Source organism: Macaca thibetana, chromosome 13, assembly GCF_024542745.1.
Source record: "Macaca thibetana thibetana isolate TM-01 chromosome 13, ASM2454274v1, whole genome shotgun sequence".
Taxonomy (NCBI): Eukaryota; Metazoa; Chordata; class Mammalia; order Primates; family Cercopithecidae; genus Macaca; species Macaca thibetana.
Genome location: NC_065590.1, coordinates 90,992,000 through 91,064,088, shown reverse-complemented (window position 1 = coordinate 91,064,088; position 72,089 = coordinate 90,992,000). Strand labels below are relative to the sequence as shown.

The 72,089-nt window shown below is 46.5% G+C and overlaps 1 pseudogene; it reads left to right on the top strand.

The window, feature by feature from the left end:
* The first annotated feature begins 43,717 nt into the window (after positions 1-43,717).
* LOC126934550 (uncharacterized) lies at positions 43,718-43,858 on the top strand (annotated as a pseudogene).
* The last annotated feature ends 28,231 nt before the right edge of the window (positions 43,859-72,089 follow it).

Sequence of the window (72,089 nt, the reverse complement as noted above, 5' to 3'; positions counted from 1 at the left end):
CCTTCGAGGCCTACCGGGGCCACTTCTGGGTGGCTCAATCTATAAGAAGTTTGAGCCTACCCTAGACCTGGGTAGGCACTTTATTTATTTTTACTATTTTATTTTATTTATTTTTAGACATAGGATCTTGCTCTGTCATTCAGGCTGGGGTGCAGTGGTGTGATCAAAGCTCACTGCAGCCTCTAACTCTTGGGTTCAAGGAATTCTCCCTTCTCAGCCTCCCAAGTAGCTAAGACTATAAGCACATGCCACCATGCTGGGCTAATTTTTTTTTTTTTTTTTTTTTGTGTAGAGATGGGTGTCTCACTATGTTGTCAGGCTGGTCTGAAACTCCTAGCCTTAAGCAATCTTTCTACCTTGGCCTCCCAAAGTGCTGAGGTTACAGGCATGAACCACTGTGCCTGGCTGGGTGGGCACTTTAGAACATCTGTTGAAGCCCTACTGTAGAACGAATTTTATTAGATTGTAGGTTTCCTGAGGGCAGACTCTCTGCTTTCTTAGTTAGTCTGTGTATCCCCTAGACATCCAGGGGATATTGTCAGATGGCTTGGCTCCCAGTCCTGTGCACTTCTTAGGTTCTGTTCTGCCCATGTCCATCATTATCCTGGAGTTTGCTCCCATGTGGGAGGCCATTCTCTGGAAACTTTTCTGGTGTTTCCACCAGACATGACTACCAGAGTTAATGTGGGGAGGTGGGAGCTGTGGTCACGTCTGAAAGCCTCATTTGCAGCAAGAGTACTTTGAAAGAGAAGAGTGTTAACGATTTGTTAGCAAAAATGGGTACTCAGACCTAAAGTATTTTCACATTTGTTATCTCACTGCCTCTCAAAACAGACTTGTGAAGTAGGCAGAATATAGTTTATCAGCCAGTTTTACAGATGAAGACACCAAGATTCAGAGATAAAAGTATTTTTCTAGCATCTCATCACTATGATGGGAGGAGCTGGAGAATCTGACCACATGACAGAGGTATCCCATTTTCTCTCTGTAACTATCCTATGTTATGTTCTGCACAATAAAATCCATGTGGTCTAGCAAGAAGAGCGCTTCTCAACTTTGATGTACTGACTAATTCCCTAGGGACCTCAACTGCAAATTCTAATTCCATAAGATGGTGCCTAAGATTCTGCATTTCTCACAAGTTTCCAGATGATGCCCATGCTCTGCTCCATGGGCCACATTGTCAATAACAAGGGTCACCCTCTGTCCCCATTTCCATACATCAGAAACCAAACCATCCATTAAAATACAGGGCCAAGATCCCTGTACCCTTGAAACCCATCTAATGTCTGCGGTCAGAAGTACCATGTTCTCCCTGCACATCCATGCCAAGGACTGGCTCCCCTCAGAGAGCACTGGTCACGTACTGCTTGCATAAAGTGACCTGTGTTCATGGCTCACATTGAATTTGACTCAGAGTGCCTCTGAATTTATGTCTTTTTAAAATATCATTGACTGTTTGTACCATGTAGGTGGTATCAGTGATGAGATGGAGGGCATTGGGTTGTACAGCTGAGCTGAATCTTAATTCTCTATTTCTTTTCTACTAGGACATTTCACTAACCAATATAATCTTACAGTGATATTGACAAGGCTATGCTTTCAGGCTGTTGGGACATTCTAAGTTTAAACTGAGAAGACAGCTGACAAACAGACACTGGGCTTTAAGCCTTTGTATAATCTTTATAACTGGCAAATTTTGAGTCCATTGCAGCTGACCTTTACTTAGGAAAAATTCTCTTCTCATAACATGGAAGATCTATACATATGTTGAGGATCTTCTCGGTACCAGGCTCTGATTAGCAGCAGACACAAGATTCTCGTGGGCAGGAACCAGCTGATACTCTTATCTAAATCCCCATTATCTAGAACATGTAGATGTACTCAATAAATTCTCAGATACCCACTGTGCTGGGCCACATACATATGTTACTACTTTAAAAAAAATCCAGGAAAGCATTATAACATATCCTCTGTGAATTTCTTCTATTGAGTCTCTGTTTTGAAAGTTTAGGATTAGACAGTTTCTAGGTGAGGAAGTTGGTGATTCCTTTTTACTGGACAGATGGGCACGCAGACGCTCTGGGAGTTGATTAACCCCACCTTGACGTTTTTGCAGTCCTGGCTTTGTCTTACAGTGGGTCTTGGAACATGTCCAATATATACTTAGACATACTTCTCTGGGAGAAAAGCTTTTACACTTCAGAAACACATACACACACGCGCACACACACATACACACACACAGACTCTCTCTCTCTCTCTCTTAATTTGAGGTTGAATTTTTCTGCCCTAATTAGCTGTGTCTTTGAGCTTCAAGAGCTAGTTTTACTGTGGTTATTAACGAGGCCAATCTCTGATAGCTGGCCTTTTTCAAAAGCATTCCAGCCTGCTAAACAGTGGCCTTTTATGATTTACAAGTTTGGAATCTTTGAGAGTTTTCAACAATTAAGGTGCTAACTTTTCACACTCCCCTGGTCTCCAAACTTCTTAATCACAAAACCTTGAAACTGTGCCGTGGCAAGGGGAGTTCAGTGCCCTTGCATCTTGCCTCCTGGATTCAGGAGGGTCCAGCAAGCTTGCTCAGTCCAGGCATCATTTCCCAGGAGGATGTTGGCAGGAAGTCACTGGTGCTGCTCTTGAGCGTGAAGCCTGAGCTAACTTCGTGTGAAGTTACAGTCCGGAGCAGGCACCGTCAGACAGGGACTCCAAAGGCACAGGAGGAAACACTCCCTTAGCAAATCACTGTTAGGGTCTTCCCGACTGAGCTGGTCTCGGCAAGTGGCATCCACACGTGGGGGCTCAAATCCAGGTCTGGTTCGTTTCACCTTGGAAGTTTTTCACACTGATGATGAGGATCAGAGAGGTAAAACAACTTGCCTGAGGACACACAATCAGTGGCAAAGCTGGGACTTACGGACTTTCTGGTTTCTTGTCCAAAGCTCATTCCAACAAGTGTGTCAACTCCTTTGGTTTAAGCATGTGCTTCTTCTTTGGTGAAAGAATTAAAGATGTTGGCTTAAGACTTCTCTACCATGATCAATGAACTGCATTCTACTTTCACAAGACATTTATAGATCCTTTGGACATCCTATGTTCCTATTTGATCTAACAATGAATCCTGATGCACAACACCAGTAGAAAGTTAAAAGATCAAGTCTGAAAATGTTTAAAAGCATCTTTTCTTACTCATTTATTTCATTAGTTATTTCTAGTGATTAGTGAAAAAGTAGTAAAATACACAACGTTCATTATAGCTATTTCTGTCAACAACGGAAAACAGGCACAAATGCAATTTTGACATGTAATGTCTAGAATAAATAAGCATAATATGCAGTGTAATTACTTACATAAAAGCTACATGATAATGTGTGTCACAAGTTAATTCTGAATGTGATTCACTCTACTATTTCTTTTTTTTATTCCTCCTGCCAAACAATGAAAATATTTATTAAAGGATATTTGAACCCTTTCCCAAAGACTAGGTAAACAAACAGAAAAAAATACAAAAAGGGAGTAAAACGGCAAGCAAATATTTTGACTTTAAGGCTAATAGTTTTGTATTTTAATTGCCATTTAGCTTTTTTTTCCTCTAAAAAATAATATATTTGTATAATATTTTAACATTTAGGAAATACTTTTGCATATATTTATCTTGTTTCATCCTTAACATACACCTGTGAAGTAAACAGGGTGAATAAATTTTTCACAAGTATTATTATTATTATTTTTCCAGATGGAGTCTTGCTCTCTTGCCCGGGCTGGGGTGCAGTGGTTCAATCTCAGCTCACTACAACTTCTGCCTCCCGAGCTCAAGCAATTCTCCTGATTTAGCCTCCAGAGTAACTGGGATTACAGACACACGCCACCACGTCTGGCTAATTTTTGTATTTTTAGTAGCGATGGGGTTTCACCATGTTGGCCAGGCTGGTCTTGAACTCCTGACCTCAAGTAATCTGCCTGTCTCGGCCTCCCAAAGTGTTGGGATTACAGGCATGAGCCACAGCACCTAGGTATTTTTTTATTGGTGAAGAATCAGAGGCAGGATGAGGCTTGCCAAGTCCCAAATGGTGTCTTCTAATTTATAGTTCCATATTCATTTTACAGTTTTCCCCACTTTACCCATCATTGTAAATGGAGAAGGGTGTATATGTTTGTGTTGTTGGGTGCAGCTCAGTATGTTTTATAAAGTACTTCATGCATAATCAAGGTTCAAAAATAATATATTAAGACTTTTTAAAAATCCTTATGTTATTACTTATATATTAAATTACATTTTCCAATATTTGTAAGTCCTTTAATCCTTTTGGAATAGCTTGCAGATGCTACTAACAGGTTTTTAAAAAATTAGGTATATAAATATAACACATCTAAGCAAAATTCCTGACTCAATTGTCTTATTTCTGAAACTTTTAATAAAGCACCTTTTTCTCACAGAAAAAACTAACCTGTTAGTATTAAAATGAATAAATAAGTGGCATTATGCGTTATGGCATCATGTTATGAAAACGTAGACAATAAAAAGAAGTGAGTGTGTATCAACAGTAGGACTCAAAGACTACGTAATGAATGTGTGATTTGGTATATTTGATCATTGTGGAAACTGTCCAGAATTCCATTGCTGTGTGGATTTTTATTGATCTGAAATAAGACATGTGAAGACTTGTATTCTGCAAAGTGTACATTTTAGCTGTTTTCTTACTATGATCATAGTTATGGGTACCTACCAAGTTCTTGCAACTCTTGGATAAGTCTCATTCACTAAGTAAAGTGTGTTGCTCCTGGAAGTGTAGAAGATAATGTCCCCAGCACTTTAACTTGAATTTTTAACTTCTCCTCAAATCTATCTTTCAAAAGATCTTCACATCTACCCACTTCTCACCACATCCATTTGGTCTAAATCTCCACTGTCTCTTGACCAAGTGCTACAGTCTGAATATTTATGTCCCCACAAAATTCAGATGTTGAAATTCTAGCCCCCAAGGTGATGGGATGAGAAGGTGGGGTCTTTGGGGAGGTGAGTAGGTCATGAGAGTGAAGTCCTTATGAATGGGATTAGTGCCCTTACAAAGGAGACCCCTTACACCACGCGATGACAAGGCAGGAAGGCAGCCTCTGTGAGCCAGGAAATAGGCCACTCCACACACTGAATCTACCAGTGCCTTGATCTTGGAATTCCCAGATTCTGGAACTGTGAGAGGCAAATTCCTGTTGTTCATAAGCCACCCAGTCTGTGGCATTTTGTTATAGCCACCCGAATAGACTAAGATGCTAGGAAATGGAGCAGCCTCCTCTAGAGCCCAGCTGCTTTCCCTGTTGCTCTGGACAACCCACTCTCCACACAGCAGTCAGAGTGACCTTTGACATCACACCCTTGCTTAAAACCTGACAGAGGTTTCCCATCCCCTTTAGAAGAAAACCCAACCGTGACTGTGGCTGACAGAGTTCCATGGTGGTGGAGCCTCTGCCCACCTCGCCACCCTCACATCTCGCCTCTTGACTCTGGACTTACTGCACTCTGGCTGCTGCCTGGCTTGATGCTCCTGGGCACACCGTCTCATCTTGCCCAGCACCTGTATTGGCCTTATATGACCTATCCCTAGATCTCTGTAAGGCTGGGTCCTCCTGATCCTTCAGATCTGTGCAGCCTTCTCAGAGTGACCTTCTCTGGCCACACTATCAGAGGCATTCCCTTGTCTCTTCTTGTCCCAGGCACTCTTGTCAGATTAACCTGTCCTTTCCTGCCATCCAGCACAGCTCTCCTTTTGAAGAATATCTTCTCCCTGGTGCAGTGGCTCATGCCTATAATCCCAGCACTTTGGGAGGCCAAGGCAGGTGGATCACCTGAGGTCAAGAGTTTGAGACCAGCCTGATCAAAATGGTGAAACCCTGTCTCTACTAAAACTAAAAAAATTAGACAGACATGGCTGCAGGTGCCTTGTAGTCTCAGCTACTTGGGAGGCTGAGACAGGAGAATTGCTTAAACCCAGGAGACAGAGGTTGCAGTGAGCCGAGATTGTGCCACTGCACTCCAGCCTGGGTGACTCAGTGAGACTCCATCTCAAAAAGAAAAAAAAAGAAAAAAGAAAAAGAAAAATGCCTTCTTCATTGTCTGTTGTGCTCCCACAAGAATGTAAGCTTTGAAAAAGTAAGAATATTTTATTCACTTTGCTGTCACGTGTACTTAAAACAGAGTCTAGTGTGAGGTGTTCAGTAAATATTTGTGACTCAGTGAAACATGGACAAATGTAGGAGTGAAGACAAGGCACATTTGTTGAGCATCTACTATATTGAGGCCTCTCTGATCCTCCTCATCTGTAATCCTCCAACAGTGCTAGGTAGAGTCAGCTCACTGGGCACACTGGAGTAAACTGAGTCTCAGAGAAGCTTACTAATGTGTATAAGGATTTGAAGTTCTTAACAGATGCATGGATGGCACATTGACTTGAGAGTCATTCCAGGGCTGATGCTCTTCCACTGCACTGTGCAGCAAATGGCAGCCGGGCAGCTGGTGCCTTTCTTTCCTAATAGCATGGATCAGTTAGAACTCATTAATGGAGGAATATGTGTAAAGATAAAATATAACTGTATTATCTGTGAGAGGGCCACCAAAAGCTCATAATACAAACAAACCATAAGGATAAAAAATGTTCAAAAGTGACAATGCAGCTACTCTCCTGGCTGGCTCAGTTGGTGTATGCCACTCGCTCTTAGTAATTTTTGGGGTTAGGATAATACTCTTAATTATAATCCCAGCTATTTGGGAGGCCAAGATGGGAGGATTGCTTAGGCCAAGGAGTTCGAGGCTGCAGTGAACTATGATCATGCCACTGCACTCCAGCCTGGATAACAGAATGAGACCCTGTCTCTAAAAAAACTCAACCAACCAACCAACCAACCAACCAACCAACCAACCAACCAACTGATTAACCATCCAACCAACCAACAAATCATGGATTAAGATGAAGAAGAACAAATCCTCTTTCTGCCATCACAGCTTTTCTAATACTACCTGCTCAGCAAACATTTGGCTTTTGCTGTGTCCATTCTATTTCTCTTACTATGCAAGGAATTCCCAAGGCCAGAGGCTGTGCTAAATATCCAAGGTGGTCCCACAGCCTGTCTATCCCCAGAGGCCGACATGGTATGGTTGTGGAATGACTGGATGACATTTTATCCTTTCTCTAATTTCTTTGAAAATCAGAAAGCAGCATGTGGTTCTTGTCATTTCTTTAAGAATGGACTTCATTTGAATTGGTAGAGAGCCCTGAGTGGGTGAGACAACCCTGTGAGGATAGCCCTTAATGAGCCACTTCAATAAGCATTGTATTCTCCATTGACATCCTAGCCTGAACCAAAATCATTCTTCCCATTGCCAAATGGTGAGTGCACCAAACGTGGCTGCTAACAAAGGTGGTGTCCATACCTAGGATTTACAAGCTGTGGCACCAAGCTCCTTGCAAATCCTAGGTATGGCAAACCCTAGGCACGGCTCCTTAGCTTGTTGGTTATGTTGCCAGCTTGCAAATCCTAGGAGCTTGGTGGTTATGTCGCCAGCTTGCAAATCCTAGGTATGGCAAAACACTAGGTATGATGAAAATTCATACCTAGTGTTATGGGTTGATGTGTGTCCCCAGAAAGATATGTTGAAGCCCAAACCCCAGGACCTCAGAATACAATGTTATTTGGAAATAAGTTATTGCAAATGTCATTAGTTACATTAACATGAGGTCATACTGGAGCAGAGTGGTCCCTAATGTAATGTGACTGCTGTCCGCCTAAGAAGAGGAACACTTGAGCACGGAAATACACAGAGAGGATGGTCCCGTGAAGACAGAACAAAAATTGGAGTTACGCTGCCTAAACCAAAGAATGCCTGGGCCACCAAAAGCTGGAAGGGACAAGGAAGAATCCTTCCCTAGAGGCTCTGAAAGGATCAAAGACCTTGATTTGGACTTTTAACCTTCAGACAGAAGGCTAAAAGAACTATGAGACAATAAATTACTGTTGTTTTAAACCACCCAGTTTTATTATGGCAGCCCTAGAAAATGAACATGCCTAGAAATAAAAATTTAGGGATAAATCCCACCACTGGCTGGATTGACTCTCCTAGGCAGCCCATTTAATCCACAGAAAAGGAATGAGTCAACAAAGAAGGAAGGACACGTCTATCTGTAGATCGCCGCGTCCAGTGTGCTGAAGGAAGAGTCACTGCTGAGCGAGATTCCGAGGCTGAGAAACTGGAGATCACAGAGTGTAACACAGTCTTCTCCAGGAGTGGAACTCATTGCTGCCAGTTCACTGGAGTTTGTTCCCATAATAGCTTCTCCATCTTTGGCCAAATACCAGAACTCTATGTGTATTTGTCCACGTTTGATACTCTCCTCCCTGCCCACTCCTTTGCCAACTTGCTCCAGTCAGGTTCCAACCTCCATCATGCCTCCAACTCATTCAAGTCATTATTCCAAAGCACATTTCTGGTCATCTTACTTGATGTTTTAACATCATTAATCACAACCACCTTTTCGAAGCCCTCTTTTTCCTGGGCTTTCTTACCTGTCTGAGCGTTCTTCTGTGATGTCTTCAGATCTTATTCTTAAATGCTGAGCTCCTTGGCTTAATCCCTGGGTTTCTTTTCATCTTCCTACTAGGTCATCTCCTCCACACCCCTGACTCCAGGAGCCATCGAGACATGACAAGTCCTCAGGTTTCGAGACCCATCTGTTCAGTCACTCATGTGACACCTCCAGGGTGCCACAAAAGCTCCTCAAACTCAACATATCCAACACAGAACTCAGCAATGTTTTCCTTAACTCTGGTCTTCCTTGGGGGTTTACTACCTCAGTGAATGTCTTCATCATCCATTGAAATTTGAAAGCCTTAAACTTTTAAGTTCATTTCTAACATCTTTGCTTACTTCCTTCTCTCCATTTTTTTTTCATACAGTCGGAAAGTGCCATTATTTTGATCTCTCTCTTTTTCTTTTTCTTTTTTTGAGATAAGGTCTCACTGTTGCTTAAGCTGGAGTGTGGTGGTGCTATCACAGCTAACTGCTACCTTGATCTCCCCGGCTTAAGTGATCCTTCCACCTCAGCCTCCCAAGTAGCTGGGACTACAGGCATGCACCGTTGCACCTGGCAAATTTTTTTTCCTTTATTTATTTCATGTAGAGACAGGGCCTCACTATGTTGCCAAGACTGGTCTCAAACTCCTGGGCTCAAGCAATTCTCCTACCTTGACCTCCCAAAGTGCTGGGATTATAAGCATGAGCCACTGTACCTGGCCTTGATTTCTTTCTTATCTCTGGAATTTGTCTTCTTATCTCTAATTCCCTACCATTACTTTTATTCAAATTACTTTTACCCGTCTCCTGCCCTCCCATCTCCAAATCCATTTTGTACGTAATTAGCCAGAGCGATCTCTTAAGAACACAGATATTTTTAAGTCACTCCTCTGCCCAACTCCTTTCAGTAATGATTCATGTTTAGAGTAGGATCAAATTCTTTACATATCCTATGAGACCTTCCTAATCTGTCCCCTTAAGCTCATCCAGTTTCCTTCCACCTCTCTGCTTGTCTTCCCAATGCTATCTTCCTCATGGTGTCAAAATGGCTGCACAGGTCTTTTAGGCTTTATATCCGCCTAGCAGTCGGTCCAGCAGGAGAGCGATAGTGGCTTTTAGTAGCTCCCTTAAAAAAGTATTGACCGGCTGGGCGCGATGGCTCACATCTGTAATCTCAGCACTTTGGGAGGCTAAGGCAAGCGAATCACAAGGTCAGGAGTTCGAGACCAGCCTAACCAACATGGTGAAACCCCATCTTTACTAAAAATAGAAAAATTAGGCTACTCAGTGTGCCTTTAATCCCAGCTACTCAGGAGACTGAGGCAGGAGAATCTCGAACCTGGGAAGCGGAGGTTGCAGTGAGTAGAGATCATGCCAATGCACTCCAGCCTGGGTGACAGAGTGAGAGTCTGTCTCAAAAAAAAAAAAAAAGTATTGACTTCAGTCTCCTCCTTCTCAAGAAACTATGGCAAATCTCCCTTTAGGTCTCACTGGCATGTATCGCCAATTCCCAGTTGCCTTTTAATTTTTCATCTCTTCCTTTTCTTCCATCCACTGTGACAAAGTGTCGACTCCCAAGGGCCACAGACATTTGGTTGCATTCTGACTAACAGAAAGTTCGGTATTATTTCACAAAAGGGATACAAGCAGATCTTTACTCTAAAACAGAATTGCATTCTGTGGGAGTCTGGATGACAACTTTTTTTTCTTTTGTTTTTCCTTTCCCTCCCCGGCAAAGTGAACCCACAAAGTTGTCCTCTGCTTCATTCTCATCTCTTCCCAGCAGAGCTGCAGGACTTGTAGTTGCATGCAGAATAATTATTTTGCCCAGTAAAATTTCCAAAAGATGCATCCTCCGTATTGCAGAAAAGTCATTCATCTACTCATTCTTTCTGAAATGTTTAGTATGTGTGTGTTATCAGCCAGGGCCCATGCCTGGCACTGGAGAGACAGATAGGAAAGATCTCCTACCCTCGGGGAGCCTACAACCTAGTGGGAAGTGGGTAAGGCTCATAGTTAAGAATTACCTCAAATGAGGCAGGATGCTGTCAGAGGGCTGACAGCAGGGTGAGAGGAGGAGGATGAGGCTCCTGCGGAAGGTCCCGAGGCTGTGCCATTCACAGAGACAGTAATGCATTCCTGTTCTTTGATATCTGGTCACATGCATCTCTGTGCCATATTGTTTGTGGCACACATACTTACCTCTTCATTCAGAAGCCCAGCTCCAAGTCCTCTGATCAAAACTTTGCAGCATACACTTGAAGGAGCACAGGCTTTGGAGCCAGAAAGTTGTGGGTTGGAAGTTCAGCTCTGCCATTTTCTTGCCCTGTGATCTCAAACAATTAATTAAATTCTTAGTGCCTCAGTTTCCCCCTCTGTAAAATGGGACTAAGGAGGCGGATGCAGAGCACTTTGCACTGAGCCTGGAACCTGAAGCCCTCATTATGGGACATGAGCACAATGCTGCTTAGTGTAATCGTGCCATGTTGTACCCCGGGCTGCTTTTCAAAGGCTGCGTGTCTGCGAACACTGCCAAAGCGCTAGAGGCGCAACACGTAAACCCCGCCCTCTGTGAACCGGTGACCTCCCTGGCCACGGAAGCAGACAGGTCATTTAAAAAATGTAATTTTCGCATTGACATTCTTCATGCTAAGTCCGAGGGCAGGCATGTCCCTTCTGCTCAGGGAGAGCTCGGGGCAGTAACCCAGAAAGAAGAGGCAGCCCTCACTTTGCCATTCTGCGCCTGGGCTGCTGACAAAAGAATTGTGCAAATGAACCTTTAAATCCGTAAATAGTGCCCCCACAATGCCGGGAAGAATGCAGCGGCGACAAAGGGCAATATTCACAGTTTATCTCAGGGTGATGGATCTGAATGGACGCATGAACACGGGTTTGTTAGAGAAAGAGCCGGCCACAGCCCCCCGCCGGGAACCCAGTGGCCGCAGTCTGCAGTGCAAACAGTCAGTCTAAATCCTGAACAATTAGGGGAAACCAAGCTGCCATTATCTGAACTTCAACTTGTTCTCATGATTGATATGGGAAATGAAAAGTTGTACACGGCTCGGGGACGGCTCTCCTCGCCCTCACTGCACGCGGGGCCTCGGAGAAGGTGCATAATGTATATTTCATACACACGACATTAGTGGCCTGTGTGCCACCCAGGTTAGCACAGGGATGGGGGCAGCTCTGAGCATCAGATTGTCCCCGGATCATTTTCTTGGTATGGTACTGGTCTCTGACCAGTCAAATTTCTGTCTTCAATCTGAGGTTTCTGAAAAAATATCTCACCTGATAACCTCAGTAAAAATTACCAAATTTGTTCTTGGATGAGACAGGAGTATTTCTTTGTAAGCGAAAACTGCATTAGATATTAGCTTGGCCTCACGTTAGATTTGGCCTTGGTCCAGTCAGCTAATTTGTCTGCACCTCAGTTTGGTCAGCTGTAAAATGGGAATGGAGCCTATTCCTCAGAGACATACGTGACTTAATTAGTTTGGCCCCTGGCAAATGCGAGGTACTCAATAGAAAAAAAGAACCCTATTCCCTCATTCACTATCTTAGAGCCTAAGCATTTTCTTTCTTTCTTTTTTTTTTTTTTCTGAGACGGAGTCTCGCTCTGTCGCCTAGGCTGGAGTGCAGTGGCTGGATCTCAGCTCACTGCAAGCGAGCCTGAGTATTTTCGAAACAACAAGCACTGCTAGGTGAAGAGGCTGGAGCAACTACTGCCTTTGTAGGACATGCACTGGGGCTTCTGAGCAAGAAGAGACAGACTGGCACCCCACAGACTGTTGTAAGCTTTTCGGTGTCAGGGGCTGTGGCTTAGTCACTGTGGAGTCTCTAATTTCTGGGCTCAGAGGAGCAGCTTGATCAAGTGCTTGTTGAACGGAAGTGAGCCATGTGCTGTGGGGCAGATGTGTGGTGCAAGCTGGATGAAGCCTTCTCATGGGCCTTGAAGGATGTTGGCATTTGAGAGGTTGATATGCAGGGGAGGACATTATTCCAAGCTGAAGCCACAGCACCACAAAGCTAGGAAGCTGTGCTGCAGAGAATCCTTCGGCTGGAGTGTGGGGTTCATAGAACGGGAAAGGTAGGAGTTGAGGCCGGAAAAACAGGCCAATCATCAAGGTTAAGACTTTGCCTTTCATCCTGTAAGCAATAGGGAGTGATGAAATGTTCTGGAGCACGGGAGTGCCATGTGACTCAAGCTGGCCTGCCTGGGGCAGTGCAGTGGGGCGGGAGTGGCCTGCAAAAGGCAGGGTCAACAAGGTCTGTGACTCATGGATGTGGGGAGAGAGAGGTCAAAGGTGACAAAGGTTGTGAGCCTTTGGTTCCTTCTGCACCAATTCATTAATTAATGAAACTCCTCTTACTCCTTTCCATCAGAAAGGAATGTGAGCATTCCACACGCTAGCTCATCAGTTGCCAGGAAATTACATAATCAATCCATTAATTAATTACACACACATATACTTTCAGGGTGGGAAGCAGAGGGTATGTACTTTTAATTATCATTCAATTCTTGCAACAGAATCATGCAGGAATCACTGTCACTTACATTTTACAGAGAGGGGAAACTGAGGCCCTATTCTCACTTCTGTTTTCACAGATAGGTAAACTGAGGCCTGGGATAGTTAAATGACTGATCTGCCCAAGCCTGAACTGGGATTTGAACCAGGTTCTGTCTGATGACAAAGCCATTCACTGTCCTTTATGCTAAAGCGCCTCTGGTGAGGCTGGCCTGGAGGCATGCATGCGATTGCACAAAAAGACCTGCACTGGGGCCACCACGGCTGAAACAGAGACTTCCAAGAACCCGCTTCAAAGCAGCCAGAGGCATTCAGCACTGCCCGGCATTCAGGCTGGAAGTATTTCCCCATTGTCTCCACCATCAGAGGTAAGTGACATCTTGAACGCCTCAAGAAGATTAAATAGCCCGGCTCCGTCGGAAAGCTTTCAAAAAAAAGACTGAGAGGGAGAGAGAGAGAGAAGAAAGGGGCCAAGTTGGCCATTATGGAGCTGGTCCTTTTTTGTCGGTGAAAGCGCTTTCAAGGAGCACCATTGGAAGAAGCGGCCCAGATAAGAAGACAATGACAGGAGCGGGAGAACTCCGAGAGGAACCCGGGGCTGGGCGCCGTGAATGCGGATTACTGCGGCTGGGGGCCGCCAAAGAAAAGGGGAATCCTGGTCAGGATGAAAATGAGGAATTACTTTTTTTCCCTTCCCCTCTGAGACTCCAGTTCACTGCGCAGCAACAATGCATGATGGGGGGCACTTGACATGCCCCTCTTCCAGGCCATGTTGGCGCCCCATGTGGGGCTCCCGGGGAACAAGGGCGGTGCAAACCCAAACAAAGCCGATTTTAACCCAATAAACTCACCTCACATTCTCCAATAGAAATGATGAAAGCTTGGGCTGCTGAATATCTGCCCACTGCCCAAACACACGGGACAAATAAGAAGTTTGGATTTGCAGATGTTTGAACATATGTAAACTTCATCTTCTATAAAATAATTCCTTCCTTCCTTCCTTCCTTCCTTCCTTCCTTCCTTCCTTCCTTCCTTCCTTCCTTCCTTTCTTCCTTCCTTCCTTCCTTCCTTCCTTCCTTCCTTCCTTTCTTCCTTTCTTCCTTCCTTCTTTCCTTCTTTCCTTCCTTCCTTCTCTTCTTCCTTCCTTCCTTTCTTCCTCCTTTCAAAGTTTATTTACTTCCTTTTTTTCTTTCTTTTCTCTCTCTCTCTTTTTTTCCTTCTTTCGAGAGGAAGACCAGGGGCTCTGGCAGCATTATTTGCAACTTTCTTGAAACAGCTTGTTTCTAGTAGGTGATTAGGGTGGGATCTCCTGAGCAGGAAGAGATCGAATTTGTTCACTTCCTGGGAACGTATGAAAACCCATATGCTTTTAAAATGTAGTTTGTCCGAATCTACCTCTGAATCACTACCTTGTACACTCAACATGTACTTGCGTACAGAGATGAGGTGGTGAGAGAGCTTTAGACTCTGTCAGGGGCTCTGGGTTCAAGTCTGCCAACAACTTCCTAGTGGTTTTGGAAGAATCACTTTGATACTCAGTTTCGGGTCTCCTACACTGCCTTGAGTGCCTTGTTGCCCAGATAATGTAGTTAGTTGACACACTGTGGATGATGCAGTTCACACAATGGGTTTTCTACATCTCCATCTTGTATGGCATACAGTAGGTGCTTCATAAATACAGGTGTGAATGAATTCTGCTCGATCCTGCCTCCCCACAAGAAAATCAAGTAAAATAATCATTGCAAAATGGGTTTTCAAACTGTAAGTGCATTTTTCAAATGTGAGATATCATGTTTATTTTTCTATTTTTATGTGAAAATTACTTTAAAAATATTTACTAATGAGTATTTATAGAGCCCAAGTTCCTGTATGAAATTGAGCCCAGTGAATATTAAGTGATTTTCATTTACAGAGTCATTAATGGTTTTAAAATCTCATACTATCTTAAAAATAAGCATGTGGCAGGTGTTGAAATGAGAAATGCGGTGGAAACCTGAGTGATGAATGTGGGAAATCCTCATCTCTCTACAGTCCTATGCAGGTATACAGGCATTTGGAGTCTCATGCATGCTGGAATAATATCAGCTTTTATATCTAGTTTTCACTTGCCTTTTTAAATTTGGATTATCGTCCAGGCACGGTGCTCATGCCTATAATCCCAGCACTTTGAGAGGTCAAGGTGGGCGGATCACCTGAGGTCAGGAGTTCAAGACCAGCCTGACCAACAAGGAGAAACCCCGTCTCTACTAAAAATACCAAATTAGCCGGGGTGGTGGCTCACGCCTGTAATCCCAGCTACTGGGGAGGCTGAGGCAGGAGAATTGCTTGAACCTGGGAGGCAGAGGTTGTGGTGAGCTGAGATTGCGCCATTGCACTCCAGCCTGGGCAACAAGAGCGAAACTTTGTCTCAAAAAAAAAAATAAATAAATAAATAAAAATTTAAAAATAAATAAATGAATAATTTAGATTATTCTCTTTTTTTATTCCCTGCCCTTCCCTTTCCTTTCCTCCTTTTCCTTTCCCTTCCTGCTCCTTTCTCATTTCCTCCCCGCTTCCCTTCTTTAACTATCAGAATTCTTTAACTAATTAGAATTAGGCCTGGTGTGCCTATCAGTATTTAAGATCGCAGAAAAAAGAGAGTCAGAGAACTTCATGTGAAGCTCGTTTCCCTCCCTCCAGAATCCCTCCCTCTTGAAAGTGAACACAGAGGCTTGGATGGTTCAGCGTCACTCTGAGGGTCCTTTGCCAGGTATGTCTGTCCTTCTCAGGTAGAGGAGAACAGCCTCATAGCTGCTCCAGGAGACCCTGGATTTGTGTTCACAAGAATCGAAGGCTGGGATCCTCCTGAAACAGGCAGCCATGTGGCTAGGGGAAGGGGACGTGAACTGTAGAACGAGGTGCCAGAACCAGCATCCCATTGCATCCCTCTAGCTGAGGCCCTGAGTGGGAGAACCAGAACCACTTTGGGCTTGGTTTCCTAGGACAAGAATGCCAAATGCTTCAGAGCTCTGGAGAGGATAAGTGAGCTGGTGTTTCTGAAAGCTCTGTGGGATGCTCGCTCAAACAAGAGCAACGCGTGGAGCAGGCGGTGTGATTATCTCACCCTAAGCGCAAGTGCTGGTGCACGGGGTCAGTGGATCTGAATCCGGCTCCAACACTTAACTACGTACTGAGTCTCCTGTGCCCCAGTCTCTTTAACTGTGAAATGAGCTATTAATGGCATTTTCTTCACGACTGCAGGAAGGGTGTAGAGATAACACAAGTACGGATCTTAGTAGAGTGCCTGGTACCCTCAACATGAATGTTAGTTATTTAAAGCTCCTCGACCAAGGAGTAAGGAGGAAAGTGGGAGAAAGGGCAGTATCCAGGAGAGAAGATTAGCTGAAAAAAATGGATTTCTCTTAGTTGAGATCTCCTAAAGAAGACTTTCTCAAGGACACTCAGGATTTGAGTGGCCCTCAAATACCGCTGCAAGGGGAAATGGAGCATCTTCCCCAGCCCCCACCCCAAGCTCTAGAATTGCAAGTAGAATTAGTGAAGAAAGAAGGACTTTGTGCCTATTCCTGACTCAGATGAGTTGGGTCTGGGCTCTACGAGCATTGGGAGAGGACAAGAAGAGGGAGGATCACCTCTATTAAAATTGTAAAATGTTGTTTCTCTAGGTTAGTTTTGAAAATTCCTTCCACTTTGATATTCAGCATTTTTAGCTGTTGGCTTGCCCTAGGTCAGGCAGTGGAGACAAACCCTGTCCCTGCCTAAATCCCAGGAGCTCACGCCAGCTAAGACTTATTGCTCACTCATGTTTACTCTGGGCAACAGGTTTGCTAGAATTCTACTTTGCTCCATGTACCTTTAAAAAAAGCTTTCTGCTTTTTTTTATTGACCAAATTTTATAATGGTAAAAATATTAATCTTACAACCAGCAGGTATTGAGCACTTGTTATATAGAAATCAGCCTTGAGTTTCAAATGTTGCCACTGGAGAAACTTCTCATGGGAAACTCCTATTACAGTTGATGTTCCAGGTGACATGTTAAATAGCAAGACCCAATCTACTGTGCTTCCAGATTACTATATTTTACACTCAGTACACTACCTCCAAATTAAATAAAATGGAAGCAGTTAACTTATAAGATTCATATTTTATACTCTACAGTTCTAACATATTATACTAACAATTATAGCCTATCATGTTTCTAATTGAGCCATTGTATAATTTCTTAATAGAATAATACTAAAAAGACACAATAAATACATATTTTTGCAGAGAGAGACCAAAAACATCTTGCAGTTGTCCCGGATCTTCAAGTGGACACAGTGGAAGGTGGATCAACTTGGATGGGGAGCCACTTCTGTTTCCAGGTGGTGTGGACACAAGACGGAAGCTGGCAGCCGCTGCTGAGGTGTTGCTGGTTGCCATGGGATACTAGTGCCAGGCCAGAGAGGACCCTTTTGTAGAGGGAACTTTGGGGGATCTTTGTCCTTGCTATCAGAAGACGGGGAACACTGGTTGTTCTTATCCGAGGAACTTCTCTCTGGAACCTCATGAAGATCAGACCCCGGCTGCTCCCCTAGCACGTAAGGTGGTTGAAACAAGAGCAGCAGTTGAGCTGCTGCCTGTACAAGGAGCACCATGACAAGCTGAGAACGTGCTTGTTGAGGGGCCCCAAGGGGTGGCAAGTGGTCAGCACTAGGCACCAGACCGCGTGTTCCACATCATAGCCTGATGCTGTCCTTTACCAGGGATCTGGCCATGGCAAGTAGCGTGTAGTGTGCCCTTGGGCTTCTGCCAAATGCCTCATTGGGAATTTCAAGGACGGAAGGATACTTTTCCACACCTTTGCATTCTTGCTCAATCAATTTCTTTCTGTAATTTTTTTTTTTTTTTTTTTGAGACGGAGTCTTCCTCTGTTGCTTAGGGTGGAGTGCTGTGGCGTGATCTTGGCTCATTTCAACCCCTGCCTCCCGGGTTCAAGGATTCTTGTGCCTCAACCTCCCCAGTAGCTGGGATTACAGGCATGCGCTACCACGCCCAGCTAATTTTTTGTATTTTTAGTAGAGACGGGGTTTTGCCACATTGGCCAGGCTGGTCTTGAACTCTTGACCTCAGGTGATCCACCCGCTTCAGCCTCCCAAAGTGCTGGGATTACAGACATGAGCTGCCACACCCAGCCTCAATCAATTTCTTTGTGATGTAGCTAGTTTCTTTTCTTATGTTATTGTGGTTTCTCAGCTAACGGAGCTCTCATCCCCAAATCGTGAACTTTTCTTTCTTGGGAAATAAGAAGGCTTTCATAATAGCTATTCTTCCAAATTTTTCTGAAATAATGTTGGCTTGAATTTTATAGGTATGTAACTCTTCAGATGCATTCTAATGTTTTCTTCTGTATTGGAAAGATTCTTTTTTTTTTCCAGGGTAACTTCTCTATAGATTCGACAAGGAGTAAACATTTCTTTTTCTCAATGTGATTTAGAAAGAAATAGATGTTTCTGCAGGAGCTTTAGTGCCCCCTTTTCTGACTGTTTCCTGGTTGCAGTGAAGCTTTCTTGGTTTGGGACTTTCCATATGATCTTTAAGTGCATTGATTATTTTGGTTTCTTTAGTTAATTTCATGTACATTTTGTTTATTTTGTTTTGCAGAGTTTAAAAATAAGTATATATACTCCATCCCATGAATTACTTTCTTCGAAACACTTCTGGAATTATCTTGTAAGAGATCACCATTAGATGCCATTCATATATCCAATTCTAGGTTCTCATGATCTATGCTGTCTTCCTCAAGAACAGCAGCCCATTTGTTTACCATTAGCAAGTGTTCACTTAGAATCTTGACATGATTCTTTTTGTTAAGAACTTGCTCCACAGGCAGTCTAGAGATTTTTTAAAAATTAATTTTTTAATTTTTATTTTAATTTTTTGTTTGGGACAAGTTCTCACTCTACTGCCCAGGCTGGGGTGCAGTGGCATGCTTTCAGCTCACTGCAGCTTTGATATACCAGGCTTAAGTGAATCCCCGACCTCAGCCTCCCAGGTAGCTGGGACCACAGGTGTGTACCACCACATCTGGCTAATTTTTCTATTTTTTGTAGAGGTGAAATCTCACCATGTTGCCCAGCCTGGTCTCAAATTCCTGAGCTCAGGTGATCCTCCCACTTCAGCCTCCCAAAGTGCTGGGATTATAGGCTTTATCCACTGCTCCCAGCCCACTCTAGAGTTTTCCGAGATTTTTTTTCTCTTTAATTAGTTTGTTCACTCCATTTTTAAGATTCTTGGGAAAGCAGCTTCATGCGTCTTTGAAGATTGGAATTTTCCTCCAAAGTCTCTATTAGTGCTCCTCAAGCTGTTCTCCATACTTCTGAGGGATTTTGAAGAATGTTTTGCTTGTAGCCACTTGTTAGATTTGCTTAGTTGAGTCTTCTAAGGACTGGGACTTGCTTGTAATCTCAGCAATCAGCTGAACTTCTTGTAAACATGTAGATTTCTGTTCTTTTTCATGCTTCTCTGTAATAATCTATTCTAAGACCAAGTAGAGAGTTACAGCTTTCCAACTCTTTATTCATGGTTTTCACATTTGCTATTTCTGATAGTTTGTTCTTGAGTCTGACATCTAGGATAGTGGATTTAAGGTCTCCAAATTCTCTTGCAATGTGGCAAAACCTTTCAAAAATTTGATGTCTTTCTTCTGAAAGGACAGAGACTCCAATGGCCAGTTCTTTGTCTCCCCTAGCATAGTAACTCAAAGTTTTAAGCATAGGAACTCCCACTATGATGATAAAAGCCATCATCTCCCATACAGCCTCCTTGGGGTGCTGCATTATTTGGCAGAGAGTCCCAGGCCAAGCATCACACAGAGGATCAAGGCCAAAGAGAATCCTCTGGGGCTCTCAAGATCTCTGCCATATCTCCTCCAGTTGCCAGGACCCTGCTGGCCACAACAGATGTCAGAGCTAGCTCCATGGTGAGCACACTGTGCAGGACCTCCTCAGGCCTGGCACTAGGAATGACTTCAGTGGAGGTGAGGGAGGAGACATGAAAAACAGTGTCCCCAGCCTTCCCATATCTTGACTTACAGGACAGTGATCATATCACATGACCTTAGGGATATGGTCTAGGTTCGGCAGGCCAGAGGGAATGGCAGGTGGCTCTAGCCATCTTTGGCCCTTGGCTCTGAGAAATAAAAAAGACTGATATCTTTTCAAACCAGTGATCATTCTGTGTCTTCACTGCTCCTCTTTCTCACCCCTCCTTTTAAAAATTGAAATGACATTCTATAATATATGGCCAGGTGCAGTGACTCATAATCCCAGCATTTTGGGAGGCTGAGGTGGGAGAATTGCTTGAGGCCGGGAGTTCAAGACCAACCTGGGCAACATAGTGAGACCCTGTCTCTACATAAAAAAAATAAAAAACAAAAAAAAAGACATTCATATAACACAATGTTATATTACATATATATGTTAAATATGAAAGTGAACAATTCAGTGGCATTTAATACATTCACAGTGCTGTACAACCACCACCTCTATCTAGTTGGAGAACATTTTCATCATGACAAAAGAAAAACCCCATACCCATTCATAGTTGATCCCTATTCCCCGCTTTCCTCACCCTCTGGCAGCCACTGATCTGTGATCTGTCTCTGTGGATTTCCCTATTCTGAATATTTCACATAAGTGAAATCATACAATACATGATCTTTTGTGTTTGGCTTCTTTCATTTAACATTAGTTTTGAGATTCATTCACTTTGTAGCACATATCAATACTTCCTTTCTTTTATGGCTAAATAAAACTCCATTACATGTGTATACCACCCTTTGTTTATCCATTAATTCATTGGTGAACATGTCTGCTGTTTCTACCTTTTGGCTACTGTAAATAGTGCTGCTATAAACATGTGTGTATATGTATTTGTTTTAGTACTGGTTTTTAATATTTGGACCAGGGATGTCCTGGTGGAACTGCTAGGTCATAGTTGGAATTCTATGTTAATTTTTTTGAGGAACCACAAAATTATTTTTCACAGTGACTATACCAGTTTATAACTTCACCAGCAATATACCAGTGTTCCAATCTTTCCACATCCTTACTAACACTTTCTATTTTTTATTTTATTTATTTATTTTTTTTGAGACGGAGTTTCGCTCTTGTTGCCCAAGCTGAATGCAATGGCAGGATCTCAGCTCACTGCAACCTCTGCCTCCCGGGTTCAAGCGATTCTTCTCCCCGGTAGCTGGGATTACAGGCGTGCGCCACCACACTTGGCTAATTTTTTGTATTTTTAGTAGAGATGAGGTTTCACCATGTTGACCAGGCTGGTCTCAAATTCCTGACCTCAGGTGATCTGCCCACCTCGGCCTCCCAAAGTGTTGTGATTACAAGCGTAAGCCACCACTCCCAGCCTTTATTTTCTAGTTTTTAATTACAGCTATCCTAGTGAATGTGAAGCGGTATCTCATTGAGGTTTTGATTTGCATTTTTCTATGACAATGAATAATTTTTCATGTGCTTGTTGGCTGTTTGTATATCCTTTTTGGAGAAATACCAATTTATGTCCTTTGCCCATTTTAAAATTGGATTGCATGTCTTTTGTTGTTTAGTTGTACAGATGTGGGTTTTTATTTTGAGATGGAGTCTTGCTGTTGCCCAGGCTGGAGGGCAGTGGCATGATCTCGGCTGACTGCAACTCCCACCTCCTGGCATCAAGAGATTCTCCTGCCTCAGCCTTCCAAGTTGCTGGGTTTACAGATGCCTGCCACCATGCCTGGAGAGTTTTTGTATTTTTAGTAGACATGGGGTTTTCCATGCTGGCCAGGCTGATCTGGAACTTCTGACCTCAAGTAATCTACCTGTCTCTGCCTCTCAAAGTGCTGGGATTGCAGGCATAAGCCACCATGCCCAGCCCAAAGTTTCTTTATATGTGCTGGATACTAGGCCCTTAACAGATATATAATTTGCAAATGTTTTCTTTCATTTTGTAGATTTTCTTTTCATTTTCTTGATAATATCCTTTGTTCATTTTTAGATAATGTCCTTTGATACACAAAAGTGTTTAAGTTTGATGAAGTTCAATTTACCTATTATTTTCTTTTGTTGTTCATTCATTTTGTGTCTTACCGAGGAATCTATTGCCAAATTCAAGGTAATAAAGATTTACCCCTGTGTTTTTTTCTAAGAGTTTTATTGTTTCAGCCCTGATATTTAGCCCATTGATTTATTAAGTTTAATTTTTCTTTGTAGTATGAAGTCATTTATCTTCCTTAGTTCAGGATCCACGCAAAAGGTACATCTTCTATCTGGGACATGCCATTCTCATGACAGAGGAAAAAGACAAAAAACTGACACAATGACTTTAAAACTTCGCTCAGAGATGGTATATCGTGTATCTGCTCTCACTGCACTGGCAAAGTCTGAGGTCAATGAGGCAGTGGCTATTCTCCTCCTTAAAGGAGTTACTGAAAACCCCCCAGGCAATGGCAAGCATGAAACATCTCTTATAGGGGAGAGAGAAACGGATATTTGGGAACAATAATAAAATCTACTATAAATGCCCTAGAAATTATAAAACATGAATCAGAAAACTAGAATTCAGAGTACAAATATCTACAGGGAACTTTCGAACATTGCACATCTAGCTCTAAAATCTGTTTTCTGAAACTGCTGGGGTCAGATAGCTTTGGAATTCATTTTTTTTTTTTTATTTTTAGAAGAGAAATATAGTCCATATGTATAATACACTGTATAACACTCCCAGCGGCATCCAGGCCAGTATCTTGTAATTAATATATTAATATTTTTTGCAGCAAAACAGACAACTCTCCACTAAGTAAAATTTTGCTACTAAAATTGTAAAAGTACATTTAGATCAAGTCAGATCTTGCTGCCAAATAAGCTTAAAAAGCAACAACAAAAAAACCCTTCTTCCCCTGATTTTTTTTTTTTTTTTTTTTGGACAGAGCCTCACCTGTTGCCTAGGCTGGAGTACAGTGGTGCGAGCAGGCCCCATTGCAGCCTTGACCTACTGGGCTGAAGTAATCCTGCTGCCTCATCCTCCTGTGTAACTGGGACCACAGGCATATGCCACCATATCTGGCTAATTTTTTGTTTCGGTAGAGATTGGTGGTGGTGGGAGGGGTTTGTCTCACTATGTTGTCTAAGCTGGTCTTGAACTCCTGGGCCCAAGGGATCCTCCTGCCTTGGCCTTCCAAAATGCTGGGATTACATTCTCCTCTTTTTTTTTTTTTTTTTTTTGAGACAAGGTCTTGCTCTGTCACTCAGGCTGGAATGCAGTGGCATGATCAAGGCTCACTGCAGACTTGACCTCCTGGGCTCAACTGATCCTCCCACCTCAGCCTCCCCAGTAGTTGGGACTAGAAACAGGTTTTCATCACGTTGCCTAGGCTGATCTCAAGCTCTTGCACTCAAGCGATACACATGCTTCCGCCTCCCAGAGTCCTGGGATTACAAGGTCTCTTGCTTTTTAATACTTATTTATTTATTTATTTATTTATTTATTTAGACAGAGTCTTGCTCTATTGCCCAGACTGGAGTGCAATGGCATGATCTTGGCTCACTGCAACCTCTGCCTCCCAGGTTCAAGTGATTCTCCTGCCTCAGCCTCCTGAGTAGCTGGAATTATAAGGATGTGCCACCACACCCTGCTAATTTTTGTATTTTTAGTAGAGACAGGGTTTCACCATGTTAGCCAGGCTGGTCTCAAACTGCTGACTTCAAGTGACCCGCCCGTCTTGGCCTCCCAAAGTGCTGAGATTACCGGCGTGAGCTCCTATGAGCAGCAGCCCGGCTTTCTGCTTTTTTAAAGGGCTTTTTGGATTTTCAAATTGTAGATGAGGAATTGTTGGCTTGTATTTTGGAGAGCCAGGCACATTTCTTAAAATAATTTAGGAGAACCAATCAACTACCGCATACCTTCTTTTTTCTAGGTAGTAATCAGACAAAACTTCTTCTAGATAGCTGAATGACTTCTAAAACATCCTTTTTTGTCAGGTACTATCTGTGAACAACTGGAGATTTTAGGTGGCCCTATGTTGACCTCCTATTGAGTGGTGTTTCTACCCTGCACAAAGTTCTCTGTAAGGGGTCTTTGGGGGAGACCAAGAAGCACGTGGCCTGCTCCTCGTCCTCACTTAACAACTTGCTTGGTGAGAGCAGATAGTGGCAAGCAAGGTTGTTTTATGGCACGTGGGCTCACGTGTGTAGCTGGGGCTGCAAGAAAACTTCAGATGGGTGAGGGCTGCTCAGGGAAGGTTGCTGGAGGAGGGCAGAGAGGCTCTCTGAGCATTCCAGGTGGGGAGAAATCCCTGGAGAAAAGGTCTGGAAGCAGGAGGACCCAGGCAGGCACCTGCAGGGAGGCTGAGGCTGTGGAGTGGAGCAGCTCCAGGGCTGCCAGCCTGGCTCAGGAGCCTGTTTGTCTGTTTTCAATGTTTATGGGATAGAACGGCTTCTTTATAGTGATCTCTTTTTAATGGAGTTATTATAGAGCAAAAGACGTGTTTACCGGAAAGTTTAATTAAAATGTACTTCCTTGGGAATTATGTCCCAGGAGCAAATGAGTTTAAGCAGGTCACTTGGCACGCACCCGTCCGGAGGTGCTGATCTCATTCCGGACTCCAGGGAGAGGTGTGGGAGGGGGCCTGAGCAAGGCAGGAGAGGAAGCGAGGTGGGGGCAGGGGAGGCAGTGAAGGGCAAGTGTGCTTGCTGTTCCTGTAGGAGCTTGACTCGGGCAGACTCTCCAGGCTGTGGGGAAGTGATTGCTCCTCCTGCCTGGGAGCCATCCTTCTGCAAGGGGTTTGAGACACAGTAGACAGCTGCCTCTGTGATCTCCAAGTGAATTTTCCAGACAAATGATTCCTGCCTGCCTGATGATAAGTCAGGCTCTTCCACCTCGTTACCTAGGGTACCTTCCTCAGCCCTGCAGGGGCCTTTGAAATTTGAAAATTGCCACTGAAGCTGTCAAAGAGTTAGCTCTGGTGGAGGATGAGACGAGAAAGACGAGACAGCCCCAGCAAATGAATCCATCAGCAGGGCCTTGCCGGGCGCTGACGAGGTCCTTGGTCCTAACCAAGGTACAAGGAGATATAAGGCATAGCTTTTGCCCTTGATTCTCTCTTGCTGGAAAAGCAAGAAGGTCTAGAAACATTTATTAAGTCCCCACTATGGCCTGAGCCCTCTTCAGCACGATAGTGGTCTAAACCCCAAAATAACTGCTAAATGATTGTTTTAGCAACCATGGTGCCATTCTGAAGAATTCTGAACAAGGCATGAGGGGTGCGAAGTGAAGGGGTTGGCGAGTGGTGGGTCTGAGCCTGGATCTCAGGTTCTTTGACATGAGTTTGCGCCATGATGCTATGTTCTCCCAGCAGGATTTTCAAAGGGGAACTGAGGCACAGAGAACATGTTTGTTTTCTTACTTGGGTGTTTTTAGGCTTCACATACTCCGTCTTTCCTGCAGAAAGCCATCCCTGCCTTCTCTCTCTAAGGACTTGTGGATAAAGGCCCCCCTTCCAGAAGCGTTCTGCAAAGACTTCCAGGCAATGCAGGAAACCTGCTCACACCACATCCCAGCTGCACACACTACTGTTAATTTTCCTTTATTTGTTATCACTGCCACTAATCTGAGCTTTCCAAGAGCACTGCGGGCATGCTGCCCAGTGCCTGGCATAGCGAGGTGCTCAGGAACTTGCCAGTCGAGGTGGCCTTCCGGGCACTCTGTTGCTGTGGATCACTGTCTCTTGGTGATCAATGTTGTTCCCAGGTGTCAGCATCCGCAGGGCCCTGATTCTCCCACGTAGCTGCCGTGGCCGGGAAGCCAGGTGTGGTCTGGTTGAAGAGACTTGGTCTGTGTTCTGAATGTCGGCATTCCTGATGGCGCAGGACACTTCAGGCTTCTCTCCCACGTTGTGGTCTGAGCGAAGGGCGAAGGGAAAGTACTATCGGGGTCTGGAGTAAGGTTGAACTCAGGCCAAGGAGAATCTCAGGCAGGGCTAGCAGGGATGGGAGCTGCTTTGTGGAGGGCTGGGACTAGTTGGGCAGCAAGAGAAGCACCATCCAGATGGGGCTCAGGACAGCCACAGGGCAGGTTGGAAATTCTGGCCAGGAGTGGGTAGAGTCCCAACGCTCCACCCCCTTGTCCCAGTCAGAGTCCTCCCTGGCCTCTGAGGGCCGCTGCCTTGTTCTCCCATCCCAGGATCACCCCTGCTGCAGCTGTGGTTGCCAGAGGCCTCTTCTGAAATTGCAAAACGTGCCACTCTCCTGCTGAAATCCCCTGACAGCGCCATGGTCTGCGGATGTGGTGGGGTCTCCAGGTGGAATAATGACAAATCCCGCTGGGGAAGGTGATCTTGAGTAGGCCACGTGCAGGCTGAGTCCTGAAGGTCCACTGAGTCCTGAAGGTGGATGTTTATGTCAGCAGCAAGTGATGTGCTGGACAGGCAGGGAGCAAGGTGCTCCCTGGCAGAGAAATGGGGCAAAAGCATAAAGCCAGTAGCCAAGCCTGGCGAGGGAGCGCCAAGAATGGGGGAGCTGAAACCTGAGAGTGGGGAGGTGGGAGGTGCGGTGAGGACTCAGGAGGCAGAGGTACCAGGAGTGGACCCCAAAGGGTGTCGTGTGATCACTGAAGTTCACATGTCAGTGAGAAGCCCTGAAAGACGTGGTTTTTTTTGTTTTTTTTTTTCTTGAGATGGAGTCTCACTCTGTCATCCAGGCTGGAGTGCTGTGGTGTGATCTCAGCCCACTTTAACCCCTGCCTCCTGGGTTCAAGCGATTCTCCTGCCTCAGCCTCCTGAGTTGTTGGGACTACAGGCATGCACCACCACGCCCAGCTAATTTTTGTATTAGATGGGATTTTGCCATGCTGGCTAGCCTGGTCTCAAACTCCTGACCTCAAGTGATCTGCCCACCTTGGCCTCCCAAAGTGCTGGGGTTACGGGAGTGACACTGTGCCTGGCCTGTTTTTCACATTTTAACAGTAACGGTAATGTGGTAATAAACACTCTATGCATATATCTTTAATTTGCATCTCTAATTATTTTCCTGGAATGGATTTTTAGAAGGAAAATTCCTGGATAAAGAGACACAGACACTTTTAAGGCTGTTAATACCTGTTGCTGAATTGCTTCCTCAAAAATGTTCTACACATTTTATATTCTCTATTCTGCAGGACACTATAATGCCCGTCTCACTGCGTCCTCATGATCAAGGAGACTGATTACTTTAAAAAGAAGTAGATATTTTGAGAGGGGAAAAAGTATTTAGTTAAAATTAGACTTTCCTTGATTTTTGAAGTGAAAACATTTTCAGATATTTATTTACCTTATTATGTATTTCTTCTGCAGATTGTTCTCTTCCTTTGCCCAGTTTTTATGGGATAATTTTTCTTATTTATTGAGAAGACTTTGTATAATATATTCAACATGCTAACTCTTTATAGTTGACTTTTTTTTTCAGTTTCCTATTTGCTTTTGGATTTTATGAATGTTATAATTTAAATATCTAGATGGTAGCCTCAATAGACCTTAACAACCTCAGGTTGGTGGAGCCAAGGAGGTAGGGAGGAAAAGGGAAGCCCAGGATGACTTGTAGGTTTCTGTCTTGGACACTGGGGAGATGGTGGGAGCCTCAGATGATTCAGGAGGCTCAGAAGGAAGGCATGCCGTACTGCATTGAATGTGCCTGCAAAAAACCCCGGTTGAGATGTTTGAGAAAGAGTTAGGGATAACGTCTGAACCTCAGTCATTATATGCAGCCAAGAGTGTTTATTGAAAGAATGAATGGATGTTTTGATTTAATTCTCAGCAAAGGCCAATGCAGTGGCTCGCACCCATCATCCCGGCACTTTGGGAGGCTGAGGCGGGAGGATTGCTTGAGCCCAGGAGTTTGAGACCAGCCTGGGCAACATGGGGACACCATGTCTCTACAAAAAATAAATTTAAAAATTAGTGCCGGGAGCAGTGGCTCACGCCTGTAGTCCCAGCACTTTGGGAGGCTGTGGTCTTGAACCTGAAGTCAGGAGCTCAAGACCAGCCTGGCCAACATAGTGAAACCCTGTCTCTATTAAAAATATAAAAATTAGCCAGGCATGGTGGTGGGTGCCTGTAATCCCAGCTACTTGGAAGACTGAGGCAGGAGAATCGCTTGAACCTGAGAGGTGGAGGTTGCAGTGAGCTGAGATCACGCCATTGCACTCCAGCCTGGGCAACAGGAGCAAAATTCCATCTAAAAATAATATTAATAATAATAATTAGCTGGGTGAGGTGGTGCATACCTGTAGTCCCAGCTACTGGGGAGGCTGAGGTGGGAGGATCACCTGAACCCAGGAGTTTGAGGCTGCAGGGAATCATGACCCCACCACTGCACTCTGGCCTGGGTGACAGAATGAGACCTTGTCTCAAAATAAACAAACAAACAAACAAACAAACTTTGATGGAGAGTTCTGTGAGGAGACATAAGCTGTGAGTTTGCGTCAGAATCAGAACTAGAGCCCAAGTCTCCATACTCCTGTTCCCATGCTTATTCCTTAGAATCAGATGCATTGTGGAAGGAGAAAAATCAAGCCAGTGGGATATCTGATTTTTTCAACTTCACTCTCCTTTTCTTTTCTTTCTTTTTTTTTTTTAAATAAAAATCTATCTCCACACTCCTCTCCAACCTGTAATTGGCTTCTTCCTCCCCACAGGGAGATGGGCCATGTTTTGGATACCTTAAGCCAGATTAACTTTGGAGACGGGCAGAGGAACGTATCAAATGTTTATCATAACACATCTGCTCTCCATCTGCATTCAGTAATTTAGTCTTTTCTACAACAAGTGGTGTTAATATGGCATAATTGACTTTTCCATTACAGTAGATTAATTAATAGGAATCAATATGTGAGAAACATTAACAAGGTACAGCACAATTAAAACCTTCGACAATTAGTTCTTATTCCCTTGCATTTCTGTCACTAAGGGGGAAAAGCCACCACCACCACCACCAATCACAACAACACGCCTGAAAACTCTGTTTTTCATGAAGAAAGGACAGAGCATTTGGGTTTGTTTTTAGCTTCTGCTTTGTAACCTGGCAAAACCAGATAAAACCCTATAGTATTTTATCGTACAGCCTGCCTATAATTTGGTGTCACTGGCGTAAAAATGCTCCTCCACTGGAAAATTCATGAAATAAGGGTCTTTTCCTTGGGGCTGGATCACGTTGAAAGGTATTTGTCATGGAGGATCTACAGGATGGTGTACGGGGGCCAGGAATGTGTCCCTGCAGGTTGCCAGACTCTTTGTCATTCTGCTGTCCTGCCGCCTTCCACTGTGGCCTCTCATTACGCTGGGGAGCAGGGAAGGAACTTTGCTTTGCAGATCGGCTGCCTTTACGGAGCATTCGGTCTAGAGATGCCCTCTCCGCCTCCCGCTCCATCCGCAGAACGGTTGCAGCCAGGCGCAGCTCTCCATGCTGAGGAGATCAGAACCTGGCATAACTGCCTGCTCATCATAGTCTGAAAAAAATCCACAACTGAGTCTCAGTCACGCTCCCTCATCACTTCTGTCGAACATCATGGCAGTGATGGAAGGAGTGAAGCTGTGTACCAGAGAGGAAAGAGACCAATGTGAAATCTCCTGACAATTAGAGACAGATCCTTGGGGAGAACCCAGATCTCCTTCAGCTCAAAAACTATCACGTGAAAATAAATGTCGAGAGGGTCCACTCACCGCAAGCTCCACGTAATACTAATTTTGGGTTCAAGGATCACTTCCAGAGAGCACGGTACGATCCTGGCCTTACAAATAGTATTATTAAAAATGTCTTGGGGGGTGCAATGTGTATGACTGAATTTCTGATGTATTTATTTGCTCTGTTTGATTTTTCTTAGTTATTTCAAACTGAGAAATTACAGTCCAGGACTCAGAGGCACAAAGATGTGAAGAAGGAAGGGTCTGAAGGAATATCCCTGTGCCCGTGGCCCACATATCTGGGCCTAGGCAGGCTGGGCTGAGGCTGTGGGGTGAGGCCTGGCCAGCTGGCTGCTTCGGGGACCCGCCGGCCCCTCTCGGGCCTCCTCGTGTTGCCTAGAGACCGTGCAACAATGCTTCCCGAGCAGCACTGCGATGATCTTTTCTGAAGTGGCAGCCTCTTCAATTATTTTATTTCCATTATATTATGTTAATTAAATCAGCAAAAAGAACAGAGCACATGCATGTCCAAAGTGGAGTGGCTGTGAAGGGTTAATCGAAATGGCCCTGGCTGCTGCTGGGTGAGCGGGAGCTGCCAGCCAAGGACAGACAATATTCCATCGGGCCCAGCCAGGGTGAACATCAGGAAGCATGGCGGGCTTCCCCTGGGCCTGCGTGTTGGTCTCTGTTTCTACAGTGCACCCGAACCACTGGCTGCCTCTGGTGGGTGAGGATGCGGTTAGAGCACCTGGCTGGGGGCTATAGGGAAGGGACCCTGTGGCCCAATGAAGGACAGCTTAGCACCATGGCCAGACTCTGTAGAAGCACATCCGCCAGCGTGACATGCCACAGTTGACTGTCAGGAATGAAAGATGTTGTGGATAAATCATCTGAATGCTCTCAGGCAATGCTTTTTTTTAAAAAAACAAAACAAAACAAAACACCAGAGTGCTTTGCTGTAGAAATCTTATATTGAATTTCCCAAATAAAAAACAAATAAGAACGGGGCTGCTTTGATACGAGTCAAAAGTGGGGTAGGGGCAACATCTCTCGTGCTCCACCTTTGATGAGGAGCACAGCTTGAAAAGTAATGCTTTTGCTGGAGCCCAGGAGTTCAGGACCAGTCTGGGCAACATAGTGAGACCCTATTTCAAAAAAAAAAAAAAAAAAGAAAATTAGCCAGCCATGGCGGCACTTACCTGTAGTCCCAGTTACTCGGGAGGCTGAGGTGGGAGGATTGCTTGAACCCATGAGGTAGAGGCTGTAGAGAGCCGTGATCACGCCACTGCATTCCAGCCTGGGCCACAGAGCGAGACCCTGTCTCAAAACAAACAAACAAACACACATAAACTAGTGCTTTAGAGCACCCTTAGGGGTAGCAAAACCAGGGGTTTTATCTGCAATGCTAGTTTTGGGCTTCTGACAACACAGCTCTCCTATTCTAATGTTCCAACACCTGCAAACATGGGCTTTAGGACTGAGGATTTCTGTGTTTGAAAACAAAAGTTGCCCTCCTGCCTCAATTTACTTGCCTATATAATGAACATAAAACAATATGTGGCTTCCTGGGCTCATAAACTTTAAGAAGTGATACATAATGGCTGCTTCCTGTCTGTCATAAACTCTTTGGGGAAGGTGATCAGCCTACTTCTTGAGGGTGTCTTTGTGTTTTTGTAAGCATGGTGCTCAGAATATCATCCCTCCACCTCTTCTCTTACAGATGGGCAGTAAAGTTGCTGTTTGAGGCTATTATTTCACTCCTGGGCTTCTACCGAGACCTGTCTAGGAGCCCGAGGATCCGCGCCATCTGATTCTGGTCTTGTCTCTAACTTACTGTGAGACAGGAGACCGACCCTCCGGTCTCTGGCCTGTGATTTCTTCCTCATTCAGTGAAGGAGTTACCGTCAATGATCTAGGTTCCTCCCCAGCTGTGGCATCCTCTCATTTGAATACCACCAACAAAAATAGCAATGCAATGCCTTACGTTTAAAAGGCGACTGAGCAATTACTCTAAAGTTTATTTCCTGCTCCCTTGCCTTTCCAATATTGCAAATCTCCTCAGTTTTAAAATTAAGTGGTAAATGAGATTTGAGTTCCACATCACTCGCTTTGTTCTCCCTCCAAGAGAAAGCGTTGAATCACCAGTTCAAAGCAAACGTACACATAACTGAAATTCAAAGGCAGTTGGAGGGATTTTCTTTCTCCTAATCTTGGTTACTGGGCTCGCCATGTGATTAACCTTCCACAGCCACCACTGTGAAGAAGTTAGTCCCTGACCCAACACTGGCAGTCCCCTCCCCCGGGTTTAAAGGACAAAGTCCAGCATCAGTTCTATCACCTTCATCATCCTAGAAATAATAGAAAATAGTTTAAAAAGTGCTCACTGTGGGCCAGGTATTTTACACATGCGACATTTTTAAAGACTTCTCTGGACTATTCTTTGAGGTAGATATGTTTATACCCACTTTACTGATCACGAAACTGAGGCACAGATAGTTTAAGTAACTTGCTCAAGATTTTACGACTGGTGAGTGACGGACCGGGGTCCAGCCCAAGCTATCTGCTTCCTTAGTGCTTTGCTCTTGATCCCTGAACTTGACTCACATGTAACCTCTGTGGAAAGGAAAAGGCTGAGAGATCTTCTGGTCGTACTTCCCTTGTGATGCTCAAATCTCCTGCAAGGCCTCCTGCATGGACATACTCCCAGCGATGAGGAATCCCTTCCCTTTGAAGACAATCAGTCATTCATTCAGTTGACAAACAGGCACAGGGCCCCATGTGAGGTCCAGACCCTGTGCTCAGTACTGGGCCATAAGGATGAATGCATCACAGTTCCTCCTGCTGGGGACCTGTGGCCTCGAACAGCTCTGTCTGCCAGAAAACTGAGCCTTTACTGAACTGGAAAAGATGTCCCTATAACTAAAGGGACTGTGTGATTACTGCTTAAACCAGGACACTGCTGAGAGTGAACAGGGACTCATAATAATTATGTTGTGGGGACAGGCAGAAATGGGGCCTGTATCCTGCAAACAGGGACGCAAGGAACCAACCTACACACCACATCCTGAGTGCTTGCCTGGCTTTGGGTCCACACATCAGCCCTTCTGACATCTGAAGAACATTGTCTTGCAGGCTCAGAGCCCTCCTCTTCTTCAGCGCTCTCCCAGTTCCTTAAATGATTCTTCATCTCCTTAGTTTGGATCCCTGCCCCCAACATTCTGGTTCTCCTTGGGATCATGTCTGAAATTCTCTGTGTGGCTTCCTGGTCCTTCCCGGATCTGGCCTGATGCGGTTGGGAGAGAAGGAATCTTCCCCTTCTTGGGGAAAGAAGAGGGCTGAATGTTTACCAGAGACATTGCGAGAGTCTGGGATTCTGACAGAAAGTGGAGGGTGGAGGTGAGAACAATGTCACAGTGCTCTGTGTTTAGCAGCAGAGCAGTGTTCAGAAATTCAAGATGAAATGATCTGGGAGAGAGGTCAGAGAAATAAGTTTCACTAGTATTTCTCAGGCTTTGAAAACTTTGGAAAAACATTTATTTTCAGGTGAGATTTTTCCTTTAACCTATCAGCCTTGAGACCATACATCTTTATTTATTCAGACAACAACAAACATTGATTGACTGGCAGTTAGTTGCAGGCTACACAGATAATACAGTCTTTGCTTTCAAAGAACTCAGCATTTAGGTGGTGACAGGGTGGTGAACAGAGTGGCAGAGTGCTCTGATAACAGGTGCCACAAGAGACGGAGCGTCTACTTATCTCTTCGGGGCGTGTCAGGCTTCACAGAGTAGGTATTTGCTGAACTGTTTCTCAAAGGACGAGCAGAAATTTTCCTGGCAGGGAAGGGACGTGAGAGCACCCCCTCATGCTCCAGAAGGAGCAGCATGTACAGGAGACAAGAGACATGTGTGTTCAGGTGGCTTCTGGTGACTGGTGGCGGGTGGAAGTTACAGGAGATGCAGGATGGAGAGGCGGGACTTTGATGCCATTCAAAGCACTTGGCTCTGCACTGGGAGAGACCTGGACCTTCATGAAGCACTTCGTAACACAGAACATTGGTGGGTGGATTCTGATGTCCATGCAATTAATTCAAGTGAGCTCCAGCAGGAAGCACCCAGGAGAAAATGCTTTTAATTGAGAGACATGTTTTTCAAATGTTGCTCAGCTGCCAGCTCCTGTGTGCTCTGGCAGGAATGGCAAGTGATACTTAGCTTTCTTCAAGCTCCATTAATCTGCCCATTTCTTTTGCTTCAAATCCCACTTCAAACACACAGCGGCTCCTCACACTCATAATGAAATAAATGATTTATAATCCTGTGGGGAGCCAGCAAGCCTCCTGTCTGATGGTTCAGGTGGTTAGGGCGGGCTGGGTTGATCCAGGTGACCTTCCAGAGTGCATCAGAGGACACACAGGGGCTCTCCTCTCTTACACAAGCATGCACACACATGCACACATACATACACACTTGGCTGCATGAACCTTGCCCTGTCTTTACCCCTTTCTCATGACCCTGTGGGTCCTCCTGGGAGAGCCCAGTGACCTGGTCAAAGGACAGTGTTCCAGTAGCTTCTGTGGAGTGAGCCACTGAGTGCTGAGCGCCACTTTATATGCCCAGTACCTAAGTTCATAATATTATGCAACATGAAAAGATGCCAGGCCGGGTGCGGTGGCTCACGCCTATAATCCCAGCTCTTTGGGAGGGCGAGGTGGGCAGATCATGAGGTCAGGAGTTTGAGACCAGTCTGGCCAACATAGTGAAACCCCATCTCTACTAAAAATACAAAAAAGTAGCTGGGTGTGGTGGTGGGCACCTGTAATCCCAGCTACTTGGGAGGCTGAGGCAGGAGAATCACGTGAACCTGGGAGGCGGAGGTTGCAGTGAGGCGAGATCTTGACATTGTACTCCAGCCCAGGAGACAGTGCGAGACTCTGTCTCAAAAAAATTAAAACAAAACAAAAAAACAGGTGTCATCTCCCTTTTCAGTGAGGGGAAAACCTGAGCTATAGAAAGGTTAAGTACAGGCACCAGTTTGCATTAAACCAGCAGTTGGTAGAATGAGGATGTGAACCTCTGACAGTTTCAATGCCAGTTCAAGGACCTGGCCCCTTTCACCTGACCTTAGGTTCTATCAGGCAGGCACCACTGGTTCACCTTCTGTTGTCCAGACCTGAGATGGGGATGAAGCATCCGAATCTGTGCCATTGCCTATAGAAAAGGTTTTGGAAGTTGGGATCAGAGGTGGAGTTCATTGATTCACTTGTTCACCAGCCTCTTCTGAGTGCCTGCTGGAGACAGGTTAGAAAAATATGTTTCACTGGTATTTCTCAGGTTTGGAAAGCTTCGGAAAAACATATTTGATTTTAGGTGAGATTTTTCTTTTAACCTTGGATGACTTTGCATCCTGGGCTGGGGATGAGGACGGAAATAATGCAGCTCCCACTCTCAGCACATTAGTCCCCAGAAAGAGAAGTGCGGGATCTACCCGCAAGGGAACCTCAAGCAAGGGAGAGGGGCTCTGAGACCTGGGGAAGTCAGGCCCCGGGTCTGAAGGACTCCCCAAAGTAATGACTTTGCAGCAGAGTCTTGATGGCTGGAGTTTCCCAGCTAAGCAAGGCAGGGAAGGGTGTTGCAAGTAGAGGGAACAGAGGTGTGAGGGCAGAGTGCTCAGAAGGAGCGAGAAAGCTGGGGAGGGTGGCCAGATAGTTTATTGTTCAAATTGAAGTTTTTTTTCTACCAAATTTTTAGATTGACAAATGTTATACTACATAGCAGTTGAAAAAATAGTACCATAAGTACTTGTATGCTCCTTTTTTAAGACAGTCTTGCTCTGTCACTCAGGCTGGAGTGCAGTGGCAAGATCTCAGCTCACTGCAACCTCCACCTCCCAGGTTCAAGCAATTCTCCTGCCTTAGCCTCCTGAGTAGCTGGGACTACAGGTGCATGCCACCACACCCGGCTAATTTTTGTATTTTTAGTAGAGACAGGATTTCACTATGTTGGCCAGGCTGGTCTTGAACTCCTGACTTCAGGTGATCCGCCTGCCTCAGCCTCCCAAAATGCTGGGATTACAGGTGTGAGCCACTGCACCTGGCCACCTGTATATTCTTTATCTAGATCCAGCAATTATTAACATCTTCTTGTATTCGTTTTACTTTTTCTCTACATGTATAGTGTGTGTGTGCGTGTGTGTGCATGTGTGTGTGTATCGTAGGGGTGCTTTCTGTATATACACATTTTTTTTTTTTCTGAACTATTTGAAGGTAAGTTACAGGCTTAACACTTTACCCCTAAAATTTATCATTTATCTGTAAAATGACAATGGCTTTATTTCAGTGTCTTAAAAGCGGGGAAGAGGATGCTGGGTGCGGTGACTCACACCTGTAATCCCAGCACTTTGGGAGGCTGAGTGGGCAGATCACGAGGTCAGGAGATCGAGACCATCCTGGCGAACATGGTGAAACCCCCGTCTCTACTAAAAAAAATACAAAAAAATTAGCCGGGTGTGGTGGCCGGCACCTGTAGTCCCAGCTACCCCGGAGGCTGAGGCAGGAGAATGGCATGAACCTGGGGGCGCGGAGCTTGCAGTGAGCGGAGATAGCACCACTGCACTCCAGCCCGGGCGACACAGCAAGACTCCGTCTCAAAAAAAAAAAAAAAAAAAAAAAAAAGAGGAAGCGGATACAGTATGTACAAAAACTCTGACATGATGCCTTGAATACAGCAGCCGTGCAATAAAAGTTAACACTGAGCATCTAGCGAGCACTGACTATTGATCAGTACTTTCCGCAGGAAATCTCATAACCACTTGTTGGGGAGGTATTGCCGCTCCCAGTTCACAGGAGGAGAGAACTGAGGCTCAGGGAGGAAAATGACTTGCCCAAGGTCTCACAGCTGTTAAGTAATGAAGCTACAGTTCCAGCCCAAGTTTGTTTTACTCCATAGCCTGTGTTCATTCCTTTTTCCTTCTTTCTTTCTTTTTCGAGACAGAGTCTCGCTCTGTTGCCCAGGCTGGAGTGCAGTGGCACAATCTCTGCTCGCTGCAACGTCTGCCTCCTGGGTTCAAGCGATTCTCCTGCCTCAGCCTCCCAAGTAGTTGGGAATACAGGCGTCTGCCACCACGCCTGGCTAATTTTTGTATTTTTAGTAGAGATGGGGTTTCACTATGTTGGCCAGGCTGGTCTCGAACTCCTGACCTCAGGTGATCTGCCCTCGTTGGTCTCCCAAAGTGCTGGGATTACAGGCATGAGCTACCGCGCCCGGCCCTTTTTTTTTTTTTTTTTTTTTTACAGGATTTTACTCTGTCACCCAGGCTGGAGGGCAGTGGCGCGATCTCTGCCCACTGCAACCTCCACCTCCCAGGTTCAAGTGATTCTCCCACCCCTGCCTCCCAAGTGGCTGGGACTACAGGTACATGACACCACGCCTGGCTAATTTTTGTATTGTTTTGTAAAGATGGGGTTTCACCATGTTGGCTAGGTTGGTCTCGAACTCCTGACCTCAAGTAATCCACCTGCCTTGGCCTCCCAAAGTGCGGGGATTACAGGCATGAGCCACCGTGCCTGGCAAAAGCCTGTGTTCATTCTCCTACCTCTGAGTAGCTATGAGCTCTCTCACCTTGAGCTTGGGATTCAGTTTCTATGCAGGGGAAATGGACCTAAACTCGCTTTGGCTTGACTGGAGGTTTCTTCCTCAGTCTTATGTTGATTATTACACTGTAGCTAGAGAGACTTATTATACATGGATCAGAAAAATGAAAGAAAAAGTTGCCCCAGAAATTCCTCTAAAATCCTTTATATGTCAATGAAAACTGCTCATAAACACATAGCACATTCTCATGAAAATATTTGAGCAGTCAGGAAGATAGTGCAAAAGGATATTGTGCTGAAAATTAGGGCACGAGCTCTCTAATTGGCTGTTTGAACTTGAATCTATTCCTTTCCCTCCCTCAGCTTCAGTTTCCTATTCTGTAGAATGGGGATGACAAATCCTAACTTGTCCACCTGCAGAGAATGTTGAAGGAATCAAAACAGGGGATGAAGGCAAAAGCAATTAGTAGACTCTGAAATGCAGTGCATAAGGGAGGGATTGTTGATAGACCTCCTGGATCGCGAAGGGAAGCAGAGAATCTCCCTCTAGCAGGTATGCAGCTGCAATCTTAATCTGGAACAATGTCATCAACTCTTGAGATGTCTCCTTATTTCCTTCACGGAAGTCGGGGGAATATAATTTTTGACTTAGACCTCACACAGTACTTAGTGATCATGACCTCCTAAATGTACCTCTTTGAGTGTAAGCTCCCCCAGTTCATAAGCTCCAACGGGGCAGACACTTTGCTTTGTTCATTGCTGCAGCTCTAGCACCTAAAACAATGTTAAGCCTATAGTATATGCTCAATAAATATTTGTGGAACAGGCCACTCACGGTGGCTCATGCCTGTAATCCCAGCACTTTGGGAGGCTGAGGCAGGGGTATCACCTGAGGTCAGGTGTTTGAGATCAGCCTGACCAATATGGTGAAACCCCATCTCTACTAAAAATGCAAAAATTAGCTGGTTGCAGTGGCCAGTGGCGGGTGCCTGTAATCCCAGCTACTTGGTAGGCTGACGCAGAAGAATCGCTTGAACCCAGGAGATGGAGGTTGCAGTGAGCTGAGATTGTGCCATTGCACTTTAGCCTGGGCAACAAGAGTGAAACTCCATCTCAAAAAAAAAATTATGGAATAAATTGATCAAATGATTAGCCATAACTCACACTGAGAGACACATGACAAAGGGCAGGGAGACCTTTCATATCTGTGTCCACAGTGCTGAGCATCACATGACACAAAGCCTTGGAATGACTGGAGGATTTGCTTAGTCATTATTATATCCTAAACTTGATGTGAACCTAAAGGTTCAAACTACGATTATATTTTATTTTAGTACCAATGGTATTTTCTCTAAGTAATGCAAATTAAACCTGCGTCAGTCAGCTTTTGTTAGACTATGGTTAGTAACAAATACCATAAAAATGTCAGTGGATTATAAAAACAAATACACAGGGTGCAGGGGCTTATGCCTGAAATCTCAGAGCTTCGAGAGGCTGAGGAGGGAGATCTCTTGAAGCCAGGAGTTCAAGACAAGCCTAGGGAACATAATGAGACCCCTGCCTCTACAAACAATAAGAGAAAACACTAACTGGGCATGATGGTACATGCCTGAGTCCCAGCTATTCTTTGGGAGGTTGAGGCAAGAGGATCACTTAAGGCCAGGAGTTTGAGGTTGCAATGAGCTCTGATCTTGCCACTGCAATCTAACCTGGGTAACTGGGTAACAGTGTGAGACCCTGTCTGTAAAGTAAATAAATAAATAAAAAATAATAATTTTTTTTTTTTTTGGTCATCAAGTCAGCTGAGGCTCTGATCCAGTACTTTCTCATTCTGAGGCTGAAAGTATAGCCCCTGATCTTTATTTTTTGGCAGAGGGGAAAACAGAAACGGCCAAACCAGGCAGTGAATCTCGCAGCCTCTGTTAGATGTGATAACAACACTTCTGCTCATGTTCCACTGGCAAAGCAGGTCATGTGACCAAGCCCGGTGTGGGTGTGGGTGGGGTGGGGTGGATATTACTCACGAAGGAGCTCTGCAAGACATGTGCCAGGGGATGGGGGTGCTCAGTTCTCCTGTAGGCAGGGAGAGTGCAATCAACTACCTTGGCCTTCAAAGCACTTTGACTTGTTTGAAGGTCAAAGTTTTGGCCTCTCTTGAGATCTCAGAATCCCAGAATGTCTGGCTAGAGGAGGCTTTGAGCTGAAGCTACCATGATTACAAATCAGGAAACTGAAACACATGACATAGAAAGGGACTCGTTGTGGATTTTACAGATGCTATTACAACATTAAAAATGTTCCCCCAATTTTATGACATTTACGTAAGAACTACAGACTAGCCATGGGAATGGGGGCCTGGAACCCCAGCTACTCTGGAGGCTGAGGCAAAAGAATCACTTGAGCCCCGGAGTTAGAGGCTTCAGGGAGCCATGATTATGCCACTGCACTCCAGTCTAGGTGACAGAGCAAGATCCCAACCCTAAAAAAAAAAGTAAACCAACTGCCGAAGTCAGTGTTGCTTTATAAGTTGTACAGAGCAGGGAATGAAAGCGCCCTCTTCACTGGAGTTACCTGCATTCTCCACTGCCTAGCACAACTTTCTCCTTTGGCCCCGAGGGTTCAAATAATGGGCAGCACATGGCTGCTTTCTTCAAGGAGCCCACATAGAGTCCAGGGGACAAGAGATGAAACCTACAATGCAGCATAACATGATACACTCAGGAAGTCTGGAGGCACAGAATGGGGTGGCCCCAACCAAGACTCAGGATGAGAAAAGGCTTTCTGAAGAAGAGGCTGTTAGAGAAACAGCCAAGGCTGAGATGTGCAAAGAAAGTATGGTGCATCTGGGAATAGTGAGCAGTTCAAGGGCCTTAGGCATCGTGCAAGAGTCTGGAAGGGGAGCCACTGAGCGGTCACGTGTTTCTTTCAGAAGCATCGTTGTGGCATCCTTCTGGAGAGGATGTGTTGGGGGGGTGTGTGTTGGGGGGTGCCGGAGACTGCCCTGGGCCCCAGTTAGAGTTCTCCTGTGGGATCCTAACAGTAATGACATCTTACATTTGTGCCCCTTCCCACTGTCGCATGTACATACACGTGGGCATCTGATGGGATCCCCAAAACACCTTGTGTGCAAGAATTGTGGTGTTTCGCAGATAAGGGAACTGAGACTGGAAGGAATGAAGGAACATGCCCAAGGAAACATACAGGAAGTAAGGAACCACACTGACATGTTCCCCTGCTTGACTGCGTAGCCCCTCTTCCTCCCAGCCTATCCTCTGCCCTTTCCCTGGTAGGTTGTGCAGACTGCCAATTACACCCAGGGTTGATTGTCCTTAATTAATAAAAGGTCCCTCCACCCAGCCTTCTGATGTGCCATTTGTAGGATTTTGTTTCACTAGAAAAGAACTTGGCATACAGGAAATGCTCAAAAGGTATTTGTGGAGTGAAGGAAGGATGGAAACTGAGCTGCACAGATTACTGCACATTGGGCCCCTTCTGTCATTCCAGGGAGCTGTTCAGAGTGAGGCCTTGATTTCGCAGTTGTACTTTGTTTATTTTACTTTATTTTTTTTCAGATGGAGTCTCACTCTGTCATCCAGGCTGGAGTACAGTGGCGTGATCTTTGCTCACTGCAAGCTCAGATTCAAATGATTCTCCTGCCTCAGCCTCCCAAGTAACTGGGACTACAGGTGGGTAATTTTTTGTATTTTTAGTAGAAATGGGATTTCAACGTGTTAGCCAGGATGGTCTCAATCTCCTGACCTCGCGATCTGCCTGCCTCACCTTCCCAAAGTGCTGGGATTACAGGTGTGAGCCACCGCACCTGGCCTTTGTTTATTTTTTAATTAAACTTTTCGATGTTGAGATAATTGTTGATTCACACCATGGGTTCAAATCCCCATTCCACAGACTGCATGCCGGGGAGATCTTGGGTGTGTTGCTTAAATTGTGTGGCTTAAAATCTGTTTTCTTACCTGGGGAAACAGGGATCTGATTGGTGTCTATGGCATCAGGCTATCCCCAGCAGAGTCCTTGTCATCTATGGGCTGCCCCAGGAATACCCTAATAAACATGGCTGCCAGCCTCGTGCCTTTCAACCCCATCGCCTCCGACGCAGAAGCCCCGCCGGGAAGCAGCATAGTGCAGAGGTCATGGAGCTTGGATCTGAACCATCTGAGTAGGAAGCGGATTCTGCCCTGTATTCGCTGGGTGACCTTGGTCTTTCTGAATTTCCATGAAACAGTGTAACAGAGTCTTCCCTGAGGGTTGCTGTGAGAATGAAGAGCGGATGTATGTTACGTGCCTTGTGGGTTGTAGGAGTGGCACAAATGAGTGATGCCCGTTCACTTCTATCCTCTTTCTCGAACTGGCTTCCCCACTACTCCTTTCTCCTCGCAGCCCTGCCGGTGCCCAGCCACCATTCTGTTTCTTGCTGGCTAATCCATAAGGTGGTAATGACTGACAATGGCTTTTGCATTTTAATAGAGGGCTTCATGTCTTACTCCTAAAAGAGGCTAAATTATCATTTATGGCACCTGAGTCACTAAGGGAGAGGTTTGTTCGTGCGTGGGGGAGGGCAGGAACCCGGGACACCTCACTGTGTGAGTGCATCAGCTACCCCACCCATGCCAGGGCCTCTGCTGTTTCACATTACACATTTTTTTTGCCAATGAGAAACCAAGGCTCGGATTACCCCTTCCCATGCTGCCAGGGCCCCTTGTTCAGCACACAACCTGCTCAGCTGTCCAAGGCCAACCTGCAGTTGTGTCCAGGCCACAACTGGCTCTGGGGTTCCCCTTGTCTCCCTGTCGCCCCCATCACTTCCCCACTCTCCAGCAGTAGATTCCTGAGGCCCTGCAGACTGGCCACGGCTGCTATTGGAACGGCTGCTTGTTTCCGGGCCCAGTCACCCTACTGGAGATGAGTGGCCTCCAAGCCTCATAAAACTTGCTGCTGATATATTGGTTCCAGTGACTTTTCTCCTGTAGCCTCAGGACTTTCTGGAGCTCATTTGTCTAAAGAAAGAAGGGCAGCCTGTTTCCCTCCCTGGGCTTATTCTCACCGAGTACTGAACCCACCTTTCCAGCAGCTGCCATCAAGGCTGTGGTGTGAACAGGCCTCCTCATTCCCCCTCCCTCGTAGGGAGGGCTGGGAGCAGCTCACACACACAGGGGTGGTGGCAGAGTCTCATCCAGCCATTGAGTGACACTGGGCACTTGTTGAGGGCCTCCCCATTCTGTCTGCCTGTCTCCTATGGCCATAAGGGGGAGTCAGGGAAGTTGCTAGGTGACGAATGCTTTCTCATTTCTAAAGCCCAGTATAAAAGTCAGTACCATTATTTGCTACAAAATCCAGACACTTAGGCATTTCTGCTTTAGAAGAGCTACTGAAATAACAGCTCCAATTATTAATAATATTTCTAATTATGAATTATTAACGATGGATGTAATTGCCAGCATTTGTTTTCCAAAAGGGTTGGAATGAGCTTGCTGTCAGAGGAGACTGCAACACTCAAGTTCTTAAGAACTGAAGATTGTGTCTCCTTGGACATATGTAGTCTTGTGTGGCCCCAGGGTTGGTCTAACAGGCCTCAGAGGACTCCCTCTCACCTTCTGGCTAAATCCTTCATTTAGGATTGATACCAATTCTCAATTAAAAAAAACAGACCCATTTTTTTTTCATCAAGAATAGTGACTTTGTAGGGCAGTTTCCTTTTGTAAACAGTATTGTGAAGCATGTTTTCCAATAATGACTATCTTTCTCTTGAAGGCACTGAAGGAGGAATCAGTCAGGCACACGTTTACCATCGCCCGCTGGCCTGGCCTCTCTCGGAGACCTGAATTAGATTTGAGTGATGTTTGCTGTGTGCCAGGCCTCTGCTAGGCTCCGTGCAAGATATGGAAATAGATCCTGACAGTTCCTGCCTTTGGGGAGTTCGCTGTCTAGTAAGGGACACAGAATGTATCCGGAAATGGTTATAACAGAATTAAAAAGCACTTTGGGAGCAGGGGCTGGGGTAATGGGGGAGGCATGGATGGTTGATTATTTTTAATTAGAGGGTTTGGAAAATTCTTCCTTGGAGAAGAGGCACTGGAGATAGGCCTTGGAGAATGTGAGGATTTTAGGAAGTGGACAGGGTGAGGTGAGTATGGTGGAAATTTCAAGAAAAGGAAGGTACTAGCAAGATGTAGACTGGGCAAGGCCAAGGCATATTTGGTGAATGGTAGGCCTTCAGGGATGTCTGGTGGGTTGGGCCTTTGGGAAACTATGTCAGAGGGCATGAAATGAAACATGCACTGTGTCCAGGCTAGGAGGGTCTTGTGGGCATGGAATTAATCCACCCACTTACACCTTCCTTGTGTTCCAGGTCCTGTTCCACGAGCTGAGGATTCTAAGGACAAATAATCCACAGCCAGACTTACAGATAGGTTCAAGAAATAAATTCTCTTTTGCAACCAAGAGCTCATCGTTCAATATGAGTTTCAATATATATAAGAAGAAATATTATGATCCCCCAAAAAAATAAATAAAGAAAGAAATAATTCACAGCTGGGCGTGGTGGCTCAAGCCTGTAATCCCAGCACTTTGGGAAACTGAGGCAGGCAGATCACTTGAGGTCAGGAGTTCAAGACCAGCCTGGCCAACATGGTGAAACCCCATCTCTACTAAAAGTACAAAAACTAGCCAGGTGTGGTGGCACACACCTATAATCCCAGCTACTTGGGAGGCTGAGGCAGGAGAATCGCTTGAACCTGGGAGGCGGAGGTTGCAGTGAGCAGAGATCGCACCATTGTACACCAGCCTGGGCAACAGAGCCAGACTCCATCTCAAACAAAACAAAACAAAACAAAACAAAATTCACAAGCCTGTCCCCAAAGAGCCTACAGTTTATTGTGGCACATAAAACACTAAAGAATTGTAAGGATGTGACAGGATCGCAGGATCGATCCTATCTATGATAGACATAATGTCAGAGGAAGTCATAAGATATAAAGTCAGCTACTCTGACCTGGGAAAGAGAGTTGGGGGAAGCCGAACAGAAAAAGAGGCCACCTTTAGCTTGAGTCTTGAACTGCTATCAAGCAGTTCAATTGAGCTTTCCTTGAATTTAATCCAGAAGTTAGTCCAGTAGTTCTCAACTTAGGGTAATTTTGCCCCCTGGAAACATTCATCAATGTCAGGGGACATTTTTGGTTGTCATGACTTGGTGGTGAGGGGGGTGCTACTAGTATCTCATGGGTAGAGGTCAGGGATGCTGCTGTACATCCTAAAATGCACAGGGCAGCCTCCACAGTAAAGAAGGATCTGGCCCAAAAGTCAATCATGCTGAGATTGAGAAACCCTGGGTTGAAGAACATGTCAAACTCCACCATGTTGGGAATTGGGAGATGGTCAGGTAGCCAACGGCTTCCTGTGGCTTTGGGCAGGTCCCAGCTGTTTCTGGTGGGCCTCATGCTGTGGACTGAATGTGTCCCCTCAGAATTCATGTTAAAGCCCTAAACCTCTGTGTAATGGTATGTGGAGGTGGGGCCTTTGGCAGCAATTAGGGTTAGATTAGGTCATGATGGGACTAATGGCCTTATAAAAAGAGAAACAGGTGCAATATATCTCCCTCCCTCCCCGCCTTCCTCCCTGCCACCGCCACCATCCCCGCAGCCTTCAGAACCGTGGGGGCTAAATGTCTGTGGTTTCTGCCCTCTAGTCTACAACATTCTGTGATTCTGTGATAGCAGACGGAGCATCTTGATTTCCTCTATCTGGTCATGAGTCTGTGAGGCTGGATGTTCTTTTACACTTGTCTCACCTCTCTAGGACATCATGAGAGGGTTATTCAACGAATGTTCAGCTCACTCATCTTCTGGCAGGGCATGGTTTTCATCCATCTGCAGATTTCTGGCTCATGCATTTATAGAGTTTCTAGAGGCAGCTTTACAAAGCATGTTGGATGAGGTGTTTTGTTTGTTGGGAATAGTGGATTATTTATATTGCTGGATAACTATGTGACCCAGGGAAAAATATGCAGTATTATGCAATATTAGGATCTCTCACTCTCACCCCACCCAGCCACATTTTCTTCACACTGTCGCTCAGTCCTGGTCACACACAGAAGCCACTTTCATGGCTGGAGAGACCCTTCCCCTTGGCTCAGCCTCTGACAGCCTCTCACTGCCTATTGGCTATGGCGTCATCCCCTGGGTCTGACTTTCCTGGCCCTCCACAGCCTAACTCCAGGGACAGCTCCGCTTCATCTGATGCCTCCTTCCCTCAGGCTGTGCCAGAGACGTGCTTCAGCCACAGCAAACCCACTATTGTTCCCCAAATGAACAGCCCTAGAGGGAAGAGACTGTGCTTAATTGCTCTAAAAGCCCAGTTCAGCAAAGACCCAGTGAATAAAATGACAGACAAATGAATGCACACTCTAAAGAGGCTTTTAGAATTCATGAGAAGCCACATGTTGAGGAGGTTGGTGATAGCAAGGCAGTGGCATCCATGGACAGAAGTAGGTGAAAACGTTTCCTCGAGGAGGCAAAGAGGCCGTCTCTGTGTTGGCAAATTTGAGATGTCACTCTGCAGAGATGGAACCTGACATCTAGGGATGTCAGTTAGCATCTCCATGGTTACTCCTCTGTGATTCTGCTGGCTTTCCAGTGTGGTTGGGAGATGGCTGCGTAGCTTCAAGCCCCACACCCACACAGCTTCACTGAACAGCAGGAGGGAGTGTATCGGTGAGCTGCTGTCATGACAGCACTGTGTAACAAACACCCCCAAACTCAGTGACCTACAACTAATGCAACAGACCATGTTTTTTTCTTTCTCTGCAGTCTACCTATGGGTCAGCCAGGACTCTTCTGCTTCAGCTGCTCTCTGAGGCTTCAGGTCAGGTTCAGGTCTGTTCTGCAGTCATCCTAATTTTCTTGTACTTACCAGCAATGCGGCATGTTGATCGCATGACAGATTCAGGGATCTAATGGTAAGGCCAAGCCTGTGAAAACATTGAAAGTCTCTGTTTCATGTCTGCTCACATGATGGGCTGGCATGTACATCCTGCCCTGAGGGGAGGGGAGGGGAATAGGAGCATCAATACTCTCTGAACAATCATCTCATCTATCACAGGGGTAGGATGTCTTCCTGAAACCCTCTGCCAGAATTCCCCAGGGAATCTTATGCCACACTGACTAGAACCGAGTGTTGTGGCCAGCCCCAAACCAATCACTGGCAAAGAAGAACTGGCTTGCTATGAGGGATTAGACCAATTGTCATTTGGCCCTGGGCCAGGACCCTCTTCCCGTGAACACTGAATGGATTTGGGCTCCTGTCAGCAAGGCATTGGCAGGTGATGACTATTGAGTAGGCAACCAATGTCTGCCCCAGCCACCAGCTCTGATCAGGGTGAGGTCACTTTCCCTCTTCGGGCCCAGAGTAGCACAGAAAAGTCTCCGTGGGCCTTGCAGGGTGTTGGAAGTGTGTCCACACAAGTTTTTCCAGGTGCCACTCGCTGAAATCCCTTCACCTGCTCTGTCCCCACCAGGCAGACCAGCCAGTGCACTCCTGCCTCAGACACTGGGTCACCAGGCAGCTCCTTCTGTGGGTGTGTCTGTCCTTACAGGATCCCTGGAGCAAAGGCTGCCCTCGCCAGGCACTGGCTGGCAGCTCCCATGGCACAGGTGTCACATCAGGCCTGCTGCACTTGCCCCTGCTTGCCCAGGGACTTCCCTTCTAACAGTGAGGTCTGACAGCATCTCTAAGTTGGTAAGAAACCGGACAGCCAAACAGCCTTGGATTATTCTACCCTCAGCCTGCCTCTCTGGGCTTCAGATTGTTCATTAGAAATATTCTAGGGGATGATAGGATTCTCACACAATTTCCCGTGCCGGAAAGTGAATTTTCTGATGGCAATGGCTATCTCAGAGGAGGGGGGGGGAGGTGTAAGCATTCAGCTCCTCCCTAGCAGCCAGGCTGTTTCTGGGCTCCCTCTCCATATCTGGTCCCTGACACTCTGGGATCCTCCTGTGAGGGCCTGGGCAGAGCACCCAAGGCAGGCAGGGGCCTTGGACTCTAACCCTAGCAAGACCTTGACATTGCTGTGTGAAGAGGCTTTGTAGGGCCTGAAGTTTTGCATTTGAGGAGTTTTTTCTTAAAAAGGGAAAAAAAGGTAGAACATAATTTGTAAATGCCCAACTAGGTAACAGCTGTGATGGTTGATTGCATGTGTCAACTTGGCTGGGCCACAGTGCCCAGATATTTGGTCAACCATTGTTCTGGCTTTTCCTGCGAAGGTGTTTTGTGGATGAGATTAACATTTAAATTGGTGAACTCTGAGTCATGCAGATTGCCCTGCATAATGTGGGTGGACCTCACTCAATCAGTTGAAGGCCTGGCCACTCCCAGGGAGGTAGAAGCTCTGCCAGCAGGCCGCCTTCAGACTTGAACTGCAGCTCTTCTGTGGGTCTCTGGGCTGCTGCTACACCCTGCAGAGTTCGTACTCCCAAGCCTCCACAGCCATATGGGCCAGTTCCTAAAAATCTCTCTGTCTCTGTCTTTCTCTCTATGTCTCTCTCTTTCTCTCTCCATCTATCTCTGTCTCTCTTCTCCCTGTCTCTCTCTTTTTCTCTGTCCCTCTGCCTCCTTCTCTTTCTCTCTGTGTCTCTGTCTCTCTCTATCTCTCTCCATCTTTATCTTTCTCCCTCTCTCCATCTCTGTCTCTCTGTCTGGTCATCTCTCTCTGTGTGTGTGGCCCTCTCTCTCTTTCTCTGCCTCTCTCCTCATCTCTTTTTCTCCCTCTCTCTGTCTGATCATCTCCCTCTCTTTTTCTCTCTTTCTCTCTGCACACACATGCATCTTGTGGCTTCTCATCTTGTGCTCCTCAGGAGAATACTGCCTGACACAGGGCCTTGGAAAGACCCGATGCGATCAGGGGCCCAATGCCTGAGGCCCATTAGCTTCCCTGTGGAATCATCTCTGGGAGCCGGGCCGCCCTCCCCATGCTGGTCCTCCACAGTCCCTCTGTAAGATGGTGAGGGGTTGCCCCTGAGCTTCGCCTTGGTGCTGAGGCCCTACACATAGACTGCAGGTGTCTGAGCACGTCCCAGACAGTCAAGCATCAGGGTCTCCAGCCCTGCCTCTGGCCATCCCCTCACCTGCAGCCCATGCACACGAGGTGAGGAAGCAGCAAGAGGCACACAGAGGGCCACCTTCTCATACCCGGAGCCTTCAGCGACTGAAGAACCCAAGGTCACCCCAGACCCCAGGCCTGGCCATCTTTCCCCTTCCCTCAGCTGAGTTCTGCTCAGCTTGCACCTTTCCAGGTACCATTGCTTGCCACTTATGGGTTGCAAAAAGAAATATATGGGGGTTCATAGATTTTCAGAAGTTATAAAACACCCTTGTCAAGGCCGGATTTTTGTCTGCCTGTCACTGCTAATGGAGGCCTTCTGAAGGGGTCAGAGCCCTGACGTGGAGCTGGGGAGCTGGGTGCTGGTTGCAGGGGACCTGCTAACTGACCAGTGGCATTGGTCAGTCCCATCTCCCAGGTGGGCCTCCACTGAGTACCTGGGCTTTGCTGGATGATCCACAACTTGCACAACTTGCACAACTTGATCCACAACTTGCAGTTGTGCCGTCCACTGGATAGACTTTGCAGCTTGCTCTGCTGCCCCCATGTGCTTGGTGACCTGGTCCTTTTGAGAAGACAATGGGGATGGGGAAGACTTTGGGCGTTGAATTGGGAACTCATTTTGTGTTGGGTAGATTCACCAAGAAGTCAAACACACTAGACAACAAGCAAGCAAGCAAACAAGCAAATGAATAAATGCACTAATTTGAATTTTTTACAAGCACTGCTCCTGTGCTTTGGGAGGTGTGTTGATGTGTGCACACGCAAGAGCGGGGGTGGAAAGGAAGTGACCCTTGCTTGGTTTAGTTGCATTATGCAGGGATCCCTTTGGGCAATCCTCCGCAAGCAGCCAGCTTACGGGATGCAGGAGAGGGTCATTGAGCCTTCATCATCAGAGGAAGAATTCCTCCGTCTGGCTGAAGAGGAGACAGTGCATGAAAAATGGTGGCAAGGGGTCAGGAGGGGAAGGCAAGTGAGAAAACACTTTCATCTATTATCCCGGGGTCAATGGGCTCCCTCCCATCAGGGAACCTTGGGGCCGATGAATGGCCCATTGCAGGAGGTGCGGCATTGTGTGGACCGGGAGCCCACGTCACAATCCCCCAGCTCAGGACAATAGTGCCTAAGAAAGTGGTGGGTGGCTCGCCTCCCAGGAGCTGCTTCTTCTTATCAAAGGGCTTTCACCAGGAACGCCCCAGCCTGCTTAGGAAGGAGGGAGAGCTGTTTGTCCAATAATGCGAAGGCATTTCAGACTCATTCCAAATTCTCCGTCATGGCGATTAGGTTGGCCCGTATTGAATTTCCTCCAGAACCAGTGTAGGTTTCTCAGCTGTTGCCACTCCCTAAAAGCCACACATATTCTTTGAGTTGTGTAATTTTTGTTTGAAGAACAACACATTGCTGTTGAAAAAGGAGTCCAAATCCTTATGCTGAAAAAAAGACATGCATTCCCTCCAAAGAAGATGCCTGGAAGGCCACATATATCCAGCCTGCAGTGGGGATGCGGCACAGAGACTGGCTCCTGGTTTGGGCAAAACCACGGTCTTACCTTCTTCTTGGCACCTCCTTATCAATAACCCATAATTACATGTTTTAAAATATCCTGCAAATTCGTTGTGAGTCTGGCATTGTGACTACCCTTATTGAGTTAGGGCTGGTTTGCTTTCAGGGTTTCCAGAAATATATCACCCAAATGGAGAGAATGTGATATCCTGGTAGTACCTGATGTTCCCTGCTACCCTAAGCTTTAGAAGTGGGCAGTGGCCAGAGACATGATTTTGTGGTGTTGTTTTCACATCTGGCATCTCGAATCTCAGATCTCAAAATGAGTCTGCCTGGCACCAAGCAACCCTCGATTTCGGATGCAGAACTGATACTTGCACAGAGACTCCCTGGGCTGCAAGGTTTTCCTAGTGAGCAAAACTGACTGTCCACAGGCAGGGATTCTGTGAGAACTGGTCCTTATGGCCCCAGACCTTGTAAATAGCTCTCCTGCATTTTCAGTTGGCAATTTACTTAGGAAGTCAGTTGAGTGGCAGGCCCTGTACAAGGAACTGGAAAAACAAAAAGAAAGATGACATGGTCCCTGCCCATGTTGGGGACAAATTAACAGATAGATGAATGCAAACATCTGTGGTTAGCATTATGAAAGAGCTACACAGGAGGTACATACCCTACACTATAAGCACTTGAAGCAAGAATGACAGGGATTGATTTCTAGAGCATGGTGAAGAGTCTATGGTAGAGTACTGTGTTGAACAGTGCTACCCCAAATTCATGTCCACCCAGAACAACAGAATGTGACCTTATTTGGAAATAGGATTGTTGCAGGTATAATTTGTTAGATAAGATCACCCTGGACTAGGGTGGGATCTAAATCCAAAGACCGTGGTCCTCATAAGAAGGCAATGTGAAGACAGAGGCAGGTGTTGGAGTGATGTAGCTGCAAGCTGACGATTGCCGACCACCACCACAGGGGAGCTGCAGGGAGGAGATTCTCCCTTGAAGCTTCCAGAAGGTACAGACACTCAGGACGCCCTGTTTTCTGACTTCTGGCCTCCTGAACTGTGAGAGAATGTGTCTGTTGTTTCCAGCCACCATGTTTGTGGTCATTTGTTGCAGCAATCCTAAGAAACTAATACACATGGTGTGTTGTCAATTGCATTTCACCGGCAGCACTGAATGAGAGTTTCCACAGTTGGATGGAGTGGAGCTTGGTTATGGCCTAACCATGGAGACAAGTGGGGCTGGGGACCACAGGTAAAGGAGGAAATGGGAACAGAGAAGAATGAAAGCACACAGAAGCTTCTGCCCTGTGGGTGGCGTATGCCAGGAATGAAGAGGGCACGTGGGAAGGTGGGAAGGTGGGACTGGCCAAGGGAAGAAGAACAGCTCAGAAAGACTTGGTGAGCCATACTAAGGAGTTTGGGTTTTATCCTTTCCCTACCTTCCTTCCTCTTTCTTTTTTTTTAAAATCAAATCAGTGATCTCTGTCACATAGACATCCTACAGAATAGCACAAGGTTCATGGATGTTGCAGGGAAAAACAAAAGGATAAAGTTGCTGGCTTCTCTGTGATACAATATTGCACAGAAAAACTAAACACAGAGAGGTGCCAGATGCCAGTAGTGTGATGTGTACAATTTTTAAAAGAATATTGTTAATAAATAGTATATCTTAGAGTCATTTATTTACCTTTTCCGTAAAATACAAGGCAACTGCCCCCCACACACAAAAACAAAAATAGCTTTAACCGTTGGAAGGAATTTCTGATGCTGCAGGTGTATTGTTGTGGTCTTTCTGTCTCCTCTCTTCTCACTGTGCTGTAAACTCCTACCTCAGGGACCTTCTCGGATTCACCAATGCATGGATGAACAGTAGACACTTGTGTACTGTGGAGTACAGAGGCAACTGGGTAGTGTGGCCAGGAAAGACCTTCCATAGGAGAGCAGATCTGAGCTCCAGCAGGATGTAAGGATAGGGTGGACAGAAGAGGGAGAGGAGGGGAATATTCTACCTATGGGAAATGTCATGAACTAAGGCACAGAAACAGTTTGTGTAAGGTGTTTCTAGAAGGAGGAAAGTAACTGCCCAGTGGGTTCTCTTTACCCGCTGCCTAGAGAGAGCCAATTTATCAAGACAAGGGAATTGTGATAGAGAAAGAGGTTAATTCATTCAGAGCTGGCTGTACAGGAGACTTGAGTTTTAGTATTATTCAAATTAGCCTCCCTGAGAATATGGGGACTGGAGTTTTAAAGGTTAATTTAGTGGGCGTGGGGCTAGTGAGTCAGGAGTGCTGACTGTTTTGCTAGAAGATGAAATCACAGGGAGTCAAAGCTGTCCTCTCGTGCTGAGTTAGTTCCTGGCCACAGGACTGATTGGCAGGTCCAGGTGGGCCCACGCGGTTGTCAGAAATGCAAAATCCTGAAAAGATATCTTAAAAGGCCAATCTTAGGTTCTTCAAAAGTGATGTTATCTTTAAGAGTAATTGGCAGAAGTTGCAAATTTTATGACCTCCGGAATAATGGCTGGTAGTTATTTAGAACTTAAGCCTCTCTCATCCTAACTTGGTGGCCTTTAATTACTTTTACAAGAACAGTTCAGTTTTGGGGAAGGACTATTATTTAAACTATAAACTAAATTTTTTTCAAAGTTTGCTTCACCCATACCTAGGATTGAGAAAACACAACCAACCTGTGATGCTAGAGACAAGATGGAGTCAGCCATGTCAGTTTATCTCACTGCCATAATTTCCTCAGCTATAACTTTTGCAAAGCTGGTTTCAAAAGGAGACATGCCATGGGAGACAAAATGGGAAAAGTTTATTAGAGCCCTACTGGTGATAGCAACAGGAGGCAGGTAAATTCTTAGGCAGACAGGGATGGGTCCTCAGTGAAATTCAACCTTCTAGCAAAGGACAATCTAAAGCCCTAAACCCAAGCTATGAGTTCTGGATAAATTCATGGGCCAGATTGAGAACTGCCATTCCCATTTGGCATGCTCTCTTCCTAATTGGTCCTTATCCTTTACCTATTTTACATATACCTACCCTTCCCCAATTTATCCTCTACACTATTGTGCCTATTTCTGAATGGTGACTTTTCAAGCATGTCCACAGACCAATCAGCATGTACTTCCCCATTTCAAGTCCATAAAACTCCTAGACTCAGTCTTGTGGCAGGTAACCCACCTTTGGGTCCCCTCTCACTGTCCAGAGCTTTTCTGTCGCTCAATAAATTCTACTCTGCCTTACTCTCTCTCCAGTGTATCCATACCCCATTCTTGTCAGTCACAGGACGAGAACCCGGAACTTAGTGAACTACAGGAGTGAAAGAGCTGCAACACTTAATGTGCAGGCAGGAGAGATGAGAATTCTTCCTATAAGGAACAGAGCCATTGATGGTTTTTGAGAAAGGCAACTTGATTTAATTCAAGTTCTTAAGATTGCAGGACCTGAGAAGTTCAGCTGATGACCAGACTTTGTGGTCTGATGGGAGAGATGTCAAACACCCCAGGGCTCCCTTATGCTATGTTCCCCCATGTCAATTACCTTCTAGGAGAGGCTGGGGCTTGTGTCCCCACATGCTTCTTCCAAAGGGTCTCTCTAACAACCCCAGTGGTCAAGATGTCACCAGAACTTGCTCCCACCCATTCTGCAGATATGGTTTTCTGCTTCTTCCCCTGCCCTGTGCCTCCTCCTGGGGTCTCAGAGCAGATGGGATGGTGCTAGGCCCTCTGAAACCTGCTCATGTGTGTGCCCTCAGAAATGGAGATGCAGTAGGAATTGCTGGGGATGAGGAGACCTGGGGTACTAGTTGTCTCTCCCTGCTTATAGAACCATCTCAAAACTCAGTTGATAAAACAATTCTTTTGACTGTCACTTCTTGCATTGCTGAGAGCCGACTGGGCTCAGCTCTGGGTCTATTACAGTCACTATCAGTAGTAACAGGAGCTGGAATCACTTGAAGTTTCTGTCACTCACTTGTTTGGTGCCTGAGCTATAAAGACTCAAACATTGGGAGTTGAAACAGCTGGAGCCACACCATTTTTTCAGGCCCTTCAGGAGGTCTTCTCAGAGCTAAGCCTGCAATGACCAATTTATCTTTCAGTAAAGCTCAGAGGACAAGTTACTCCCAAGCTAAGGAAGCTGAATTATCAAGACTCATCATTTGCATGTCCAAGACATATATTATGGTATAAATACTGGGCCCCACTTGAGGTTTCTCCTTTCCTACACTCTTTCTTGCATGGGCAGTTGGATCATTGCACTAGAAATTTCGTTATAAGCATGCCACTCCTTAATTTGCTGGAAGTACCATGAAATTTCCTACAAAGCTTAAAAACTCAAATGCCTTTGGGCTATGGAGTCATCACAAAGGTGTGAAGTGGCCACAGTAGGATCACAGTAAGGGGTGGGGACTTCATTTAACTAAAGAACACCCTAAAGGCATTCACTTTCTTTTGGATACCAGATGATCATTGCTATGGATCAGATTCAGGCTGCAGGAGGCAGTGGGTTTGTGACCTTGACTTAGAGAGAAAAATATCCAACACCTCACCTCTTTCTGTATTCAAGATCCACCACCCACAGTTGCCCTCTCAAATTTACTGCCCATAACTACACTGCCACCCCTACACTCTAGGGATTATCTAAATTTGTCTGTCAGTATTTGTTCTTCCTTTCTCCTTGATCCCAGTTCTGCTTTCCGTCTGATGGGAGAGAAGTCAGAGACACCAGTGCTCCCTTGTGCCACATTCCTCTGTGTCAATAACTCCCAGGAGAAGCTGGGGCACATGTCCTCAAAGGCTTCTTCCAAAGGATTTCTCTTTCTCCAGGTAGCAGAATCTTACCTGACTGTCATAGTCCACTTCAGATCTCATCTTCTAGAAACTTCCCTGATCTCCAAGATCCTTATTGTCAGTCTGCATAATGAATTCATCATGGAGTCTTTGGGGTTTCTCTTTTACCACTGTCTTGAAGTGTTGGGAAAGTGTGGGTTGTTGTTTTTTGTCTCCTCTCTTCCTAACTAGGGTGCAGTGGTATGATCATAGCTTACTGCAACCTCGAACTCTTGGGGTCAAATGATCCTCTCACCTCAGCCTCCCTAGTAGCTGGAACTAGAGGTGTGCACCACCATGCCTGGCCAATTTTTAAAATTTTTTGTAGAGATGAGATTTTGCTCTGTTGCCCAGGCTGGTGTCGAACTTCTGGCCTCAAGCAATCCTCCCACACAGCCTCCCAAATTCCTAGGATTAGAAGCATGAGCCTTCCTGCCTGCCCCTGCAACATAGCTTTATCAGTTGCTTTTTCTAACTGGACTTTGGGTGTGGTGTTATTTTGTTTATATCAAGGGATATCCTCGGTGCTGCTCTAGCTATCCTGACACCAGTGGTCTGCAGAGTCCTTTGGCGTTGAATGTGTTTATCTGACTTTGCTCCCTCTCTGGTTTTGTGTGTGTCCTTCTCCTGCCACTCCACTGTAAGATCCTGGGGCAGGCCCCATGTCTCCTCTGCTGATGGTGTCCTCACGATTTCTTACCCAGGACTGAGCACCTTGTAGATGCCCGGTGTTTTCTGATTTGTTGATTTGTTTATGAGCAGGGAAATGTTTGGGTCCATGCCAAATTGTAATGAGACAGTAATTAGCTTCTGGAAGAGATTCTGATTGTCTTGGGCCCACCAGTCCCTGGGAAGTCTTTTTGGCTTGAGTAATTGGGTGAACGGTGGGACTTTGATTAAAAATGAGAGACTGGAAGAAGAACAGGCTTGGTGATGGAGGAAGAGACAATAAAAATTTTTGGCCTAGAAATATGTGAATTTGAGATCACTGTTAGCTGTCCTAGGGGAAAGGTCAAGTGGGCTATTGCTATATGAGCCAAAAGCTTAGAAGACTGCCTTGAGCTGGAGAAAGCAATTGGGGCTCTGTCGCTGGAAGGCAATTCGCTTTTCAATATTCATTTTCCCATTTTCTTACTAATAAGAATTCCACTCAGATAATAGTTTGCATCCCTCAGGCTCTCCTGCAGCTAGGTGTGGCTGCGTTTTGGCAAATGAAACATAATCACAGGGAATATACTCCTGGAAACAGAGCTGGCTCCCTGTGTTTCCCCTTCCTCCATCCTGACGTTTGGAATGTGGCTGTGATGAGTGGTGCTCTGGCAATATTCTTGTATCACGAGGATGTAGGCTGTAGGGGAGAAAAAGTAATAGCTTGTCTTCACTCATTGCAAGGATCATGGCTGATACCCCTGTAACAAAAGACAGATTAACAAGATAAAAGCATAACACATTTATTTAACTAAAGTTTTAAGTGACACACGAATCTTCAGGAATGAAGACTCGAAGACCCAGGGAAAACTGGGTAATTTTATGATAAGTCCTATGAAAGAAATGTATAGTTGTGGAGAAGCATGATTGGACAGAAAAAGGTATAACCTAATGGTAAAAAACTGGGTGAACTTCAGCAAGGCCTGCTCGTTTAGACTTTTCCTGTGTTTCTGTATGACATTATTTGCCTCTGGGTGTTGGGTAAAACCCCTCTAGAATAAGGGGAGGTATGCCCTACTTTAAGGGGAGGTACTTCAGATAATTTCTTTGTAACTATGCGTCAGGTGAGAAAGGCTGGTGAAGGGCAGAGTGACCGTGGTTTTGCGCTTTTCTCAATTGCCAATGTGCCATATTTTGGAGTATGGAGTTCTGAGCCTTAACGGGGCTGTATCTTAGAGGTGGTGAAGGTGGATAATGGAGAAAATCACCCAGCCAAGGCAGCAAAGTCTTTTACATTCTAGAGTACAGTCAGTAAACAAATAAATATTATAGCATGTCCTAGAGTGGTAAGTTTGATTAAGATAGTGACTTTGGGTGATGTGACCACATGTCTCTGGACTGAGTGATGCAGAGATGGCCTCTCTGAGCAGGTTTTTTTTTTGTCTCCTTACAGCACTGTCACCTCCTCCAACTCCCACACTCAGGACTGGCTTTATGAGAGTAAAGCAGTAAGACCGGGCACAGTGACTCAAGCTTGTAATCCCAGCACTTTGGGAGGCTGAGGCGGGTGGATCACAAGGTCAGGAGATTGAGGCCATCTTGGCTAACATGGTGAAACCTTGTCTCTACTAAAAATACAAAATATTAACCAGGCGTGGTGGTGGGCGCCTGTAGTCCCAGCTACTGGGGAGGCTGCGGCAGGAGAATGTCGTGAACCCGGGAGGCGGAGCTTGCAGTGAGCCAAGATCACGCCACTGCACTCTAGCCTGGGCAACAGAGCAAGACTCTGTCTCAAAAAAAAAAAAAAAAAAAATGAATAAAGCAGTAAACCAGTGATGTCACAGGGCCCTAAGCTCACAAAGGCCTTGTCCTTGGAGAAGAGAATCCTATTTTGCTTAATGCTTTCCTGTTACTGTCTTGAAATTCTTTCTTTTTGAACCAGGGCCCCACATTTTCATTTTGTGGCAAAGTAGGGAGCATGTCTTGTTTAGACACTTGTCCAGACAGAAAAACAAACAAAACCAGCAACATCTTTATATACCTTTGTCAATCTTGGTGAACAAATTGTGCCACTTATGTTGATTCCACAAAAATAGACGCTTAAGATGCATTCCCCTCTTCAAAAATTCACTGGACTAAGAGTCCATGCGGAGTCGTTGGGTGGACGCCATGGCTACCATTCTTTACTACCCCTCTGGCTGCCTCTACAAATCTCTTTTGCTTGGTTTGACTTTACATAACAGAATTGTAAACCTCCAGTTCATAAATGCTACAAGTGTGGACTGTAGCAAGATGGCAAAGATGAATTCCGTCACCAGGAGGACATTTAAAGAAGGCTGTACCAGCAAAGTGCTGGTCATTTTACATACAGTCATGCAATACATAACATTGTTTTGGTCAACAGTGGTCTGACTATATGACAGTGGTCCCCTAAGATTATCACACCGTATTTCGACTGTACCTTTTCTGTGTTTAGATACATTTAGATACACACAATATTTAGCATTGTGTTATGATTGGCTACAGTATTCAATATAGTTGCATGTTGCACAGGTTTGTGGCCTAGGAACAATGGCTATGCCATATAGTTTAGGTGTGTAGCAGTGATACCTACCCTCTAGGTTTGTGTAAGTACATTCCATGATATTTGCACAATGATAAAATTGCCTAAGGATGCATATTTCAGAATGTATCCCCATTGTCAGCTGATACATAACTGTATTTATTTGCATTTCATCCTTACAAGAGCTCATTTTAGAGATGTAAGAACTACAACTCAGAGAAGCTAAGTTTTTTGTTTTTTTTTCTCCATAAACATACAGCTAGTAAGTGAGGACAATTCTTGTCTGCCTTAAGTACCTGGCAGGGTATTCTGATGTTGCTGGCTTGAATTTCTGATTTTCTCTATTGAAGAGTAATGGGCATTTTGTGGGCATCTTTAGTGATCTTTCGGATATCACAAGCAATAGTTTCTGAGAAAGCTATTATTCTCTTCCATATTGATACTTTGAATATCCTTGCTGTATTTCTAAGTGTGATTGTAGGATGAAGATTTGACCGTCTCCAAGTGGAATATCTGAAGCAGTGCTATCACCCCTTCCAGTAATGGCGAGCCATGTGAAGAAAGCTATTCGTGAAGCTAGGAGTCTCTTTCTCTGCTTGGAAAAGGAGGCTTGTAGATTCTTCTGTTTGGGCTCATAACTGCTCTGGAAGAAGGCGGAATTGGGCAGAACGGATACAGGCCTAGGAATTCTGGGAAGCGGAAGCAGTGGTGTTGGCCCACGCAGTCTGGGCCGCTCCGCCCTGCCCTTCACCCAGATTCCTCCCTGCTCCCTGGGTGCTTTTGGAAACTAGCTTCCGGAGCCTGACACATGTTCCTTTGTCTGGCCCCAGCTGTTAGAATCTGTCTTCATTCATTAAGCAGGAAGGGAGTTCTCAGAACTGTTTCTGCAGTCTGATGTCATGGGGCAGCCACACTCAAACCTCGGCAACTTCAAATTAGAGATGTCAAAATAAGCAATGGAGACCTGACTGAGCGCCCTCTAATCCTCGGCCATGGTGCTGGATGCCTCCCCTCCCGGATGATGACTGGTCCCAGGGCCAATCTGCACCGTGGGTGTCATTATCATTTTACAGAAAAGGAAACTGAGGCTCAGAAAGGCTGTGAGGCAGCTCACAGCTGTGTACTTCGAAAGGCAGGATCTGAGCCCAGGTCAGTGTGACTCCAAGGCTGGTTCTCAGACCACCACACTCACCGTCTTTCCTAACAACAGAGAGCTGCAGCCATCTTTCCTGCTGTTAAAAAAAGATCATAAAAGGGCTTGTCTTTTAGAAAATAACCATGCCGTCTTTGGGGAGAACACAGGTTTCTGTCCCAAAGCCTGGCTCACCTCCCTGCCGGGAAGGGCCTCCACGCTCAGCCCAGGGCTCGGGGTATGCTCCGTATTGTCACCGATAATTGTACAGACTCATTCATCAGCAGGAATCCTATTTCAAACAGCTCTTCGATTCTAGCGGCACGAAAAGCGTGAACTAAGCACAGTTTAATTAATTCTGATCTCACAGACAGAGGCTGCCCCATCAGAGACGACGGTGCACAGACACGAGGCAGGAAAAATTGCTCCAGCCTCAGAAGCAGGAGTGCATTCAAAGGATCCCTTCATTCCTTCAAGATGCATAATTTGTTTTTTAGTAAATTCAGAGGAGACGTTTGTTGGCACCATCGTGGGCTCTCATCTTTCTGGGAAGGTGTACCTTTTAACCTAGACAGCAGAAAAGCCTCTGATCTTGCTCCCTCTGACAGAAAGAAATGAACGTCTTTGCTTTTAGTCTAATAATAGTATCTCCAATTCATGTAGATTTTTATGGTAAATCTTAAACATCATAGAAAATCCATATTCACAATCCAATCACCAAGTCACCTTGGGGGAAAAGGAGGGGGAAAATAGCATTATTTGAATTTCAAGGAAAGAAATACGCCAGGAGAGCTGGGCATGCTTCATGTTTCTTCTGCCAAGGACCTCAGAGGCCTCCACGCCCTGAGACAGTCCCAGCTTCTCAGTGCCAAAGAGAAATGAGGGTAATACAGAGAGATGGAGTCCCTGGGACCCAGAAGGGCGGGCTCTGCCCAGAGCTAGCTGACTCCAGGAAATTGGCACAGTTCTGCTCCAAAAGGACCTCAATGACACTTTACTACTGCTTCAGTGAGGAAGGTCGAGCCCATTTTATAGGGGGAGTTACCAAGACGCAGAGAAGTTAGGCCATGGATATAGGGTCACACAACTAGTGTGGCAGGGTCAGAGATGTCCCCATACTCCAGCTGGACCACTAGCTTTTGAGGAAACTGCTTTCCTCTCTCCAAGTCCCCATTGCCCCACATGTAAAACGAGAAGGCAGAACTGTCCTGAACACTAGATGCCTTTTATTAACAGTGGTGCCTGTATCATGAAAGCAGTAATTCTTCTGGGACTGAAACCTGCATGTTTGATACTTTGGTCAAGGGGAGGGAGGACAGAAGAGGGAGGATCAGCGTTCAATTTTCACTCCATTCCTTCATTTACTTATCTACTATGTTTCCAGCATTGTGTTCAGAGGTTAGAACTCAGCGATGACAAAGATACTGGCCTCTTTCTTGAGGGGCTCCCAGTCTTCTAGAGAAAACGGACAATGAAGCATGAAACCAAGGCCAGGCACGGAGGTTCACACCTGTAGTCCCAGCACTTTGGGAGGCCAAGGCAGGCAGATCAACTGAGGTCAGGAGTTCGAGACCAGCTTGACCAATATGATGAAACCCCATCTCTACTAAAAATACAAAAATTAGCCGGGCTTGGTGTCATGTGCCTGTAATCCCAGCTACTCGGGAAGCTGAGACAGGAGAATTGCTTGAAACCGGGAGGCAGAGGTTGTAGTGAGCCGAGATCGCACCATTGCACTCCAGCCTGGGCAACAAGAGCAAAACTCCATCTCAAAAAAAAAAAAAAAAAAAAAAAAATTATGAAACCAGGCAGGTGCAGTGACTCATGCCTGTACACTCAGTGACTTGGGAGGCTGAGGTGGGAGGATGGCTTCAGGCTAGCAGTTTGAGACCATCCTGGGCATCAAAGCCAGACCCCCATCTCTACAAAGAAAAACACTTAAAAATCAGCCAAGCATGGTGGCATATGCCTGTGGTCCCAGCTACTTGGGAGGCCGAGGCAGGAGTTCGAGGCTGCAGTGAGGGTGCTACTGCACTCCAGCCTAGGTGACAGAGCTGAGATTCTGACTCAAAAAAAATAAAAAAGAAAAAGAAAATAAAAGAAAGAATGACAGAAACGTACACAGGGAGTTATGTGAACAGAGGAGAGAGAGCAACTATCTCTGCCTGATCTTGAGTAAGTCATTTAAATAATTTTGGTCCTCATCTTTAACATGGAATAGTCACAACTTGCACTTCGGAGTCGTTAACTCGTGGTGCTTGTGTGAGGAACTCAGTGGGTACATAATGGGTCTGAAGTGGCCTAGGGCTTTCTCCAGAGTCCCTGGATTCGTGGAGGCTATATTGGCTCACCGCTTTCTCCCTCTATTCGCCAGCAGCCCAGCCAGCAGGGAGCCTCTGGGGAGCCCTGTGCCCTCTTCAGGCTGTCCTCCTGCCACGCATTTACTAGTCTTCCCTGATTTGCCCCCACCAAGTTTTCTCTCTAGAGTATACTGGTACATTTGGCCTTTTCCTTAGGCAATTCCAAGGTAGGAGTGGATAAAAGCTAGAGCTCCGTAGTGTCAGGCAGACATTGGCGCAAATCCAGCTTTACTCCTCAGCTAGATGCTAAACCTGAGCCTCTGTTTCCTCACCTATACAGGAGGGATAATGAGCGTGCTTCTTGGTAGGGCTGTGAGGATTGAAGGAGGGGATCGGTCAGCTCCTGAGACCCAAGACCCTCTTGGGGCGGTGGTGGTAGTGCTGGGGTGGGCCCTTTACTTGCTCAATTAAAGTCCTGAGCAAGTACCAGGGCCGGTGAGTGCTAATGTTGGTAATGTTCTCCCTCCTCCCTCTGTTCCTGCCCCTTCCCTCTCATTGTTATTATTAAGTGCAAGGTCAAGTATGGCAGGGCTCTCACCCCGTTCAGTTTGGCACATGCTAAGATGGGATTCCCCCGGACCATGTTCAGGGTGAGAGGGATTTGCAGGGGTCTTGGAGGCATGCTAAGGCTGAGGTGGGAGTTTAAATCCATACCAGCTGTGTGACTGTGAGCAAATTGCTTGCCCTCTCTGGGCCTAAGCTTCCCCATTGGTAAGGTGGGGATACTGACACTTTCTCACAGGTTTATTGTGAGGAGTAAATGAGATCATCTACGTTCAGGGCATGGCATGTCAAGGGCACTGCCTTCTCTTCCCTGTCCAGAGGCTCAATGCCCGCTACACAGAACAGGCAGCAGCTGGTAAATGTCCCGACAACTATCACTTGCGCTTTCACTGGGAGTCATCTCTCTGGGCCGCAGCGTCTTTGCTGCCTCTCTTCTGTAACTCTGCCACCGCCCAGGGGGCCTTGGGTCTGTGGGGCTCACCCAGTACCCGGGTGCCACCTGGCCTGCAGGTGGTGAGACTGCTATGGGCTGAGACTGCATCTTTAGATAACACTTTCCAGATAAGCCCTTTTCTCTTATGGGTATTTCATATCAGCCCTACGAGTTATGTGTTCAATAATAACAAAGATGGCTGGGTGTGGTGGCTCATGCCTGTAATCCCAGCACTTTGGGAGGCTGAGGCGGGTGGATCATGAAGTCAGGAGCTCGAGACCAGTCTGGCAAACATAGTGAAACCCTGTCTCTACTAAAAATACACACACGCACACACACAAAAAAATTAGCCAGGCATGGTGGCTGGCACCTGTAGTCCCAGCTACTTGGGAGGCTGAGGCAGGAGAATCGCTTGAACCCAGGAGGTGGAGGTTGCAGTGAGCCGAGATTGCAATACTGTGCTCCAGCCTGGGCGACAGAGCAAGACTCTGTCTCAAAACTAAAATAAATCATAACAAAGATGACAGTAATAATAGTGACCAACAAATGTTGAGGATCCCACCTGCCAGGTACCATGGTAAACCTGTCACTGCCTGAGAGGATGCAAGGTGGCTTACAACAAACTTTCTTTATTTTCCTTTTATTTTTTTGTTTCAAGGCAAGGTCTTGCCCTGTCACCCAGAATGGAGTGCAGTTGCACCATCACAGCTCCCTACAGCCTTGATCTCCCAGGCTCAAGGTACCCTCCCACCTCAGCCTCTGGAGTAGCTGGGACTACAGGTGTGTGCCACTTTACTCAGCTAATTTTTTTCATTTTTTGAAGAGATGGAGTATCACTATGTTGCCCAAGCTGGTTTCAGGCTCCTGGGATGAAGCAATCCTCCTGCCTCAGCCTCCCAGAGTGCTGGGATTACAGGCATGAGCCACTGTGTCTGGCCAACAAATTTTTGAGGTAGAGTTTATTGGCCCCATTTCACAGAGAGGACTCGAAGGCGCTAAATAAGATGCTAAGTGACTTCAGAAGCCAAACAGCTCACGCCGGGCACAGCTGGGAGCTTCATCCAGGTCTGGCTTTCTTCCAGCCTCATGCTCTTTTGTAAATCTGCACAGGCTTTCCTAGGTAAAGAAGAAAAAAGAGCACAAGGCTGGGGGTAGGATGAAAAGCCTTAGTCTCTGATCCTTAGGTGCATCGAATGATTTGTTTTATCGTCAGTCTTCCTGAATGAGGTCCTGAAACCCATGTGAGCAAAAGTCAGTTTCCTGGAGCCACCTCATAGCCCACCACCAGCAGAGGCCCTCAGGGCCCATCGTCCACCACCCACCAGGAGGGACTGTCAGGCCCTTGCTGAGACCCACATCATCCCTGTGCTGCACATTCTTCCCCAAACCCACACCTACCCTGAGACCCTCATGCACCCTGTGGTCCTTGCATTCCCATGATCCACATCCTCCATGTGACCCCTGTGCTGTCCATGATCCTCATCCTCCCTGTGATCCTCATCCACCCTGTGATCCATGTCCTCTCCATGATCCTTGTCCATCCTGTGGTTCATGTTGTCCCTGTGACCTACATCCATGTGTTGCTCAGCATCCTCCCCATGATCCACATCCTCCCCATGATCCACAATCACCAGTGATCCACATCTATTCCATGACCCACATCCTCCCCATGCTCCACCTCCTTCCTGTGCCGCATGTGCAATCCATGATCCACATCCATCCCGTGATCCACATCCTCCCCATGATCCATATCCTTCCTGTGCCCCATGACCTCCCCATGATCCATATGTTCCCCATGATCCATGTCCTCCCCACAATTCACATCCTCCCCATGATCCATATCCTCCCTGTGTCCCATTAACACCCCATGATCCATATCCTCGTTGTGCCCCATGACCACTCTATGATCTATATCTTCCCCGTGATCCGTGTCCTCCCCATGATCCACATCCTCCCTATGATCCACATCCTCCCCATGATTCATGGCCTTCCTGCCCCCATGTCCACCCCATAATCCATATATTCTCCATGATCCACATCCTCCCTGTGTCCCATGACCACCCCATGATCCATATCCTCGTTGTGCCCCATGACCACTCTATGATCCATATCTTCCCCATGATCCGTGTCCTCTCCATGATCCACATCCTCCCCATGATCCACATCCTTCCTATGATCCACATCCTCCCCATGATTCATGTTCTTCCTGCCCCCATGTCCACCCCATAATGCATATATTCTCCATGATCCACATCCTCCCTGTGTTCCATGCCTACCCCATGATCCACGTCCTCCTCATGATTCACATCCTTCCTGTGTCCCATGACCACCCCATGATCCATATCCTCCCCATGATCCACATTCCCTCTGCCCCATGACCTTCCCATGATCCATATCCTCCTCATGATCCATGCCATTCCTGTGCCCCATGAACATCCCATGATCCACATCCTCCCCATGATCCCTATCCTTCCTATGATCCATGTCCACCCCATGATCCATATCCTCCCTGAGCCCTATGACCACCCCATGATCCACATCTTTCCTGTGCCCCATATCCATCCCATGATCCACATCCTCTCAAGATCCACATCTTTCCTGTGATCCACATCCTCCCCATGATCCAGATCCTTCCTGTGATCTGTGTCCACCCCATGATCCATGTCCTCCCCATGGTCCACATCCTCCTTATGCCCCATGACCACTCCATGATTCACATCTTCCCCATGGTCCACATCCTTCCTGTGATCCATGTCCTCCCCATGATCCACATCCTCCCTGTGATCCACATCCTCTCCGTGATCCACATCCTCTCCATGATGCACATCCTCTCCATGATGCACATCCTCCCTGTGATCCACATCCTCCCTGTGAACCATGTTCACCTCGTGACCCACATCGTCCCCATGATGCACATCCTCCCCATGATCCACATCCTCCCTGTGATCCATGTTCACCCCATGATCCATGTTCTCCCCATGATCCACGCTCACCTTGTGATCCACATCCTCCCCATGATTTCTGTATTCGCCATGATCCACATCTTCCCCATCATCCACATTCTCCCTGTGATCAACATCCTCCCTGTGATTCACATCCTCCCCGTGATCCACATCCACCCTGTGCCCCATGTCCATCCCATGATCCACATCAATCCTGTGATCTACATCCTCCCCATGATCCACATTCTCCCCGTGATCCATATCCACCTCATGATCCACATCCACCCCATGGTTTACATCTTCCACATGATCCACATCCTCCCTATGATCCACATCCTCCCTGTGATATGTATCCTCCCTGTGACCCACATTTACCCCGTGATCCGCATCCTCCTTGTGATCCACGTCCACCCTGTGATGCACATCTTTCCTTTGATGCACGTCCTCCTTTGATCTAAACTCTAGCTCCCCACAAAAGCCTGCTCTGATCATGGTAGGGAGGGTAGCTGTTTCTTCTCTCGACAAAGCCTGTGGGCAGTTGAGACTGGATTTAACCCTGCTCTAGGGAGGGCCAACGTTGAGCAGAGAACAGCATCTTCCATGACACTGGTGTGTCTCCCCTCTGTGCCTTTTCTATGCTGTTCTCCTGCCCAAAATCTTCCCCACCTCTGCTCCGCTGGCCAAGACCTGCATCATTTCCCAAGGCATTCCACATGCTGCCTCTTTCCAGGAAGCACCCCTGGGCCCTCCAAGTCAGGTAAGGACCCTTCTCTGTGCCGGTACGGTCCTGGCCTCTGGCAATGGCAGCCTCTGGACTGTGTCATATGACTCCTCTGTCAGACTGTGAGCCCATGGAGGGCAGAAGCCAGTCTTAGTCATCCATGTGTCCAGGAACCTCAGAACAATAGCTGGGACTAGTCAGACAGGACTAGCTCTGCTGCAGGAACGAATAAACCCTGAAATCCTGGTGGCTAAGCACAAAGCGGGTTCATTTATTGCTCATGTTAAAGTTGGGCGATGGTCATGCAGTTAGCCTCAGTCATGTCGCTTTAAGCATTGCCATCAGAAATGGCTTCCTCCCTTCCCAGAGAAGGGAAGAGAGAGCTGTAGAAACACATGAGATGATGTTAAACCAGGCCTGGAAGTGGCACGTGTCACTTCCACCCATCCTATTATCCAGAACCAGCCACACGACCCATCCTATCTGCAAGGGAGGCTGAGAAACATTGAGGAGCATCTGGGCCTTGGACGAGCACCTGGATGAGAGGCCGGCTTCCGCTCGGTTTTAGGAAGCACTTCCTAACAATCGGAGTTCGTGCTGGAAGAAGAGACTCACAACTGGCTAGCCGATGGAAATTAAGTTGCTTCCCTTCACCCCGGCCAGAGACTTGAGTTCAGACAAAAATCAGCTTCTTGAAAACAAGAGGCCGGGCCCTGGAAACTCCCGTTTAGCCCTGTCAGTCTTGAAGAAGCCTGGTGTTCCCAGCTCTCGGCATCCTTTGTCCTCTGTGAGCTCCCTTAGCCTGGAGAGGTGACTTCTTTATTCTTGGGAACTGCTATTTATAACTTCCAAAGGACCCCTACTCCTTTGCTTCTGAGGCTCAGAAAATGAGTCTGCCCTCCCCAGCCTCCCTCCCCCAACACCAGGCCTCTCTACCCCCAGAGCAATCCCGTAAATAAAGGATGAAAGGCCCCGTAATTATTACCATTCGAAAACACAGAGACTGTCAAAACCAGGAGTCCAACAAAAGCCTTTACATAAATCACAGCTGATACAATGGCTCTTGGCTAAAGGGGAGAGGGGCTTAGAGTCTCAGCGCTGCTGAAAGAAGGTTTGTGTCTGGGGGAGGAATTGTCAGAGCAGTCCCTGGGGAAGAGACGAGGCCCGATGTCTGAACAGAGGGTGAGCCAGTCATCCTGCTGGGGACGACAGAGGCCATGGAAGGGAATGAGAGCAAAAATCTGGGGGCAGACTCCAGATGCGACATCTCCATGGGGCGGGATGGTCCAGATATCTGGGGCCTGTGCAGGTCACGCGCCATCACAGTCCACAGTCCAGTCTATCCTGGCAGGGCAGTCCCTTCTAGGAGGGCACGCTGCCTTGCAGTGGTGCCAGGCAAGAGCAGTCCTCACCCAGTGAGTCATGGACATTAAGGGCTCTGGGCTCCAACAGAAGGGAGGTCTGAGTGGGCTGAGCTGCTCCTGGGAGGCTTCTGAAAGGCACATGTGCCAGGCGGGAAGGCTGTTTTCTGACAGGCAGAGGGGAGACTGGGACCCTCTGGGGTGGAGTGGCGTGGCTGCCTCAGCTCACATTCCTTGAGAACGTGTCCACAGAGCTGGAATTCCGTGGTGGCCCTGTTGAAGAGCCCCGTCCCTGAGGAAGGACAGAGACCTCTTCAGGGAGCAGCAAATTCCAGAAAAGCAGGGAAATTGGTAAGAGGGTTCATATCTCTGGGCAAAATTATTCCTTTGAATGAGCCATTCAGTGGCACATCAAGAATTCAGTGGCATTTAGCAAATGCTGGTGGCTCCTCTTATGTGCCATGCACTGCTCGACTCCGACTGCTCCTTCCTTTGAAGATGAATAAGACACTGTCTTTAAGATATTTAGAATCCAGGGAAGGAGACAGACACAGAAACCAGAGCTATAAGGCAGGGTGACTAGTGCGGACAGACAGCTGCGCAGAGGCAGAGCTGCACGGCAGCGAGAGGTTGTGGCTCTGGAACCGAGGCTCCTGGGTTTGCGTCCCACCCTGCTGCTGTTGGCTTGGTGACCTGGGCGAGTCATCTACCTCTCTGGGCTTCAATCACATCTGAATATTAATGGGGGTTATGAGGATTAAAAGAGAATCAGCACAATGTCTGCTGTCCAGTCACTGCTCTGTATTAGCCTCGCCTTAAATTGCTCGAATAGTAAGCAAGGGTTTATAAAGCATCTGTGTGCTAATCCCATCCTAAAGTGACAGGGATCAATTTAACCTCCTCATTTAAAAGATGAGGAGACAGGCTCAAAGGGCAAAGCCGACTCACCCAGGCTCACACAACCAGAGTGGCAGAGCCTCAGGGCTTGTCCTGCGCAGCATAGCTTCTGTTCTGAGAGGAATGCACCTGGGTTTTGTGTCTTTGGTTCTGGGGTGGTGAACAGGAGGCTCTGACCGACGGCAGAGTTCCCAGGGGATCCTTCTGGCAGCCTGGGGGCCTCACTCATGGTGGGGCTCTGAAGCAAGTCCGAACTGACCTTTTCTTGAAGCTGAGCTCCTCTGCCGGGGCCCTAGGCCCTGGCCTGTAGGAATGCACGCCTGTAAGCCTGTAATGCCTTCTCCAGGCCACAGCAGCTAGCCGGGCCCAGGGAACTGCTGGAAGCCCACGTGGCTCAGGGTCTACTCCCCACTCCTTGAGGATCCATGTGGCCCTCGGGTGGATCCACACTTCTGGGGATGGTCCCCAGCAGTCCCCACTGATCTCCCTGGAGGTCTGGTTAGCCTCATCCTCCTTCACCCAGGGTGGCTGCATATCAGCACCTGCTCTACCTTCTACCTCAGTGGCGCCCCCTAGGCTATCTGCCAGGTGAGTCTATGCAAAGGGGCCCCTTTGAACTTGCCTGTGCCGCTGCACTTACCCTGGGCAGTTACCAGCAAGCCACAGCCTGGTGTTCAGAATTAAAGCAGGACTAAGGAGGGTCCATGGTAGCTCCCCAAACAACGTACCTCTAGATCCCCGTGAGTGATCTGGGGCAGACAGTGTCCCTGGAGGGGTGTGTGGCGGGGGAGCACCCGGAACAGCAAATCCTTCCTGAGAGCATGATTGATGGGAACAGGAGCATCAGAGGCAGCTGGAGGACTCCATGTGGGCCCGAGAAGTCAGGCGAAAGGGCAGGAAAGGGCTTGTAGGCGCTACCAAGGCTCAGACATTAGATATAGCCCTACAAGTGGCCACCCAGTTACATTGCAGTGAGTGCCCTCACCCTGCCTGCCAGAAGAGGGCCAGGCTGCAGTGCTGGCTGGGAGAGTATCCCTCCGTAGAGGATAGATCCTGGACGCTGGCACAGTGTTTTTCTAACTATGGGTGTGACTCATTAGTGGGTCCTGATGTCAATTTGATATATTAACCTCTGCATTTAAAAATATAGAGGAGTGGCCAGGTGTGGTGGCTCACACCTGTAATCCCAGCACTTTGGGAGGCCGAGGCAGGTGGATCACTTGAGGTCAGGAGCTCGAGACCAGCCTGGGTAACAAGGTGAAACCCTGTCTCTACTAAAAATACAAAAATTAGCCGGGGGTGGTGGCAGGTGTCTGTAATCCCAGCTTCTCAGGAGGCTGATGCAGGAGAATCACCTGAACCCGGGAGGCAGAGGTTGCAGTGAGCTGAGATTGTGCCATTGCACTGCAGCCTGGGAGGTGGAGTGAGACTCCATCCCCCGCAAAATTAAATTAAAGACATAAATAGAGGAGTATACAATAGAATAGAAAATAAAGTGCATTTCACACTGTAAGGTGTACGTCATTTCAGTAAACTTTTGTGTATGTAGACCTATAGTGCAGTATTACACAAAATAATTTTTATTGTATAGTTCTTAATGTTCAGAAATTCTGCTGTGGTATTTCAGTCTCTGAAATAGACTCAGTCCTGTGCTCGGGCAGAATGGGGTTCAAACGGCTGCTCCGGGCCCCTGACTAAGTTGTTCACTCTTGAACCTCAGCTTCCTCATCTCTTAGATGAGGTCAATGTCACAGGCCTGATGGGACCTCTGTGAGGGTCGTAGGAGATGAAGCATATGACATGGGTTGGTGCATCGAGCAGGCTCACTAAATACTCACTCTCTGACCCCTTTCCCCACCCAAGCTGTGGTGGGGAAGGAGTGTTTCATGATGGGCAGCCCAGGTACCAGTCCCCTGCCTTCCCCAGTAATGGGGTACCATTACCCTCACAACAGCCCATCTTGGTGCCAGGCTGAGCTGCCAATTGATCTGTTTGAGGTCTCTATGCCCTGTCTCCACTGAAGTTAAGGTCCACTCCCCATTTTTATATGGGGACTGTAGACGCTGCGCATCAGGTACTCTCCTCCTCCTTCCTCTGGTGCATCAGACAGAATCCGGTACTGAGGCTTTGGGGGCAGGGAGAGGGACAGGGCTGCTACAGGACATCTGTCTGTCCGTCTGTCTGTGAAGCTGCACCGGTGATTGGACCACCCTCTGCCCGCCTGTTCTTTCCCCTTCACGCCACCTGACAGCCTAACACAGAAAGCCAGCCCGGCCAGACCTGCCCCCTGAGTTGGTGGCACGGGGGAAGATGAGGGAATTAACTTCTGGCCCGCTGACAGTGGTGCAGCCTGCCAAAGCCGCCCGGGTAATTTGGTTCCTTTCCTTTGTTGACTTGGTGCCAGCACACAAGAGCGGATTAAGCAGGGAAATTCTGCATGGAGAACTCTCCCCCTTGCGCTCCAATCCCATTGTCTCCTGAGAATGACAGCCGCTGGTGGTGCCAACGCACACCGCTTCACTGGCACGTCCCCAAACAGATCAGCTTCCCATTCCTGAAAAGAGGGATTTGTTAAAGAACTGGAGTTAAAAGAAAGGAGGAGAGGCAGGAGAGGACAGGCTGCGGAGTAAAAGTTACGCCTGGTTTGTTAATTAAAGGAGCAAGGTCCCCTAATGCTAATGCTGATCCCTGCAGGGGACGTTGGTGCTTCGCAAATTCACCTCCTTTGGGGGATGATTTCAATTGGGCCCACACTTCCTGTGCCTGGCCACTGGGCTCCGTGCTGGTTGGTGAGGTGGAGATAAACAGCCGGCTCCTTTAAGAGACATGCATCAGAGTCCTTCTCTGTTTTCCACAACACAGACACCTATACAAAAACCTGGGATAATCGCGGGTAATATTTATTGAGTGCCAACTATGGGCCAGGCACTCTTCTAAGCATTTGATTCACATCAACTAATTTAGTGATTCTACTAACCTCATGAGGTCTGTATTATTATTATTATATCCCTGCTTTAATGATGGGAAACGTATGTATAAACAGTGGTGGGCTGTGGCTGTCCGTGTTAACGGTTGCTCTCCGGAAAAAAATTAAAAAACCAGCCCTGAGCATCGCAGCATTTGCCACTTTCTGTGGTGTCCACATTCCTACCACACTCGAGTACCAGCTTCCCACGGGAGGTCCCTGAACACAGAGCTGGGGGCAGTCATGAGGTCAGTGCACAAGCAGGATCCCTGACACCAATGGGGACAAGAAACTTTTCCAAACTCATGCAGTTAAGTGGCAGAGCCAAGATTTGTACGCGGGTCACCCGGTTCCTGAGCCTCTTCTCTCAACTGCTGTGCCACTCAGCCTCTGATGACAGAGAGAAAGAACACGAGGCCTCAGGAAGTTGTTCTAAAGGTGAGCGAGGAGTGGGACACGCCAGCATCTCTCAGTTCCCGCCTCACTTGACAGTCCTCCTTCCTGGGCCCCCTGCCCCACCCCATGCCGTTCTCCTCCCTTACCAGCACTTGAACTCAATAACTTCCGGTTCAAGAAATCCGGGTGTACCACAACACTTTTTCTGAGGCAAAACATAAAAGGTAGAGCCACCTTTGATATCCGAGGTAAAAAAATTTTGTAACCACTAATGAAATCCTTAAATCCTCTCTTTGTACATCGTTTTCATTTTATTATCACAGCATGCTTGTGAGAAATACTTCAAAATTCTTCAGCCTAAGA